Consider the following 72089-nt stretch of genomic DNA (forward strand, 5'->3'; position numbering starts at 1 on the left):
CAGGTAGATTAAGTATGGGAAGGAGCGATGGAATCGATACAAGGGAGACGAGAGGAAAGCGGAACTACAGGTAGGCCTTCTATCTTCTCATATTATCTATTGCTTATAGGAAAAGTCTAAAACACTTCAAATTGTTATTCTAGTTATAGCTACTTATCTAGGGAATTAGTATTTATCCATAGATGCTAAATTCTCCAAAACAAATTGGCGACTCCACTGTGGAAGAATCCTCTTTCCTAGTAGCTTATCCACTTCCTAAGACATCCTTATAAAACTCATTTGTGTTCACAGATTGTAATTCATTTGTTTACATTCAAAAATTGGTCAAAACTGTGTCAAGTTGCCTCTTGAAATGGCTTATTGTCACCAGTGCTGGCTTGTGAGGGACACAATGTGCTGCAGAGCACCCCTGGCTTAGGGACAGTGCTCTGAAGCACACTGTCTCCCACTTTGGGCTGTGCTGATCCTCCTAGGATCAGTTTACCACCTTTGGAAAGAGTTTTTGCCAGAATTTCTCTGTTGGATTGTTTGTGGATTGATCAATGAATGCTATGTTTCAAAAAATGAGTTGTTATCTCCTGGTCTAGCTCGAATTTGATTAGATTGATTAATGTTTCTTCATGTTTTCTTTTTCATTATCAATCAATAGTAAAAGTTAGATATAGTTGATTAATCTTCATTCAAAAGAAAGTGTCGTAAAGTCTAGTCTTCCTTCGAATTAGAATTGTCGTAAAAGTCTTCGTTCTTATTAAAGATTGATTGATTGTATGTGCATAGTTTCCTTTTTTGTTCATCATTACATTAAGGGATTTGAAAAGAAAAACTTGCATCATTCATATTGTAGTATGTGAATGCTTGAAAGGAATAACTAGGGAAATTGCATTAGATGTGCTCTTTGCTCTTTGTCAAAAATCTGAATTCTCTATCCCTACTAGCTAAGGATTTTCATTGTTAAATTGAATGGAAAGAATGCTTATCATATTAGTTGCATTTTAGGAATTGCAAATATACATCACGTGGTGAACCTTGAAAGGCAAATTCTAAAGAAGATCAACTTAAAATTACCTGAATTTACCTAATGGAGCATTGTCACCTAACGAAAAACATTTAGATGTCTAGGGTAGAGATGTGTTATGGCATCGTAAAACAAAGTAGTTGTCGCTAAGTTGTCTGCAATACATCCTGAGTGTGATACCTCATTCCACGTACGTGAGTATATCGTAGCTCTTCCACGTACCTTCGGGTATATAGGGCTGTATTATAGTACGTAAAGTATATGGGCATGCTCTCAGTGTGCGGTTTTGCATTAGACAGGGCTTATATGGATTGGGCCTCCACGTAGTTTCGAGTATATATGGCAGGAAACCACTAGGTTGTTATCCATCCTTAGGTAACTGAGTCGGCCGCCTTGTACACTGTGATACACTGAACACAACATTCGGGGAGATTTCCTGCCCGTACTTCTCGAATCGCTAGGAGGTATTCTGCAATTCACAGTTTCTTGGTAAACCTTTTGCCTAGATTGTCTCTCTTTTGTTTTGTTATGTTACTTTGGTTAAAATTCAATTAATTTACTACGGATAACATCCTCGATGCTCACTCCTTAGTTGATCTTAGGTTGAAACATATGGCAACAAATCCAAAGTCCACTAATCAAGGAATTCCTTTTGATGGGAACCCTAGTCGTTTTCCTTCTTTTGGAAATATTGGTGCTCCATATATGGCTACATTGTCCCTTCTGGGATTCACCATTGGTTTTCTAGTATGGTTGTTTCAACCTCCTTGGTTCAAAATGTCATGATTTCTCCGCAATCGAGTACACCTCCAACTGGACAAAATCAACCTCCATTTGATCCAAAAGTTGACCCTTTGCCTTCTTCCTCGGTTGTTTCTTCCTACCCTTCTTCCTCTTTGCCTAGTGAAAGTATTGGTACTAGTAACCAGGTCGCTAAGAAGAAGAAAGGGAAGAAGAAGAAGAAGAAGCAAATTCACCAAAGGAGAAACCAAGCAACCATTGCTTTGAATGTAACATCTAATGAGAAACCGTCCATCAAGCTTCACAAAGTTCGATATCCATGCAAATTTTGTGCGAGAGACCATCTTTTTTGAAATTATCCTGATATTCCTCGGATCTTATGACGTAGTGCGGAAGCGAGATTACAAAAACCCCAAAATCACCCCGCGGATCCCCTTTTAAGCTAAACCTAACTATTTGTCTTTTAAACTGAAATACATTGAAAAACCCCGCTAAACATTGAATTTTACCTTTTTTGTATCGACGCGCTTACTGTACACGAGAGTCAATGCACCGAGCGCTGATGGTCGTCGATCTAGAACCATGAGATCTGATGGTTGTCAAAGATTTCGGGTGGTTCAATATATCGGGGTTTAACTGCCCGATATATGGTTTCGTTCTATTTTGCCTTGCTACGTGGCACCTCCTCAATGGAATTGAGGCTGGACCACTTAAAACCGCTTACGGTTTTCAATGTGCCTGATAACCATCCACTGTAGAAAAAACTGCCTACAATCCAACAGCTACGATAGATCATGATCCAAGAGTTGCATTTAAATCGTACAATTGCAATCACAAAGTTCAATAGGCCAGAATCCTTATTCTTCAATATGCCGATACGATCACCTTTTGTGGACCCGATAGACTATCAACTCTGTTCTATAGCTTTTTACATCTGGTTGTATCGCAAGTCAGAGTTTAGCAATTCAACATGATGTTCCTCTTCACTTAAGCGATGCGATTGGGTTCTACGGACCCGATAACCTTCAAAACCTCTGTCTATAAATTTTGAAGTCTGGATTCTAAATCCAAAGGCGTTTTGCGACGATTTCTAGTGTATTTTCGGTTTTCCGCTTGTAGAACCAAAATAATAATAAAAGACTCGCTAATTACTCTTTAACTTAGTATTATTTATTGTAGAGTGTAGAAAATAGATCAAGCATCAATATTAACCAAATGCAGAGAAAACTATCATTCGAGGATCTCCACGAGCTGCATATATATAATTATGCGCACAACATCAATTCATTCATAATAAAATTACAGAGTCTCGGCCTTAGGCCTAATTACACAAATGAAGACCTCTGTCTCAAATTACAATCCACACACTATCTTGCTTTCGCTCTACGAAATCCACTCCTCAATCTTCTCTCCGTTTCATTACATTTTTCCTCCTTTTTTAATTCGAATACCACTCTAATTGTATCTAACAAATCAATCCCTATTTTTGATAAATGTAATAGCAAATCCTCTAATTCCTAGCTATATCTCACACCTATGCTAACAACTCATCTTTAAGCCTAAAATAAGACAATTTCTAACTTATTACAATAATTAAATACAGCTCATTTCTTGAGAGATCAAACCCTCTCAGTAAAATTGATTTCTGACCCATCAAGTCAATGAAATTCACTTGTTTAGCCACAACATGTGAACAATCTTTCACATTGCTGGCTAAGTCTGGATGCTCCTGCATCAGACTCCCGGGGAAGAAAAGAATCGTCCTTCAAAATTTCAGGACTTACTCCATACTTCTATAATTATGTTGTTGTCAACCAAGTAGCATCCTCCAATGGTTGTCCCTTCCATTTGACTAGATATTGGAAATAAGTCTGTCCTCTGGTTCTTTTGGATACTCTTTTCTCTAAAACAGCTTCTACTTGCTTCTTAGCTGTCTTTGGCATCTGTTCTTCCCAGTTCACTATTTGAACTTCATCTCGTGTGGTTTCCTCCTGTATCTCTGTCTCTACCTCTTTGTATGGATGCAAATCTGCAACATTAAAGATGGGTGATATTCCAATCCCTTTTGGCAACTCAATTTCATATGCATTGGCTGAAAATTTTCTTACAATTTTACATGGTCCTATCTTTTTCATTTTCAGTTTATTGTAAGTTTTAACTGGAAATCTTTCTTTTCTTAGATATACCATCACTAAATCTCCCACTTGGAATTCTTTCTCTCTTCTTTTCAAATCTACCCTCTGTTTGTATTTGTTGTTGCTTTCCTGTAATTTCCCTTTGACATCTTCTTGTAATTTCCCTTTGACATCTTCTTGTAATTTCCCTTTGACATCTTCTACATCTATTCTTCAAACTCTTTAGCTTTTGCACTTCTAGTCTCCTGTTTACTCAAATCTCTCAGCTCATACACACCTCTTGGATTCATTCCAAAAACAATCTAAAATGGACTCATTCTAGTACTTCGGTTTGGAGTATCATTATAAGAAAACTTAGCTTGAGCTAGTGCTAAATCCCACTGCTTAGGATTTTGATACACTAAACTTCTCAATATATTCCCCAAGCTCTTGTTTATTAATTCGGTCTGTCCATCTATTTGAGGATGGTATGATGAACTGAAACTGAGGTTAGCTCCCAGTTTCTTCCAAAGAGTTCTCCAAAAATGCCCTACAAACTTTGTATCTCTATCAAACACAATACTTACAAGAAATCCATGTAATCTTACAATTTCTGAAAAGAATAAGTTAGCTATATGTGTTGCATCATTAGTCTTCTTACAAGCAATGAAATGTGCCATTTTGGAAAATCTATCTACTGTAACATAAATAGAATCATTCCCTCTCTAGGTTTTTGGCAATCCCAAAACAAAATCCATGCTAACTACATCCCACGGTCGGTCTGGTATTGGCAATGGCTGATACAATCCTGTATTCTGACTCCTTCCTTTAGCATGCTGACATATCCCGCATTTCTCAACAAAATTCTTAACATCAGTCTGCATTTTTGGCGAATAATAAAAAGCATTCACATAAGCAAAGGCTTTATCTTGTCCAAAGTGACCAGATAATCCTCCACTATGTTTCTCCTTTATTATGTTTTCCCTCATGGAACATTTGGGAATACACAACTTGTTGCTTTTAAACAATAGGCCTCCTTGAATGAGATAGTCCAACCACTAACTTCTATTATGACACATTGGATTCTGAACTGTTGTATAGATATCTTTGAAATCTGCATCATCCTTGTACATTTCAATCATTTCATCAAATCCTACAACACCCACTTTGAATTCTTGCACAATAAAACTTACTCTGCTCAATGCATCTGCTACTTTATTTGACTTACCACTCTTGTGATTTATTACAAAAGTAAATATTTGCATAAATTCTACCCACTTCGCATGTTTCTAATTCAACTTCGGCTGGTTATTGATGAACTGTAAGGCATGATTGTCTGAGTAGAATATGAATTCTTTTGGCAGTAAATAATGTCTCCATTTCTTTAAGGCCTGCACAATAGCATAAAACTCTTTATCACAAGAAGAATATTTCTTCTTTGCATCATTCAATTTCTCACTGAAGTATGTTATCAGTCTTTGCTCTTGACTTAGAACTGCTCCAACTACAACTCCACTAGCATCTGTTTCTACTTGAAAGACTTTCTCAAAATTAGGTAAAGCCAAAATTGGTTCCTTTGTGATATTCTTCTTCAGCCAATTAAAATTTATGTCTGTTGCTTCTATCCACTTGAATGGTTGATTGATCTCCTTGATTGTTTCAAGAATAGATGCACAAATTTGACAAAAGCCTTTGATAAACTTTTTGTAAAAACTTGCAAGACCATGGAAGCTTCTTACCTCAAATATATTCCTGGGAGTAGGCCAGTTCCAAATTGCTTGGACTTTCTCTGGATCCATCTTCAATCCTTCTTTAGAAACTACAAATCCCAAGTAAACCAGTTATTCCTTCATGAAACTACATTTCTTGAGATTTATTAGTAGTTTCTCTTTCTGTAGAGTTCTTAGAACCAACTTAAGATGCTCTAAATGTTCTTCTTTACTTTTACTAAAAACTAGAATATCATAAAGATAAACAATAACAAAATTGCCTGCATATTCCTTCAATACTTCATTCATTAATCTCATGAATGTGCTAGGTGCATTAGTGAGTCCAAAAGGCATCACTAACCACTCATACAACCCACTATTTGTTTTAAATGCAGTCTTCCACTCATCACCTTCTTGGATTCTTATTTGATGATATCCACTCTTCAAATCTATTTTAGTAAAGTATTTTGATCCACTCAAACAGTCCATTAAATCATCCATGCGTGGTAAAGGAAATCTATACCTGATAGTAATCTTGTTGATGGCTCTGGAATCTGTGCACATACACCATTCTCCTCCTTTCTTTGGAATGAGTATTGTTGGTACAGTACATGGACTAAGACTTTCTCTGATTAGCCCCTTAACCATCAGCTCCTGCACTTGTCTTCCAACTTCTGCGTTCTCTTGTGGAGTTAATCTGTATGCTGCTCTATTTGGCAAACTTGCTCCTGGTATTAGGTCAATATGATGACTAATACTCCTGATCGTGGCAAGCATTTGGCAACTCATCCACAATAATATCAGCAAAATCATCTAACAACATTTTAAGTTCTTCAGGAAAATCATCCAAGTTTTTGGAAGTAAAATTACCTTTGGTCTTCCCACAATAGCAAAATGCAACTCCTCATTCTTCACTACTTCCTACAGCAGCTCCTTTCCACTTATCAACATAATACGACTTCCAGGTGTTCCTTTGTCAGCATCGCCCTTCAATGGCAGCAATGTGTGTTTAGTTCCATCCTTCTCCAGAGTATGAGTGTTTCTCCTTCCATCATGAATAGCTTTTTGATGAAATTGCCACGGTCTTCCCAGCAATACATGGCATACATCCATAGGCATTACATCACATAATATCACATCTTTATACGTTACAATTTGTATCTCCGCCTTGCATTGTTTAATCACAATAATCTGATGTCCCTTCTGTAACCATGATACCTTGTAAGGAGTAGGGTGTATGTTCTTTGTTAATCAGAGCTTGTCCGCAATCTTTGTAGAAACAAGATTGTTAGTGCTTCCACTATCAATTATTACTTTGCAACACTCATTATTCCTCTGTGTTGGATCTCCAATCACCAGCTCTGCCCTAAGAAAAGTCCTTCTCAATAACAGTGATTCACCTTCTTCAGGGTGTTCTTCCTTTTCCCCAAGTTGAGGTGGTTCTAGCTTGGCCTCAGCCACATTCACCTTCCTCTAACTTGCTGGTTTATTATGAGGACAATCCATGACATATGTCCCCATTCTCCACATGTATAACACCAAACATCTCTTCCTCACCCTCTTCCTTTGGGCACAAATCTTCCTCTGTTAGAGTCTCCCCTCTGCGGTGATCTACTAGTTGAGCTTCCTGCTTCATGTTGATGTTGTTGTCCCCTTGGTTTGGTAGTTCCTCTACCTCTTGCTCAGATTTTCCCTCTATTCCTCTGACTTTGTTTCCTCAATATCTTCTCTTCTACCTTAAAACTTGCTTGATAGGCATCCTCAACAATTTTCAGACTTAACAAGCTAATCTCATCTTGTATGTCATACCTTAAACCATTGATATATCTAGCTATATTTTTCACATCAACCTCTACATGCCCTACTCTAATTTTCAAGCTATAAAATTCTTCTGTGTATTCTTTAACAGACATTCCTTTTTGCCTTAAATTTTACAATTGCTTAAAAAGATTCAAATGATAGTCTTTAGGTAAAAACTTGGCTTTCATTTTACTTACCATTTTGTCCCATTGCTTGATCTTGGACTTTCCTTCCCTCGTTCTTGATGTCTGTAACTCATCCCACCAGATAGCTGCGTGACCCTTCAATCTAGTAACTGAAAACTTCACTCTCTTCCCCTCATTAATCTTTTCATAGTCAAAGTATTGGTCTAAGGATCTGATCCAATCCATTAGTTCTTCTGCGTTCAGACTCCCTTCATACATAAGGATTTCCACCTTAGGTTTTCCTCCTACTTTCGCCAACATCTTAAGGACTTTAGCAGTTTCATCATTTTCCTAATATCTCCTCTACAGGAGATTCTTTTGAAGAACTTTCATCTCCTTCATCTGGCGCTCTTCTCTAGGCATTCTCGATTATCTCCATTCTCATCCGCAAACTCGTACCTCTTCCAGTAGAATTGCATTTGGTTCAGGTCTTCCTCGACCAATGCCTCTCCTTGGCAGCATTTTCATTGTAAACAATCCTTCCTTTTTCTCCGATACCACAAATGATGCAGTGCGGAAGTGGGATTACAAAAACCCCAAAATCACCCCGTGGATCCCCCTTTAAGCTAAACCTGACTGTTTGTCTTTTAAACTGAAATACATTGAAAAACCCCACAAAACATTGAATTTTACCTTTTTTTTATCAGTGCGCTTACCATACATGAAAGTCAATGCACCGAGCGCTGATGGCCATCGATCTAGAACTGCAAGATTTGACAGTTGACAAAGATTTCGAGTGGTTCAATATATCGGGGTTTAACCGCTCGATATATGGTTTTGTTCTATTCCGCCTTGCTATGTGGCACCTCCTCAATGGAATCAGGGACGGACCACTTGAAACCACTTATGGTTTTCAACATGCCCGATAACCATCCACTGTAGTAAAAACCGCTTATGATCCAATGGCTACGATAGATCGTGATCCAACGGTTGTGATTAAATCACACAATCGCAATCAAAAAGTTCAATAGGCCAAACTCCTTATTCTTCAATACGCTGATACGATCACCTTTTGCAGACCCGATAGAATATCAACTCTGTTCTATAACTTTTCAGATCTGGTTGTATCGCAAGTTGGAGTTCGGTGATTCAACAAGTCGTTCCTCTCCACTTAAGCGATGCGATTGGTTTCTATGGACTCGATAACCTTCAAAACCTCCGTCTATAAATTTTGAAGTCTGGATTCTAAATCCAAAGGCGTTTTGTGACGATTTCTAGTGTATTTTGGGTTTTCCACTTGCGGAACCAAAACGATAATAAAAGACTCACCGATTACTCTTTAACTCAGTATTATTTATTGTAGAGCATAGAAAACAGAGCAAACATCAATATTAACCAAATGCAGAGAAAACTATCATTCGAGGATCTCCACGGGTGGCATATATATAATTATGCACACAACATCAATTCATTCATAATAAAATTACAGAGTCTTGTCCTTGGCCCTTATTACACAAATGAAGACCTCTGTCTCAAATTACAATCCACAAACTATCTTGCTTTTTCTCTACTAAATCCACTCCTTAATCCTCTCTCTGTTTCATTACATTTTTCCTCCTTTTTATAAGTCGGATACCACTCTAACTGTATCTAACAAATAAATCCCTATTTTTGATAAATCTAATAGCAAATCTTCTAATTCCTAGCTCTATCTCACACCTATGCTAACAACTCATATTTAAGCCTAAAATAAGACAATTTCTAACTTATTACAATAATGAAATACAACTCATTTCTTGAGAGATCAAACCCTCTCAATAAAACTAATTTTTGACCCATCAGGTCAATGAAATTCACTTGTTTAGCCACAACATGTGAAAAATATTTCACATTGCTGGCTAAGTCTGGATGCTTCTACATTATCTTAGAAGAATGGTCTTCTTGTTCACATCTTCCTATGTCATCAACTTCTAGAGATCATGCTGGTGACACGCCATCAACTAGTGATAGTAAAGTTCATGGAAATAAGGGTAAAGTTAAGTTTCCCTGTAGGTTATGTGAATGGAATCACCCCATTCACCTTTGTCCCTATCTAGATGAAGCCAAAAGAGTGTTGGATAACCATCTTGCTTCACCGCAGCGACTTCCATCTGGTTACAGGAGACTTTCCCTTAATTCTTCACTAGTTGATGAATTGACTCACTCAAATCAACCATCCGTTAAACCCACTCTCTTTGAAAGTGAATCATATGTGTCTATAAGTGACCCAAATCAACAGGTTGAGATAAAAGTTGACCCAATTTCACCTTCAGCTAATCATACCTTTCCCAAAGAGAGTGAATATGATACCACTCAGGTTCTTTTTGTTTCTTCAGATTCTAATGAGCTTGGGGGCAGTCCTCCTGTTCCATCAAGATAGGAGGAAAATCCTCCTGCTCTCGTAACTGAAGGGGTTAATACTCCCATTCTTACTGTACCCCCTTCAAGTAGTCTGGCCACTTCCTTCGATTGGAATCGACTGGCAGGATTTCGTATTTCTTCTTATGTGTCTTTCCAGATCATAGTATAGGTTTGTAATATGATTGTATCGGGAACTATTATAGATGAAGGTGCATCTGTGAGTATCCTTCCCTCAACTACTTGGAAAGCGCTCGGTTCACCGCCGCTTGTACCTGTTACCCAAAATCTGTTGGCTTTTAACATAGGAACTAGTCAACCATTAGGGATCCTTCCTCAGTTGCCTATTACTTTGGGAGGAAAAATTGTTTATCTGAACGTAATGGTAGTCCCGGGTCCTTTAGATTACAATTTACTTCTAGGGCACGACTATGTTTATGGCATGGGAGCTATTGTTTCAACACTCTTTCGAGTGATTTGTTTCCTGCATGAAGGTATAATTGTCACCGTTGACCAGCTTTCATTTCCTAGTTCAATATGGCTTCCAATCAACCATCTTCCCTAAATGGTCCTTTTGTACCAATGGTATCATCCTTGCCACAGTTAATTATGTGGCAACCCGTTCCATACCTACATCAACTGACTATTAATTTAGTGATGTTGTACATCATGTACTGGGGGCATTGGAACTAGATCTCTCTTTCCACAACATTGTTATCCCATCAGAAGAGAACCTCTTAGAAGTCATGACCTCTTATGAGTCGTGAACAAGGATATGAGGATTGTTCTTTTACTGTGTCAACCTCATTAAAAAAATTAAATAGGTAAATGAGGATAGTTCCTTGTCTTGTGTCAACCTCATTAAAAAAGAAACAAAGGAGTATGAGGATAGTTCTTTTACTGTGTCAACCTCGTTAAAAACTGAAACGGGTTAACGAGAAGAGTTCCTTGTCTTGTGTCAACCTCATTAAAAAATGAAACAAGGAGTATGAGCATAGTTCCTTGTCTTGTGTCAAGCTCATTAAAAAATGAAACAAGGAATTTGAGCATAGTTCCTGGTCTTGTGTCAACCTCGTTAAAAAAAATGAAACAAGGGGTATGAGGATAGTTCTTTTACTATGTCAACTTCATTAAAAAATGAAACATGTCCATGAGGATAGTTCTTTGTCTTGTGTCAACCTCATTAAAAAAATGAAACAGCTCCCATGAGGATAGTTCCTTGTCTTGGGTCAACCTTGTTAAAAAAATGAAACAAGGAGTATGAGGATAGTTCTTTTACTGTCTCAACCTCATTAAAAAAATGAAACAACTCCCATGAGGATAGTTCCTTATCTTGTGTCAACCTCGTTAAAAAATGAAACCAAGGATATGAGCATAGTTCCTTGTCTTGTGTCAATCTCCTTAAAAAATGTAACAAGGAATCTGAGTAGAGTTCCTTGTCTTGTGTCAAGCTCATTAAAAAACAAAACATGGTCCCAAGTTCCAAGTTGAGTCTTTGATTAGATCTCGTAAAATCCTAGTTGAGTCTTTGACTTGATCTCATATATGAACCTTCATTCCATCCACCTCATAGCCACGAGTAGTCTACTTAGGTGAATCTAATGAAGCTTGGGGGGCATGCACCTAATGGTAAAGTTAAGTTTCCTTGTAAGTTATGTGAAGTGAATCACCCCATTCATCTTTGTCCCTATTTGGACGAAGCCAAAAAGGTGTTGGATAACCATCCTACTTCACCGCAGTGACTTCCATCTGGTTACAGTAGACTCTCCCTTTCATCATGTTGGGGGCATGTAAACCAATTTCAAGCATAGTTTTTCATTTCAAGCTTGTGTAAACATGAAACTAAACTCAATCATAGTTCCCTATGGTTCAAGCTTGTGTAAAAATGAACCCATTTCCATTTTTAACCCTTGTGATTGCCATTCTATCAGCCTCTTTCATCATATGAGCCTTGGTTGTTTTCATCCCATCGCCACCATCCCTTTGGCCAATCATACGCTTTCACTTGGTTGTTTTACCCTTTTTGAGGAACATTTGAAATGAGTGGCCTTATTAACCAGCCTCTTCACATAAATCAACATGTTTTGATAAGTTCCAACATTACCGGAACCAGTTGCTATCCTAGACACTACTCATTCCTCAAAGTGGAGCCCTCTTTAAGCTTTTTTCAAACTCTCTAAATATGAAAATATTGCTGAGCGCTTGTCCTTTCCATCTCATTAACAGATTGGAAATGATATCTCTCTTGTATTATTTTACACCTTTTCAGGCTTGAGAGATTAATTTATGAAAAAGAACTTGTGGAGTTTTCTTTTTGTCCCTTTTCAAACTCTCTAAACATGAAAAGGGTCGAGATATCTTTATCGTTAAACTCATTAAAACATCAAATATTGACAAACTTGTCCATCTAGACAAGACCAAGTTTCACCTTTGCTAGACTCGTTAAAACATCAAATAGCGATGCATTCACCCGAAGGGTGAAATTATACAAAAAGCATATGTTATCCTCCTCAAGCTTGATAAAAATAAGGAGGTACTAGCTAGCAATGACTGGGGAAAATGGGAAAAAGCGGAAAACCACTTTATGGTAGCAAGTCGCTCTTGAACATGACACTTTTACTTCATCTCTGTGACTATTTGGGTTGGGTTATCTGCTTGATGGTTATCATACTTATGGTCTATCACACCATCCATCACTTTTGTTTTGGTTCAATGATGCCAATTCATTCAAACTATTTGGGTTGGGTTATCTGCTTGATGGTTATCATACCTATGGTCTATCACACCATCCATTACCTTGGTTTTGGGTCAACGCTGCAAATTCATTCAGTGTCGCCAATATGTTCAACAGAAGTTATCCTTTATAGTACCATAAACCTTCATTTTCATGACCACCATTCCTAAACCTTGTGTCGTCAGTCAAATTCCAACTCAAAAATCACTACACTTGTTTCATGTCATTGATGTGGGATACATCAAGGCCCTCCTACAACGATTTGCTTCATGTCGACATCAGCTCATTATCCAAGAATTTGACGTAGAAACACCCATTCAGTACCTTGAAGCTTGCATGCATCAATGGAAGGTTTCTCACTTCCGGTGATAGGCATACATCAATGGCCTTCAACCAAAAGACTTTGTATGGTGCTTGACATCAAATCATCCATTCACACCATGCAGAATGTACTACAGTACCTTGAGGATCATTATCATTATCGGTGATTTCTCTCGCATCTATTAACAACTTACATCATTGGCTAGTAATCAGATGGTGTCTTCCCATGTTCGACTTTAGATCACATATTCACATGGTTAGAATCGTACTTGAGCGAATGGTTGAACGAGATTGAAGACCCTGGATCTAGTTTCATCCATCCAGGTCGCGATTTTTCAGGAGTACTAAATCATATCTACAATGGCTTTACATTGATGGTCATTCCGATCATGGGTCTATATATGTAGACGACTGTTTATGTACATGTAATGAAAGTTTACAAGCTGAGCATGGGTATGCATTCCCTCAGTAATTCATGTAAAATCAAATATATGTATTTTAATTGATGCAAGTCACCTTCCACTTTGATACCTCCTCATCACATCGTAAAGAATTTCATTCGACATTGGCATTTTTCCGACTTCATGCTTTAGGGGGCAGTTGTTACAGATCTATTTGGGCACATCAAATCCCAACATTCAGATCAGTGTTTTAGGGCTCATCAAACCCTAATTTCAGGTGCTTCATGTCCTAAACAAGTCACCCCTTTGAATGCCTCCTTCCCAGGCAGTTTCATGACTTGACGACATCCAGAAATAGCCTCTAGAGGGACCAGCATAGGTAAGCCCTTATGAAGGTGCGCTTTAGAGCAATTAAGTCCACTGCCAGGGTGCTCTGCAAAGCACTTAGGCTTCCTTTCACCTGCACTAGGTGAGAATGAGCGAAATTCACATAGGGTTTGGGGAATATTCTTATCTTTTGGAGTCATCTATAAGTTTCCCTTACTTATCAACTCCTATGAGCTCGAAAATGGATGAGGAATGAGTTAAGGTGCATCCTATCCTCTCATCCCTTCCTCCATGGAACTAATTCTAAGTATGGAAGGCCATTCAATGCCACCATTAATGACAAAACCTCCTTGATCCTCCTATAAATTGACCACTCATCTAAGTGATCAGGGGCTAGACTATGTTGAATTGTAAGGAGATAATGCTGCTATGATATTTGGCTTTGAAGCAAGTATTGTGATGCTACAAGTTTGTCATTCTTTTTATGTGATGTGGATGGGATCCAAGCGGGAGGAATGGCTTTGAATCAGACACCAATGGTTGTAATTCCTTTTTCTATCTAATAAAGTGTTTGAACCTTTTTCCCATATGTTTGTATTGTTTCATAATGCTTATATGTGTGAATTGTATCTGATTCCTTTCACTTATATTCAATAGATCGTATGTTTTGATTGGTTTTTGTCTTATGTTGTGTTTACAGGGTAATTCTCAAGAGGATTAAGTACGGAAGGAGCAACAGAATCGATACAATGGAGACAAGAGGAAAGCGGAACTACAGGTAGGCCTTCTATCTTCTCATTTTATATATTTCTTATAGGAAAAGTCTAAAACACCTTAAACTGTTGTTCTAGATACAGCTACTTATCTAGGGAATTAGTATTTATCCATAGATCTTAAATTATCCAAAACAAGAAGGAGTGTGAGGCCAGTTTTGAGGAGCTTAAGTAGTTGTTGACACAAGTACCAATGTTAAAGATTACAGATCTAGACAAAGAGATTTTGCTACGCATAGATGCTTGCAAGAAAGGACTTGGTGGAGTCCTTATGCAGGATGAACATGTTGTATTTTATGAGTCACAAAAATTGAATGAGCACTGGAAGAACTACCTGATACATGATCTTGAGTTGGTAGCATTTATACATGCGTTGAAGATGTGGATACACTATCTTTTGGGTAGGATGTTTACATTGATGAGTGATCATAATAGTTTGCAGTATCTATTTGACCAACCAAACCTAAATCGTAGGCAAGCTCAGTGGTTGGCCATGATCAGTGAGTTTGATTTTGAGATCAGGTACATCAAAGGCAAAGAGAATAGAGTGGAAAATTCTCTTAGAAAATGGATATAGGTAAATCACTTAACATCTATGAGCTCCTATGGGACAGACTTACAGGATAGGATCTTGTAGGCAAGTCATCAAGACGTTAGATATATGGGGATTATGCATAGGTTGCAGCAAAGTACTGGTACAGGTACATGTGGTAGTATAGGTACAAATACAGGTGATAGTACAAATACATGTACATGTATAGATATAGGTACATGTACAAGTGTTAGTATAGGCACATGTACTCGTACTAGTACTAGTACAAGTACAGGTGCAGGTGCACAGGATGTGGACTATTTCCTTACAGAAGATGGATTAGTTAGATTCAGAGATAGGATATATGTGCCAAATAGTAGTGAGCTCAAGAAGGTGATATTGACGGAGTTTCATGCGAAACATTATTCAGGTCACCCAGGCTATCAGAAGACATTGACCACAGTAAAGAGATTTTCTTATTGGTCGAATCTGAAGAGGGATGTAGCAGAGTATGTGGCTAGGTGTTTTTATTTTCAACATGTGAAGGAAGAGTGTAATGATCTAGGTGGAATGCTATAGCTGATTGCGATTCCATAGTGGAAATGGGAGGTCATTTCCATGGACTTTATCACAGGATTATCGAAGACAGTGAAACAACATGATTCCATCATGGTTATTATTGACAGGTTGACAAATGTTGTGCAGCTCATTCTAGTGAAGTATTCTTATCTAGCGATATAGAATAGGTATTCATCATAGTTGTAGTTAGACTGCATGGTGTTCCAAAGAATATTGTGTCAGACAGGGATGCAAAGTTCACTTCCAAGTTTTGGAGGGAATTAATCATAGCTTTGGGCACAGAGTTGGCCTTCAATACAGCTTATCATCCACTGGCATATGGAGAGACAGAGAGGGTCAAAAGGATATTGGAGGACATGTTGAGGATGTATGTGATGCATCATCAATGGAAGTGGGAAGAGTATCTTCCCTTGGTTGAGTTCACATACAATAATGGTTATCAGGAATATTTTAGGATGAGTATGTTTAAGGTATTATATGGGTAGAGTTGCAGTACTCCTATCTATTGGAGTGATCTATTTAATAGGGTGTTGATTAGACCATACATGTTGGTAGACATGGAACACGAAATGCAGGTAATCAAGAAAAATCTAAATCCAACATAGGATCGGCAAAAGAGGTATGAAGATCAGAACAAGTTCTTCAAGGAGTTCCAGGTTAGGGAATAGGTGTCCTTGTGCATCAAACCAAAGAAGATCTCCTTATGGATTGGATCATGTGCCAAGTTGGCACCACGATTTTTTGGACCCTTCAGTATTGTTGATATGATTGGGTCAAGAGCCTATCGACTTGCATTGCCTCCAACAGTGAAATTCCATGATGTTGTCCATGTGTTGTTGCTTAAGAAGTGTTTTAAAGATGTTGATCATGTGATCGATTGTTCTGTATTGCAGGTGGAACTAGATGGAGAATTCCAGTTGGAGCCTTAGTGTATATTGCAGAAAAAGGTGCTCATGCTCTGGAACTGAGAAATAGAACAAGTTAAAGTGCAGTGGAAGCACTTTGGGCCCGATGAAGCTACATGGGAGATGAAAAATCAGATGTGGGTTTTGTATCCTTGATTGTTTGTCAGTTGAGGAAAAGTAGTTTTGGTACGATGTTTTGGTATATGTTTGTTTATGATGTTTGGTATATGTACATATGTATATGGATTTAAATCCGCCATGAGCTATGTTATAAATCTCCAGTAAGTGGTATGGGTGTCATGTGATTATGTTGTCATGTTGTTATTCTTTCATGTTGTTTTGCTTTTCAGCAAGGCGATCATTGTAAATACTGCATTGAGCTATGCTATAAAGCTCCATGGGTAGTATGTTTGTTTTTCCAGCAATTTTGTTGAGGTATAGGTGTGGTTGAACACTGAGGACGATGTCCCCCAAGGGGAGGGTTTTGTAACATCCCTAGTGAAAATTCCATGTAATAAAAGTTAATAAAGGAAAAAATAATAACCACGGTTGATGGGACACTTATTCCAAGTTTAATCTTGGGCAAGACATTCTAGTGTGGGTGTTCATCGGTTCATTAAAGGCTAAGGAAATTGGCAAAGGAAATGGCTAAGTCTTTGGAAAGGAAAAATGGCATTTTTAATGGAAATTAGGAGAAAAGGGAGGTGAAAGGTCGCTGGTTGCATGTGAGGAGGAAAATGAAGGAAAATAATGGAAAATGGAGAAAATAGAGGCCTCATTCATAAAAAGGATTTGAGGATCAGTTGGTAACCTTTTGTCAGTTCAATTTTGAAGCTCTCTCATTATTCTGTCTCTCTCTCTCTCTCACTCTTGGACACTTATATTTTTTCTTAGATCATTTTGATGTTGGATCAAGAAAGGCGAAGAAGGCAAGAGGAAGCAAAGATCAAACAGGCAAAGGCAAGATCAAGCAGCTACAACAGGATTATTTGTAGGTATTGATTTTCATTTGTATTTTTATTTTCTATATTTGGCATGCATGGTGTTGCATGTGGTTCTTTTGCAGTTATTGTGTGGGTTTTGCTAGGTGTGATAGTGTTTTCAGCCTAGCCTTTCCATTTCTAGATAGCCATGGTGTGATGGGATTCTCATGTTTTGGTTGAGTTGGATTGCCGGATGGATTCAAAACTAAGTGAGTTGGATCTCCGAATTATATAGCACATGGCATAGTGGTCCCTAAACTGGAATGTGGATCGTAGTAAAGCCACTAGCCTAGTGACCCCTGAGCCAGACTGTGGGTTGTGGTAAAGCCAGGATTGTTTTGCCTTGTTGGGCCTGGGAATCCTTGTCGTTGAATGGCAGGATATACGATAAATTCAAGAGGTGGTTTTATCTCTGTTGGGCCTAGTATCCTAGTTTTTAGATATGCAGTAAAGGCTGGAGAGTGGGTCTTACTTTATGGCCTAGTGATACGGGTTTGGATTGCGGTAAAGATTGAGACACTAGGAGATAAGAAAATTCCTCGCAGTGTAGGTGGAGAAATCTAGTGGCATCCATGCTTCTTTTGGCCTAATGATATGGTGGAGATCATGGTAAAGCCTATTATGAAATGTTTATTGTGTCAGCCTAGTGATCCAGGATGGATTATGGTAAATCCTAGTTTCTATTGATGAGGGTGAGGTGGTTTAGCCTCAGTATGCCCTGTTTGGTTCTTTTGGTTTGAGTCCCACATTCATGCTTGAAATATGGCACAGGGTGAATGGCTGAAGAGAGATTTGGCTCAGCCATTCTATGGTCGGGTGGAACGTGCTAGTTCCATACCGTGTTTGGATTTTTCATCATTAATGAAAGGCTATTTCTCTTTGTATTTCTATGAGTATTATATTGATTTATATGTGGATCATATGGTTGTGATTTCATTGGTATTTATGTTGCTTTTATGTTGGTTATATATGTGTTTATGCCAGTGGCTATAAATGGATCTCATCATGTTTTTAGTTGTAAATGAATAGACAATGTATCTATGGCTTAATATATGATATTGCAGCAATGGTATGAGGGAACAATGGTTCTTAGTGATTCCCAAGTAAGTATGAGATCCCTATGCTTAATTATGTTGTTTACACCTATAGATTACATATTTGTGATATGTTTGACGAAATGGATGTCATGGCTAGTAGGGGTCTAGTTAAGGGCTTGTTAAAGTACTTTCTTTAGCATCATTGTTTCCCTGTTATTTTACTATTTTGAAGATGTCATGTAATTTTGGGCAGTGAACTAATCTCTAAAAAAATGGCTTAAATCTGAGGGACACTGGCATAGAACTTGACAAAATAGTCCCTGGACATTGGCATGCTTATAGCATGAGAGCATATAGAGCCTCCTTGACGTTGGCAGGCCTATGTCATGAGAGTGGCTAGAGGTCAAGTGATCAAAAACTTAAGTGGGACCCAAGGGAAAGCTGCCTGAAGTGTTGGGATGGTTCTCAAGGGTCCTGTAGATGATGTGGAAGGTATGTATGTTGTGTTTCCATCGATTCCATTTCCTTAAGGTCACATAGGAGGTTGAATCTAATCATAGTAGCCTCTTACCGCATGTTTACCCTGGTTGGTCAGTTACTTGGTTAGATGTGGGAGGAGGGTGTTACAACAAGGGTCACTAAGTCAAGATGTTTTTCCTATCACGGATTTTTTCCATGAGACATGTTCCTCAAGATGGCTTGGCAAAGGAGCTGAGGCTCAAAATGAGTCCCTGGGGACCTACTGGACTAGAATACTTGATTACTGAGAGGGTAAGCTTAATTTTGGAAGAGATGGGACTGAATGACAAGCAAGAAAAGAGTTTGGGAGGATGAATGGCTTGGCCAGGGGTTTCAATTGAAATGAGACATGACCCATGGATAAAAAACTAAATTAGGAAGATGCAGATTCAAGGGTAGAAGAAGGGGCAAAATGGCAGCAAGTAATCATAACCAGGGAGAGGAAGGGTCACTTACTTGGAAGGGTTCCAAATCGCCCAACATCTCTGTCCCACGAGAAACCATCTAAAATGACCAAATGACCAATCAAACAACCAATTTATAAGAAAGCACACACGTGAAGGGTTGCGGAGGTTGTCAGGTCACATAGGATGTTTCTTTCCCCGTTACGACTTAGCAACATAGCGACCTCTCTTATGAGGTTGCAAAGGTCACTGGGTGGTCGTTGAGAAGGGTTTGCAACCTTGTGACCTAGCAACCCCATCAGGTTGAGGTCGCAAAGTCACAAGATGAGTGCAAGGTCACAACTCCTTGTTTGCGACTTATCGACTTCACTTATCCAAAATTAGGTAGTTCACAGGGTCTCAAGTTTTAGGTTTATAAGAGCTTTCCTCATGCAACCTGCCACTTAAATAGAGAATGAGATTTTAGTCCTCAGAATATAGACTTTTGAAGGGACGCATTAGGATTTGCTTGCAATCGAAATGCCAAGGCAAAACTTTGGAAGTGAGGTAACTTAGCACAGGGGCTCCAAAATTAACTTTGGAAGTGAGGGAACACATCGCAGGGGCCCCAAAATTTTGAAGAGTCGAGAATTTGTGGGGGTTTTTGTAGTGGCTACAACAACTGAGTAGAAGGGAATTGGTCCTTGGTGAACTGCAAGGAAATAAACATAAGTTATCTCACTGAAGAGGGTGTCATACAATAAATTCAACGGGTGAGGAGAATCCATAAAATTGTGACGAATTACAACTTCCCAACAAGGTAAATGTATTAGGAAAGGCTTCCAAATCTATGTTGTTCAACATTTTCTAGATGTTTAAGATTTTGTTGGCATGTTTCCGAAAGAAATATCGGGGCTACCTCCCAAGTGGAACATATATTTCACCATAGAATCAATTCCTGGAGTTGATCCTATGTAAAAAAACCCTTATCAAATGAGCCTACCTGAACTAATCGAGCTAAAGATGTAGGTATAAGAATTACTCGATAAGGGATACATCTACCCAAGTGTATCACCTTGGGGAGCCCTTATGTTGTTTGTTAGGAAGAAGGATAGTAGTATGAGACTTTGCATTGACTACAGACAATAAAACAAGTTGACGATTAAGAATAAATATCCACTGCCAACAATCAAAGATTTATTTGATCATTTCAAGGGTGATATGGTATTTTATAAGATTGATTTGCAATCAGGATATCATCAAATAATTATAAAGTAAGAAGTCATTCCTAAAACATATTTTAGAACTCTTTATGGTCATTACGAGTATGTGGTTTTACCATTTGGGCTTATCAATGCCCCGACAACATTCATGAGCCTTATGAATGGAATTTTACATCTTTATCTTGATAAATTTGTCCTAATTTTTATTGATCATATTCTTATATATTCAAGGAATCTGGAAGTACATAATAAACATCTACATATAGTCTTACAAACCCTGCGAGAACATTAATTTTATGCCAAATATAGTAAGTGTGACTTCTATAAGGATAAAATACAATACTTAGGACATATAATTTATGCAGAAGGAATAATTGTTGACCCTGAGAAAATAAAAACTATTATGGAGTGGCTTATTCCTAATAATATTTTTGATATTAGATCTTTTTATAGGCTTAGTGAGATATTATAGTTGTTTTGTTGAGGGATTTTCTAGAATTGCTTATCTTATAACTTCTTTGTAGAAGAAAGGAAAATATTTCAAATGGATAGAATATTGTCAGCATAGTTCTGAACAATTAAAAAATTTATTTACCACAACCTCTGTATTAAATATTGTAGACCCAAAGAAGGAGTTCGTCATCTTCATTGATGCATGTCAAGAAGGAGTGGGAGGAGTGTTGATGTAAGAAGGAAAGGTAATCACCTATGAATCTCAAAAATTAAAAGAGCATGAACAAAGATACTCGACCTACGACCTAGAGTTAACTACGGTGGTACACACCTTGAAGGTATGGAAACATTATTTATTGGTTAAAAATTTTGTGTTGATCACTGACCATAGCAGCCTAACTAGTTTCTTTAAGCAACCTAACCTCAATGCACGACAAGCCAGATGGACAACTTTTCTAAATGAATTCAACTTCAAGATTAGACACTTAAAAGGAAAAGAAATTGAGTGATTGATGTGTTAAGTAGGAAATTACATTATATATATGAAATAACCTATAATCAAGTGGAATTTAATTTTTCAAATTAAATTAAGGAAGTTGGGGTTAAAGGTCCAGAATATCAATTTTTATGGCAATAAGCTAAACAAGAAAACAACTCTAAAAAACAATCTAAATATCGCATAAACAAAGATAATTTATTAACTTCTAGGGGAAGGATGTATGTTCCTAATCAAATGGCTATTAGGAAATTAATATTGGATGAATTTCATAGAAGTCCTTATGCTACCCATCCTCAATATCGAAAGTTATTTTATGCCACAAAAAAGAATTATTTTTGGCCCTAAATGAGGAAAGACATCACATAATATTTAGTTAATTGCTTGGAGTGTCAGCAAGTCAAATATGAACACCAACATCCAGCTAGTTTACTTCACCCACTACTCATTCTAAAGTGGAAATGGGAAGTTATTACAATAGAATTTATAATATATTTTCCTAAAACCAAGAAATAAAATGACTTAATCATGGTGGTGGTTGATAAACTGAGTAAGTTAGCCTATTCAATCCTTATTCAGTCTACATATAAAACTATGCAAATTACAAACATATTTATGCAACAAATTTTCAAGTTACATGGGTAGAAAAAAGTGATGATTTATGATAGAGATGTGAAGTTCAGATCAACATTCTGGAAAACTATTTTTACTCAATTGGGTACTTAGGTCCAATTTAGCACCACGTATCACCCACATACATATGGGAAGACTGAGAGAGTAAACCAGGTATTGGAGGATATGTTAAGAATGTATGTAATGTAATAACCGACTAAGTGGGAAGAGTACATTCACCTAGTTTAATTCACATATAACAACAATTATCATGAATCATTAAAGATGAGTCATTCCGAAGTGTTGTATGGAAGGAGGTGCAGAAAACCGGTTAACTAGAACAACCCAGAAGATAAGTTACTATTAGGACCTGACATTCTAGCGAAAATGGAACAAACCATGAAAAAGGTTCAGTAGAAATTGAAAGATACTCAATATAGATAGAAAGCGTATGCATATAATAAAATTACTTATAGAGAATTTCAGATAAGAGTCCATGTATATGTATGAGTGAAACCTAAGAAAAGAACTCTACGATGGGGTTATTGTGCAAAATAATCTCCTCAATATTGTGGTCCTTTCCAAATCCTAGAAAGAATTGGACATGTTGCATATCATCTTGCATTACCTAGTCCATATGCGAGTCCATATTTCTTTGTTAAAGAAATATGTATACGACTCTACACATATTATTAACTAGAAAGATGTACAAATAAAGATCTAATGGTTAATTCTCTTTATTATTTAATAATTTTTGTTGAATATTAGTGTAAATTAATGATATACTTATGATGTGGAACAGGCTGAATCAAAAAAATATTTCTTAGTGGAGCCTTTTTGTATTCTTGATCAAAGAAAAACATAGTTACAGAGGTGAGCTATCACCTAGGTTAAAGTGTAGTGGAGGCACTTTACCCTAGAATAGGCCACTTGGGAGGATGAAAGATTATTGTGGGAAGCATGCCCTGACCTATTCAAAAGGAAAGAATGAAAAATGAGGATGGTGTTTCAAACAGAGGAGGAGATATGTAACAGCCACCAGACAACAACAAGGTCAATCTCAGGAACAAGACAACGTTTCTTTTTATTGTAGAAAACTATAATAAACATGGAAAGAGTTCACATGAGTCTCCTTCTTCCGGCTCCAAGCAGAACCATCCTCTAGCTCCATCCAGTCCCAATCTTCAACAGCCTCCTTCCATAACCAATACCATGATATCTCAAGCAAGTGGGAGAATATCAACACTCAAGGAAATAAGGGTTTTTTGAACTTGGGGAAGTGCTTGAAGCACAGGGATACTTCAAACTTGATCAGGGGATAATCTTAGTATAGTAATTCTATCTCTTCTCTCCTCCTTAAGGCCTTCCCATGGAAGTCTTTTTATACTTCTCCCAAATTAGTTTTTTAGTTGGGAAACAGTTTGGAACAGTTGGGCCATGGACACTAGGAGGTAATCAACAGGTAAAACCCATGAACTTCGCCCATAATTAAGGAAATTTAATTTTTTTAAGTGTTTTAATACATATACGCGGGTTGGGTATAGACTACCTGCGTGTACACTCTTTTATCATAGGGAAAAGTAGCGTATAGGGAGTAAAACACTATTTTTAAAATATTTGGACCAAGTCTGGAAGGAGGGGTTGCCTTAGGCCATAAACCAAGAATCACAAATACCAAGGGTGATATTTGGAGCTATAACAGATGCCCCCTAATATATGAGGTCAGAAGGGGTACATGATGGCCGAAATGTATTAAGTATATGGGAAGGAAACCTGTTAAAAACTGAGAAGGACTTCACCAGATTTCATCCTGCCAAGCCATCAAAAAGAAGATCATAAAGAAATAGTTGTCTGAGGCGGGCATACCCATGCTCAGAGAAAGTAAAGCATGTCTGCATATCAAGTACAAGCGGATCCACTATGTATACAAGTATAAAGAACTGAAAGTACATAATGGATCATTTGAGCGTGATCGAACAAGTACATGTCTGAATATAACATATAAGAAGATGATCAATGAAGCTGGAAGATGAAGTTGATCACTGATGTAAAAAACTGATCCCAATAGTACCAAATGAACATGATGGAATAAGATGATACTACATCGCAAATCGGATGCCAGCATATAAGATGTTGCATGACGGACTGCAACATATAATGTGGAATGGTCTCGACTAGCAGCAACAGCAACAACTGACAAGTGAACCAAAGAATGTTGATGCAACCTGAGGTCTTCACCAACCACCGTGGTACATTTCGACACAATGGGAATAAATGATTTGAAGTCAACCATGTGAGAAATCATTTGATTACCTGTCATTGATGTATACCGTTAACAAACATGAGACTACTCACCAATAATGATAATGAGAGTCAAGGTACCAAATGCAATCTAACAAGTGCGAATGAATGAGTTGAGGTCGAACACCTGGAAGAATCTACCAATCAGGGGACAATGATGGTTTCCCACTGTCAATAGCAAAGGATCTGCCATTGATGACTGCAAACCCCAAGTTACTGCCAAATAGACTCTAGATCTTTGCCCCAGAGCAATGAGTTGTAGTCAATAGGAAAAGATCTGCTAGAAGGAAGGCATTAAGGCATCCTTCATCAATCTAGCCCGAGTGTAACCCATAGGCCAATAATGTGGAAGGAATCAGACGAAAAAAGATGTAGTAACCCGATCGAAGCACGTTTCCAACGTACACAAGATGTAGCTAGTGCACGATAGAAACCCTCTGAACCAACCAATAATGAAAGTTGTCACAGAGGCGAGGAATCCACCAATAGGGTCAAATAGTAACCAAGGCACTGCACAAATCCCAATGTGTGAAAATGAAAGTTGATGTCAAACACAAGGGAAACCACTTAGTCAAAGAACCATGATACTCATTGATGCTGAGCATAAGGTGACCTATCAATAATGAAAATAGGGCCAGGGTACGACTCTAGGCCTGCCCTCAAAGCAATATGTCGTTGTCAATAAGGACAAGACCCACCAGTAAGAAGTCAATGGAGACCTTCTCAAACTGGCACAAGCAAAGGAACAATATAACTGATGTGATGACAAACAAGACATTGACAAACAGGGATGGCCGACTGAAAAATAGGTCAAGAGACACCGTAGAGAGGCCGACTCAGGCTTACTTCCCTTGAACAAAAGTACGACTCAATGATGACTATGTGGCAGCATATGATAACTCTGTATAAATTCTTCATGCAGGAGGCACGAACAAACTTTCCATATGATTGGAAGAGATAACCAATCGGAGGAGAATTGACTCAATAACAAGGTTAAGGCATACCTAAGTCAAACTAAATCCCACCTAAAATGGAGGAGAGACTTTCTTTTGAGTGCTTTGTTCAAGGGTGACATAAATGACTCTAGCTGCCAACAATATATAGAAATGTTGTCCCGTTCCCGCTCTTTTTTGGAATATATAATTTCTTTTTCTTTTTCTTTAAGTTGGAAAAAGAATAAAAGAATGCTATAGTACAGTGGAAAGAACGAGTGTCAGTGAAACAAATGATCTAGTTCCTGGGATGGGAACAATCCTATTCTCAATGCAGGGAGGCGAAACTAGTCAAGGACACTCAAAGGGATGTTCCTTCCACGGGTCAAAGGGTGTGTCAAGTTGCAGAAACTAAGGGATTGCAAGTTTGAGTTTGTAGAAGACATGGTCAAAAATTGGCTTAAATACGAGTCCAAGTGAAGATGGCTCAAGGCTAAAAGGTGCAAATAGTCAAAATGTAATGCAGTAGTACAACTCAACACAAAGGAGCCTCTAGGGTATAAAGCCAGAATGAAGTGAAGAAGCAAAGAGGAATGAGTCTTCAATGCACAAGTCATGGTGGGACTAAAGAAGAATCCCGAGCCTACTCAATAAAACAGCATGGGCAACAAATGTTAGCGAGGTGCTAACTACAATACCCATGTAAAGGATGGCTCTATCATCATGTCATGATTTAAAAATTGGCAAGTGAACATGGTTTACTAACCATTTGTGTCATTTGTGTTGAAAGCAAAAGCTGTGGAGAAAAAAGAGAAAACTTGTCCCCCAAAGAATTGGACCGTTCAAATTGGATCAAAATTATCAGGTAACCCCTAATTCAAGCTTGCATTACTTTGTGATTGTTTTTAGAAATTTTTATTAAGCTTTGACCATAGGAATTTATGTTAAAAATTTCAACGCGACATATATGCGGGTTGGATGCTATCGACCCGCGTATACGAAGGCCCTACACACGACTGTGTGAAAGGGACCTGCATATACGCGGTTTGAAATTTAAACACAAAAATCTAACAGTTGAAACTCAATTTTCTTTTCAGGATGAAAATCACATGGAGAGAGAGGGAGCATACTACCATTGATAATGAAGTTATGAATGATCAGCAGGCATTAAATGCATTGAGGGGATGTAGCTTGTTGAAATTTTTCAAAATGCCCAACATGAAGGCCAACACCCATTTGCTTGAAATGCTAATCCACTATTGGAGTGTCGAAGATGATGCATTTATGATTGATCAAATGCCTTTGAGGATAGAGGTGGAGGATATTTACTTTATCACTGGTCTCTCCCGAAGAGGAGAAGTTGTACATTTGATTGGCCGGACACGAGGTAGTCTTTCAGTGGAAGACTACGTACAAATTTAATGTCCTCGGCATCCAAAAAAAATTGGAAATCAGATTCCAATAAAACATGTGGAGAGCTTATCCCTGAGGATTCTACTATTCACCATAGCCAGGATAAATGAATCAGCATCATTGCACCAAGATTCACGAATATCCATGAGCTTGGTCGTGGAGTGCCTCACCACTGTTTTTGACTGGTGTACACCTCTTCTTACTAATATGAAGAGCCAGTTGTCCTCCATTCAGAAAGGGCAAACCAAAAATTTTGGATATGGGACCATTTTATGCTCCTTCTTCTTCAATAAGGTGCCTAGGTTGCATCCCAGAGTATCAATCTCTATCAGTAGCCCCCGAGATCCTCGGATGATTAGGTGGACCGACCTGATGAAACTCCTTGGAGGCGGGGATGTGCCGAGGACTGCTTTTGATGATGAGTTCTTCTCCTAGTGGGAACAACAAATCATCGTTGTGGATGACTATCCCTATGCCAGCATGGATTTCAAAGGAGATCTGAACTTGGTGCTACCACCAAACGTAGCATGGGGAGAGATAGGTAACCATTTTTTTTAAGTTTTTATCAATTTTTAAGATTTTTTTTTTTTTTTTAAATATGAACTTAGAAATATTTTTTATGGGATTAAAATACTGATATAATGATCATGTTCTAGATGTGGGTCTGGTAATACCAGACGTATTTCCGTGACACATGCATCACGAAAGAGGTGCTGAAGAGGTGGCTACTAAGACAGAGAGGATCTTATATGCAGTCCAAAGAAACTTGGTGAGATTGACTCACCAGGTACCGATGGTGGCCATAGAATACTACCTGAGGAGATGCAGTGTCATGTGGTAGGACTACCATGAGACTGAGTTCACATCCTTCAACATGTGGCCAATGTAGTGGTCACTTTCTTAGCCTCTCATCCTGAGTCGGGTCGATAGATAGACTGGACATGATTATGGGCATTTAGTCCCGATTTTGTATATTATTTTTGAAACACTTTATGTACACATGGGCAGTTTTATGATATATATATATATATATATATATATATATATATATATATATATACAATTCCAAATTTTTTATGTTTGTTTTTATCTTGATGAATGATTGATATGCCAATTTGATGCTTGATTAATAATAGAATCCGCTAATGAATTTTTAGATCGTGGAATGTGAAAATAAGTAATAAAAACAAATGATCATTGCAACACCCTCACTCTCAAAATTTGCAAATATAAATAAGGATCCCGAACCTGATAAATGTTATTTAATTGTGACACTACCAGCTGTGAGTCAAGATACACTACCAACGAATCAATTCCGAAAGAAATAGCTTTGAATAGTAAATTAATAATGACAGTATATTCGGTAATATTATTTTACGCAGAACCAATACATACTCCCCTTGACACCATCAACTGACCAGATGGATAATAAATCACCCAAGTTGCGGAAGCAAGATTCCGAGTGTGCCGATTAGCACCATCAGCGAATCCGAAATAGACCAAGTCATCCATCAACACCTGCCAAAGAAGATCAAAAAAGTGTCGATATCAAAAAAATTCCCGATAAAATATGTACAAAAATACAAAATATACAAAGAAGCCATTGCTCGGTCGTAACCTAAGAAAAGTACTTCTTGAGGTAGAGACCATTTCGAGGCTCCGCCAACTTGTTCCCTTCAAAATCAACTAATTCATAAGCCCCTTTTCCTAAAACTCGTTTCACTATAAAGGGACCATACCACACAGACTTGAATTTGCTTGCTCCCAAGGAGTCTTTATCTTGGTCATAGACCAAGACAAGGTCGCCTTCAAAAAAGACTCCAGGATGGATAGCTTTATCATACTGAGTTTTAACCCTTTTGTTATGAGCCTCGTTTATTATGGTGGCATCTCGATGTTGTTCATCGAGATGTTCCAAATGAACGAGGCACTCTTCGAGACTAGAGGACTCTGGAAGAAGCTCACAACTAGCTTAAGGGATGGAATTTCGCACTCAATAGGAAAAATAGATTCCAACCCGTAAACTAACTAAAAAGGTATAAAACCAGTGGCAGTCTTTACCGAGGTTCATATGCCCAGAGAGCTGGATACAACATGATATGCCAATTGGAGCGATTTTTGTCAATTGTCCTTTGTAGGATCGTCTTGAGGGACTTATTCACGGCTTCAACTTGCCCATTGGCCTGAGGATAATATGGAAACGAATTCTCGTGCCAGAAGCCCAACTTAAGAGCCAATTCGATCATTAGTTGGTTCTAGAAATGACTGCCATGATCAGTGACAATCTCTATTGGGATACCAAAACGTGAAATAATCTAATTGAAGAGGAACAATGTTGTTGTCTCACTATCATTTTTATAAGTAGGCATGGCCTCAGCCCACTTCGTAAAGTAGTCTACGACCACTATAATGTACTTGTGATTCATCGCTGAAGGCGGATTACAAGTAGTAAAGTCAATACCCCACTTTGTAAAAGGACCGAAAGTGATAACAGGGAAAAGAGGAGCTAGATGCGTGCGCATCTTCCGAGTATAGACTTGACAAGGGTGGCAATGTTTGACTGCTTCAATACAATCTTTGAAAATCGAAGGCTAAAAGTAGCTAGCACGCAAGATTTTCTGGGCTGTTGCAAGCCCAGATAGATGACCACCATAAGCTCCATTGTGGCAATCATTGAGTACAGACCCCGCTTCCTCTAAAGTTAAACAATGCCTAAGGATTGAGTCAACCCCTTGGCGATATAATGTTTCACCAATGATGACATAGTTTTTAGCTAGGTGACATAATTTTCGACGTTCATCCTTGGAGGAAGTAAGGGAGAACTTCGAAGTTTGGAGATAGATTATGATATATCCATACCAAGGATCTTGTGAACATATGAGGAATAGATATTCGTCTAGGAAACTTTCCTCATAAACAGTGTCTTCTTCACAAGGCAGCTCAAAAATTAATTCTACAAAAACCAATGACTTCTTAGACTTGGCTAACAAGAACTCGAGATTGAATTCTTGTAGAATAACAATCCATTGATTGTATTTTCCCCCAATCACTCACCTATTGAGGAGAAATTGGAAAGGATTGATCGTCGCTAAGACGAACATTTTGTGTAGCAGAATATAATGACGAAGCCACTGGACAGCATGGACGGCTACAAAAGCCAATTTCTCAACCGGAGAATGGCATAGTTCAAAACCTACCAAGCCTCGACTCAAGTAGTAAATCACATGCTTTGTGAGATCATCATCTTCCTGAACCAGAACCATACCTATGGTTGATTTTGCGGCTGCAAGATATAAAAGGAAATCTCTACCATAATCTGGTGGACTCAAAAGCGGAGCAAAGATTAACAGCTATTTCAAGGCATCAAAATATCGTTGCGCAAAGTCGTCCCATAAAAATGGAACTCCTTTCCTTAGCAAATGCATAAATCCTTTAGTTATCTCAGCATAGTTTTCTATAAACCGTCTCAAGAAATTTTCCTTTCCCTGAAGATTTTGAAGTTATCGGATGGAAGACGGGGGAGGCAATTGAATTATTGCCTCAAACTTGAAGGGATCAACTCAAATCCCTTCAGTTGATACAATGAACCCTAACAACCGACCAGATGTAACCGCAAAAATGCACTTATTTGGATTCAACTGGATCTTGTAAAATCGACATCTCTCAAAAACTAACTGAAGGTGATTGGGATGATCGATTCTCTTTCGAGAATGAGGAGCTAAATCATCCAAGTATGCTTCGATGACATGCTTGATGTCGTGGAAAGCATAATATATGGCTCGCTGAAATGTAGCTCCATCATTTTTAAGACCAAAAGGCATCTTTTTGTATGCAAAGGTACCCCAAGGACAAATGAAATTTGTCTTATGCTGGTCTTCTAGATGAATAGATATTTGATTATAACCAGAGAATCCATCCATGAACGAGAAAATCTCATTACCCGCACATTCATCAACTCTCTGATCAATAAACGGTGTGGGGTAATTATCTTTCGGACAAGCTTTGTTCAAATCCCTAAAGTTAATGCACACTAGGATCGTTCCTTGTTTTTTATCAACTGGGACTGGTTTAGAAACCCACTCCGTGAGAGGAACGGAGTATATGAAACTTGCCTTGAGCAACTTTTCTACTTCAACTTTAATATTTGCTGCTTTCCTAGGATTGACTAACTGAAGCTTCTGACGAATCGGCTTAGCGTTTTCATACGTCTTGATCTCATGTTGAACAATGGATGGATCAATACTAGGCATTTCTTCATAAGACCAAGTGAATACATCCTAAAACTCTTTAAAGAGGTTGGTATAAATTTGAATCTCTTCAGGGGAACACTCGGCTCTCATGAAGACATTTTTTGTCACATTAGGGTTCTTAGAGATGTTTATTAGTACGGTTTTTGAAATGATCGACATATTACCCTCGGCACGTATGTGTGTTGGAGCCAAAGGGTTTGAAACCGTACAAACATTGCTAGTAAGCAGATTGGAGAACCTAGATTCGACTTCCTGCAATGGAGGAAGAAAATATGAACGATGATGTAAATCTTCCCATGGTCGATCTACACCCGTCATTGCTTCTCAGATTGCTTCCTCAGATAGTAAAACCATATCTAAGCAATCAATAGCAAAATTAGAGTCAAGGGTCTAAGCTGGAGCCACATTACCATCTAACTCTTCCTCTGAAAATGGAGTAGGATGATCGTCTGCAGAGTTAACGACATATTGATATCTAAGCTTTGCTACAGACATAGGGAATGCCATTCCACCAATTTTAACTTCATCTAATGTGGTTGTAGGTGAAGGTAAGGTCCAAGTATCTGAAAAATAACGATTCTGCAAGAACTCTTCCCATGAAGACTCTTTGGAGGACGAAATGGAATTGATTCTAGCTATAGGAATGGGAATATAAAATGTACCCATCAATGAAGAATACATCCCAACTCCTAGATTATCAATAGGTTGACAGGGATTATCCACCAACGGAATAGTAGAATCCGAAGTTGCACGAGGGTCAACTGGAGAATAATCCAATTGATAAATTTTAACAATTCTCCCCTCATGAGGAAAACAAAGGACGCGAAACAGAGTTGAAACTACGACGTCCATTTCATAAATCCAATTCCATCCTAAGAGGATATTATAATCTAGGTTGGCAACAAAGATTTCTACTTTGATATTAACGACCTTTCCTCCAACACATATAAGAAAGGCCAGGATAATCCCATGTGACCTGTGAGAATGTCCGTCAAATGTTGTCAAGAGAGTGGGTGAAGGAACAGTTGAAGGCGATCCAATGGCCTTCCAACATGACATAGACATTACGCATGTGGAAGCTCCCTCATCTAAAAATGTTTGAAAAATATTAGTTTTCTGGTAAGTAGACTTTATTTGAAAAGCCATATGATGAGTGTTAGTTCCAGTCTTCGCAGCTTGTTACCCGGGATCAAAATGAGCTCTTACTATGTCTGGTTTTCAGAGATTTTTCGCACATGAGTTCTAGTGAAAATCATATCCTAAGTATGTCCATCAAAAGGATCTCAGAAAAATATTTCCAACAGTATATCACACTCCCTTAACCGGTTTCTAGATCATAGGATATGATCAAAATGAATGATTGATTCTTGGTTATGCATGTTTTGAGGTCAGTTGCTACACACAAGGACAAGTTTACAACAAAATCAGATTGGATAGGAATTTTACAAAAGTGAAAAAGGTTTTTGTCCATCACATACCAAATAACAAAAACCTCCTTCAGATTATGCCCAAGTGTTCCTATGTGGGACATATGTAGTGATATTTGAAGCCTACATTAAAAAAAAAAAAACAAATTTTGCATTTATTTTATTGTTTTAGTCATTTTAGTGCGGCGCCATTTTACAACAGATGGAAAGTAATTTTGAGAAACCCAAAGAGGTTTTTGTTAAACACGATCCATATAACCAAAAAATATTTCAGTTTATTCACAGGTGTCGTGAATTGGAATATTTAACTAGATCTTGACAGCTTATTTTTACAGATTTAAATTTTTAATGATTTTCTATTTTAGAGATGATTTTGTGGCACTGATTCCGAGCAACTAGAAACAAATTCCCAAAATTTGAGAGAGTTTTATCTCAAACATGAAATTAAATACAAAAACCTATTTTATTTATGTAACAGGTGCTATGGTTCTGGAAATATGACTTTATCATTGACACCTAATTTCATAAATTCGGTCCAAATTTAATGTAACTGATTTTATTTTGAAGAAGATGGTTGAGCTCAATTCCCTTAGTACAGGGATGATAAAATTGTATATATTTTATGAATTTAAGAGTGTAAGGGTTGGATATTGGTAGTAGGGAGGGGATGCTTAGGATTGTGTAAAGTTTTTCTTGAATATTATTTTAATGAAGCAGTTTCTGCCCTTTAGATCTGGGATCCATTATGGTGTTTAATGTGCAGCATGTTTTTCTTGTAAATTCATTTCCATGCTTTGCTTTTTCTGCTAATTTTGTTACAGCATTCTCTAAGGGAAGTGTTAGGAATTCATCCATGCATGATGCTCCTTTAACAATGATTAGGTTGTTTATTGTAGTGGTTATCTTTTCAGAATCCATCCTATGTTAGATGCTCTGTTTAGTAATCCTGTGTTTATCTTTCTCCTAAAGTTGCCACTATAGATCCATCCTCTAATTGATGCCTGCAGGGCAGTGGGATTTCTCCTCTTTTCTTCTCTCATTTGCAATCTTTTATCTAGCTGAACATTGCACTTACTTTGCCCCAAGTTTGCTGGCGGAAACTAGCCTCGAATCCATATCCCAATGGTCCTTTCTCTTGCTATTTTCAACCCACAACTTTCAAACAAATCCCCGCACTTCATAGCTAGCCTAAGATTTAGTTATTGCAGCCACATTTTGTTGGCAAAGAGAGAACCCTCTCTGGTCTAGCAGGGCTAGATGCCAAATCGAAAGCTTGGTCTGTGGTTACCTCGAAATTGTCTTTTCTCAGCGTTAAGGTTCATTCTGAGTGCTAACATATTGACGCTGTTACCGGGGACGAGGTGACAAATCTTCTCTGGGAAAGATCATTCAAGTTGCAGACCTGATTGCTGATGGTGGACAATAGTCAAACACATATGAAGGCTTAAATCATCTACCTGACGACTCCATTGTTTGAAATCCCGAGTTTCAAAGTATTGATGGTGGCTCCACTGGCTAAATGAAGGACTTAGATGTTGTTTCTATTTGTTCAAGGTATTCATGTATCGATTTTTCTAATCTTCCTGGTTTTCCTAATCAATTACCGAAAGATGCATATTTTTTTAGCAATGGCCCTAAATTCAATGGGGAAGATCTGACTTTGAATCTTGAACATGTAACAAATTTCAAAACATTTATAGAATCTCTTAAAGTCAAAAAAGAGGATATTTTTATCAGATTGTTCTATGATTCGTTTCAAGGGAAATATAGATAATGGATCAAAAGTTTTCCTATCAGATATATTAAGTCATTTGCATATTTTTGGCATATCTTTCTTAAAACATGGATGGAGAAAGAGGAAGAATTTGAAATAGAGGCAGCCTCTATTCAAGGCTTTAGAGAATGGGAAGATATGTGCATGGATGATGAGGTAGATTAGAACTTTACTTCATCTCTTTCTTCTTATTTGAAGTCTTGTCGATGTAGCCATGAAGTTAAGTTCAATTTTTTGCAAGATTTTGCCATCAAAATTGAAGAAGATCTAACTGAATTGGAGACCCAAATACAGTCCCAGGATCTGAACTGTCAACTCCCATTCTTTGGGACCTTTTCCAGCAGAAGGAAGGAAAGGTAAGGTTTCCCTTGGATGTTTGCATCAATAATTTGCAGTTGGAAGCATGTATTTAGGAGTTGGGGCAGCACACAGAGTCTAGTTTCTTTGATCCTATTGCGGCATATATGGAAAAAAAATTCAGTTTGAATAACAAGCCAGATTTCCTTTTACAAAGCCACACTCATTTTGTGCATGTATGGTTGTCAGCATTTACATTTATGTTCTGTTTCAAGCATTGTCAAGCATCATCATTGCTACAATTGCTTGATTGGTTAATTTGGCATTACAGCATCGCTTGATCTAGTAATTTGCAGCAAACTAGGGTAGGGTTTGTACATAAATAAGTTGCCGAAAGCAACATTTCAGTTTTCGGCATTTGTTTTAGTTTCCTAATGTATAGGTTGCAATATGTGTGTTTTTTTGGTTGGAATAAGTTGTTCAGGTTTGCAGTTGTTTGTGACTGTATTTCCCAATGGATGAGGCACTTGGTCTATCGTGTTCTTGACACCTCCAAGGAGCTGCCATCCCCAATAAGGCCAATGTTAGTTCCAGTCTTCGCAACTTGTTACCAGGGATCAAAATGATCTCTTACTATGTCTAGTTTTTAGATATGTTTTGCACATGGGTTTCAATGCAAATCGTATCCTAAGTATGTCCATCAAAAGGAGCGCAGAAAAATCTTTCCAATGGTATATCACACTCCCGTAACTAGTTTCTAGATCAGAAGATATGATCAAAATGAATGATTGATTCTTGGTTATGCATGTTTTGAGGTCAGTTGCTGCACACAAGGATAATTTTACAACAAAATCAGTTTGGATAGGAATTTTACAAAACTGAAAGAATTTTGTGTCCATCACATAACAAATAACAAAAACCTCTTTCATTTTATGCCCAAGTGTTACTATGTGGGAGATATGCAGTGATATTTAAAGCCTACATTAAAACAAAACAAATTTTGCATTTATTTTACTGTTTTAGCCATTTTAGTGCGACTCCATTTTACAACAGATGGAAAGTAATTTTGAGAAACACAAAGAATTTTTTGTTAACCACGAGCCATATAACAAAAATCTCTTTCAGTTTATTCACAGGTGTCGTGAATTGGAATATTTGACTAGATCTTTACAGCTTATTTTTACATATTTAAATTTTTAATGATTTTCTATTTTAGAGATGATATTGTGGCACAGATTCCGAGCAACTGGAAATGAATTCCCAAAATTTGAGAGAGTTTTGTCTCAAACATGACCTTATCTACAAAAACCTCTTTCAATTTTGTAACAGGTGTTATGGTTCAGGAGATACGAGTTCATCTTTGACACCTAATTTCATAAATTTGGTCCAAATTTAATGTAACTGATTCTATTTTGAAGAAGATGGTTGAGCTCAATTCCCTTAGTACAGGGATGAGCAAATTATATATATTTTATGAATTTAAGAGTGTAAGTGTTGGATTTTGGTAGCAGAGAGGGGCTGCTTGGGATTGCGTAAAGTTTTTCTTGATTATTATTTTAATGAAGCAGTTTCTGCCCTTTAGATCTAGGATCCATTGTCATGTTTAATGTGCAGCATGTTTTTCTTATAAATTCATTTCCATGCTTTTTTTTTCTGCTAATTTTGTTACAGGATTCTCTAAGGGAAGTTTTAGGAATTCATCCATGCATGATGCTCCTCTCACAATGATTATGTTGTTAAATTTAGTGGTTATCTTTTCATAATCCATCCTCTGTTAGATGCTCCGTTGAGTAATCCTGTGTTTCTCTTTCTCCTAAAGTTTCCACTGTAGATCCATCCCCAGATTGATGCCTACAGGGGAGCGGGCTTTCTCCTATTTTCTTCTCTCATTTGCAATCTTTTATCTAACTGAACATTGCACTTACTTTGCCCCAAGTTTGCCGACGGAAACTAGCCTCGAATCCATAGCCCAATGGTCCTTTCTCTTGCTAATTTCAACCCACAACTTTCAAACAAATCCCTGCACTTCATAGCTAGCCTAAGATTCAGTTGTCGCAGCCATGTTTTGTTGGAAAAGAGAGAGCCCTCTCTGGTCTGGCAGGGCTAGATGCCAGATCAAAAGCTTGATTTGTGGTTACCTCGGAGTTGCCTTGTCTTAGCCTTCAGGTTCATTCTGAGTGCTAACAATGAGGAAGTCGCTTTTTGACATTGAGCATATCAAAAGTGAGCACTAAAAAATTGTTTGGATTAACTGCTTCGATCGCTGAAAGCAAAGCACTTCAATGAGCAAGACACAACAGGAGTACCTCTAAAGCAGACATAGCATAATGACTTTGAGCTAGATCTTCTACAATGGAGTAGTTCGGGGCTGCCCTAGCATTAGGGTTAATAGTCGCGCGCTTGGCGAAACCCTTCAGTATCCGAGGTATAGACTCGATAGAGGGTTGCTCAATATGAAGTGGATCCATAGTTCCGAGAACATATTTATTCTTAGATGTTTCTACTTCACCATAATCACGTGACCGTGTAGCCACTTTGACATTAGAACTCATCATGAAAACATTTGAAGAATTGTCCCCTTCTTGGTTGCCCCCTGCGGAGGTACCAAGGTTTGAGTTTGCGCCAGCAAGTAACTGTTGCCCTTGGAGGAAAGGGTTAGTTAAGATAGCTTGGGAGCTAGAAGACCTTGCTGCACTAACAAGTACTGAGCATCTTGAATTTTTGGGTAGAGCTGAGTCAAATGATCTCCACTGCATAACTTGCATGGAAATTTAACCTTTTTCTTAGACTCTTTTCTACCCTCACCAGCATCGTTGTCGAGCTTGTTCGCATTACCCTTCCCATCCTGATTCTTCTTTTTACCTTGTCCCTTCTTCTTCCCATCAGAATTTTGATTTCCTTTGGGGTTAGAGGCCTAAACGATGTTTATGGAAGAAGGCTAGGAAGGTGAAGGAGTAGATGGTGCAGCCTGATTAGAAGAAGCAGTTTGTAGAGACAAATACTGCAATTGGTTCAAAAGGTTCACTACATTTGCATCAACCGATCCAACTATACCATCAGTGTGAGGGCTTGGCTTCAGTTTGGCTACATCAACCGTGCATCTAGGAGCATCAGGAAAGATTTTCTGAAGAGTCCCAGATTGAGAATATATCAGTTCTAACTGTTGGGCGCGAAAGATAGCCTTCTCTTCCAAATAAACGTCAAACACAGAAATATCCTTGGAGATCTCAGGTTGTAATGATTTTAGAAACCATTCGAGACGAAATTTAGGTGGACTTTTGGCTTTGATGAGCCTTTTTCTCCGTCTCCAATCCTGGATATGATCTGAAATGTGAGTAGTCGTGTCCTGATGAAAATTGCCCAGAAGCTTTATTCTGGCTTCGTAACAGACAGGCAACTGAAAATGGTTTAAGAAAATGTTAGCCAAATCGGCGAAAGAAGTAAAGGTGCCCCCTAGCAACTCTATATACCACTTAACCACATTCCTAGTTAAGATGCGTTAAAATAATCTCAACCTGATCGAATCATCGATCAAGGAGTTAGATGAGCACCATAAATGGAACGTGGTTACATGGTCACCTGGGTCTTCACCACTCTTCCCTTCAAATTTTGGAATATCCAATGGAAGTTTGGTTGGGACCGAAGGCCAAGCCGGATTATATATAATTGGATCGTTTGTCAACTTAGTCATGTCTGGCAAATTAAGAGTGGCCAGAAAAGGAAGTCGTGGAGGACCTTGGGGATTCCACCCAGATTGGGCGGGGTTCCCAAAAGTATGAAAAGAATGACCTAGATTTTGAAAGGCACCAGGTTGCCCAAAGTAATTGGTAGAACCTACTAAACCAAAAGGTGACCCTTGTGGTCCAACAAAATTCAGAGTTTGACCAACTCCAGCCGGAAATCCTCTGTAATCGATAAAGTTTCCCCCTAACGAAGTATTGTAAGGAGATGACAACCCTTGATAAGGGTTCCAAGCATTAGCTAAGGGTGGAAAACTTTGAAATGAATTGACCGAGGAATACGGCACATTCCCTTGTTGACCGAAAAACTGATTTCTAGTTTCTATCCCACTAACCGCAGGGTTTGCCCAACTCCGAAAGGGATTACTACCTTGACATGTGAAAGGAAAAGGCATATACCCTACTATTAGATTGGAATATGGTATATGACAAATTCCTAATAGGAAATCCTGAAAATAAGCTGATCCACTCATCATGGACGTGGAGGCGGTTGCTGGTACATTCAATGGAACTGAAGGAGTACCTTGAGAGGTCATTCCAAAAGGGAAGAATCCAAAACTGGATGAATTTTCTTGAGAACTTCCACTCATTGATGGAATGGAAGTAGACCCAAATAAGGATGTGCTGGGAGTGTTAGAAGGGATGGAAATAGTTCCTCCCCCTTGCACAGATATGGGAGTTTGCATACTCACAACACTCGTGGTGGATGCCATGCTTCCAGCAATGGTCATTAAAGGGATAGATGTCTGTGGACTTGGGCTTGAAGGCCTGTGAGTCAGAGTTCTAACGTATAACAATACATATGGATGATCGAGAGGGAGAGGAGAATTCGGAGCCGCAACTGACTCTGAAAGCTCTTCTACTTCAATACTATTGTTGTTGGGAAAAGTATCCAATTCAGAATTCCCCTATCCCACTCTAAGGTGTGATAGTGCCTCAGCAACAAACAAGTTAAACTAATTGAGTATTCTTCTTTATGAAATGTAAATGAGGAAGAAGGTTCTAACTAACCTGTGTCTTCCGCTAGTTTGTCGATCCAAATCACTCCTCTCTTAAGTAGCTCCCAGCTTCTTGCTTCTTCACCGGCCCAGCTTCACCGAATTCTTGCAAGATCACAAGAGAGAGAAACTACACAAAGATACAGATATACATTCATAAAAGGATCAAGATCAGATTAAGCTAAACATGTAAGCATAACAAAACATCATTGGTACACAGCATGTAGGAGAAACTCAAGTAGTTTATTGATAAAATAAGAAAGTCCAAGAGGAGATACAACCAAGTGAGTTCCGATCCAGCATCTACCTCCCAGCAAAGGAATCCCTTCCTCTCCTCCAACAAAGCATAAATCACCCAATGTACTAATCTCAATCTCAAACCAACAGCAATTCTCTGCAAAGTACAAAATTCCAGCCTCCTGAACCTCTGGGTGAGAGATCCATATATAGATGTAAGCAGAGAGGATGAGTCAGCTTATGTTTTGACTTGTGGCTTCTCTCTGTCAGTTCTTGTTTCCACTTGGAGATTGAGAGCCTCTTACTCATCACTAGTCGAATTCATTGAGGCAAGTGTCATTGGAGAAGATTCTGGAAGCTTCTAGGGTCTTTCCACCTCGTTGAATGAGCTTGCCATTTGTCATTTCCCGCTCAGCGCACCCTGGTAGTGCTTCCACCTGCGTTGCAGTGCACCTAGCCAGTGTAGTCTCTGCATTTCAACACAGGCAGCTAGTGGAGCCTCTGAATTGATCCTGAATTGACTATTTCTGAGTGGTTTTTGGTGGAGAACTTCTGGGAGAAGCTATCATTGGTTGACCTCGTTCCTTTAGGAGCTGTAACAACATCTTTAGGGACTTTGGATCCCTTGAATTATGGACATTTCATGCTTATAGCTGTAAGGCACAAAAATGTCTATAACAGTTGCCCCCTAAAGTATGAGGCCGTTTATCGGGTGAAATGCTTTATTAGGAGGATCCGAAGTTCATTCAATGCTAGGAGGAGACCTGTAATAAGATACAATACAATACATTATTTTTCATATTGTTTTCATGATCTAGCTGAGGCGGGCATTCCCATGCTCAGCTTTATAAATTCATTTTTATGTACATAGGACAGACAATTGTCTGATGATAGACTGATGATCTTGCTGAAATCATCATCCTTTGGTAGGATGATTTTCTGTGCTGCAATGCTGTACATGTCAATGTCTTTATTTTTCCTGAATATATATTGCAGCCCGGATGGATGAAACTAGATCCGGGGTCTTCAAACTCGTTCGATCTTCACTCTAAGTACAAGTCAATCCATGTGAGAAATGTTCTGAAGTCGAACAAGGAAAGACATCGCTTGATTACCGGTCAATGATGTAAACCGTTAACAAGCGCGAGAGGAATCACCGATAATGATAGTGACCCTCAAGGTACTGCAGTACAATTCACGTGGTGTGAATAAAGGACTTGGCGTCGAACACCACGCAAAATCTTGCGGTCGAAGGTCATTGATGTATACCTGTCGTCGGAAGTGAGAAACTTGCCATTGAGGCATGCAAGCTTCAAAGTACTGAAGGGGCTGTCCCTAGACCAACTTCTTGGATAATGAGCTGATGTCGACAAGAAGCGATCCGTCAAAGGAGGGCCTTAATGTATCCCACATCAGTGACACGGAACGGAGCAAATGATTTTGATGGAGGTGAAAACAATCTGATGATATATGGTTCAGGGTGGCGGTCATGAAAGAATGAAGGATAATGTATGGTAGTGGATGGGACACGGCTGACTTCTCTGGATGACTTCTCTTGAACATATCGGCGACACTTATGTGATGGATTGGTAGCATTTACCCCAAAGGTGGATGGTATGGCGAGACCATGGTGATGTGACCGGTGAATGAAACAACCCAACCCGACTCTGGCACAGAGTGGAAGTGTCATGTTCAAGAGCGACTTGCTACCAATAAAGTTATTTGAGTTTCTTCCCAATTTTTCCCTAGTCATTGCTGACCAGTACCTCTTTATTTTTGTCAAGCTTGAGGAGGATAACATATGCTTGTTCTATAATTTGCCCTTCGGGCAAACCCATCGCTATGTTTTAACGAGCCTATCGATAGTGAAACTCGTTCTCGTCTAAAGACAAGTTTGTCGCTATTAATGTTTTTTAACGAGTTTAACGACAAAGATAACTCGGTCCCTTTTCATTTTTAGAGAGTCTAAAAAGGTACGTAAATATAACTCCAAAGGTCCTTTTTCGTCATATAATCCCTTAAGTCTGAAAAAGTATAAAACAATACAGAAGGGATGAATTTTCGATAGTTTTAACGAGCTGAACAAAACAAGCGCTTGATCTTTTTGTGCAATAATCCCTCAGGTCCAAAAAGATTAAAATCTAGAGGAGGGATAGCACTTCCGGTCGCTTTAACGAGCTGGAAGGCCAAAACTCGGCAATCTTTTCATATTTTACGAGTCAGATGAAAAGAGCTTAAAGAAGACTCGTCTTTTGAGGAACGAGTGATAAAATGGGTTAGCAGCTGATTCCAGGTAAGGGTTTGGAATTTTCCCATCACGGCAGTGTCACAAGGATGGCTAGTGAAATCACTCTTCGCAGCTGTTCCTCAAAATGGGTAAACAATCATTATGGAGGTGAATGATCGGCCAAATGAAAAGTGGAGGTGATGGTGCAAACACGACCAAGGCTTTAGTGGCTGATAATGTTACATTCACGGTGGTTATTTACCGGAAGATAGTTCATTTTTTAACGAGCTTAAACGCGGAAAAACACTGCTCAGTCTTATGTTTATTTTTTAACGAGCATGAACTATGTGCTAAAACTGCTCGATCTCATGGTCTAGTTTTGATTTTTTTTTTTTTACCATAAATAGCTTTGCCTTTTCAAAGATAGTACTGTACCCTCAATTGCTGCATCAAACTAGTTAGAAATGAATAACATTTGCTTGAAAATGAGATAAAAACACTAATATTTCACTTTGAACTACGTAAAAAGCTATTAAAAAGTGTTTTTACCTCTCATTTTACCATTTCATATGAACTTGGTTTGTTGGAGCTTTGGAGGTGCCTTTTCCCCTTGATTTTCATCAGCTTATTTCGGGAGATTCTGTGGACGATTCTTGGCGCCGTCTGGACCAGGTAGGAGCTAAACCTGAGCTCTTTCATTTCATGGTTTCCTTTCTGCATTCTGTGCTTGATTTCCTGTTTTTCTGAGCTCCTGGGGTTTGATGGGGTCGCTCTGCCATCAGCGCACCTTGTGCACTCGAAACCTGCGTTGAATGTCAAGCAGCATGAAGGCAGTCTGACCTTCAACGCAGGTGGAACACTGGGCAGGTGCGCTGGGCGCAGAAAAGGGTTTTGTTGCACAGTTTTTGATGAAAATTTTTGCCAGTTTCTCATCAAATCCAGGATCTAACTCCTCTCATGTTTGTTTTTCAGAGATATTGGAGAAAAATTACCCTTACATGGCGAGAACGAGAACATGAAGAAGAGGACATGATTTCCCTACATGATCCGGTTACGGTGAATGCGCTACGGAACTGTGGCCTGCTGAAGTTCTTCCGCATCTCTAGCATGAGACAGCAGATCAGCCTACTGCAATATTTGCTCGATGCTTGGGATCCTATCAACCAAGTATTCCAGATTAGGGGCAAATCGATCCCCTTGACTGCATTAGACATTTACTTCTTGACCAGCTTGTCGAGGCGGGGTGCCCCCATCTCTTTGTCAGGTTCGACCCGAGGGAGTGACTCTGTGAGAGATTATGTCCGCCAGTATTGCAGGGAAGGATCTCAGCCGAGTAAAGACGGCAAGATCATTATCCGTGAGGTTGGTAACAGGTCCCTTAGGTCTATCCTGTACACTATTGGTAGGATGGCCTGTAGTTCGTCTCTTCATGTGGCCAACAGATCCTATGTGCAGCATGCCTTGGAGTGCCTCCAACCGAAAGTATTCAACTGGTGTGATGCAGTACTTCTTCAGATGAAAAGTCAGTTGACCAAGGTAAAGGACGGGAAGTTGAAGAACTTTGGGTTTGGTTCTATTTTGACCGCCTTCGCTTTGGAGAAGATACCACTGATGCAGCCACAGTACATTGCACTCGACTTGCCTTCTCCTACTGAACCACGCATGCAGAGATGGGTTGATCACATGTCTAGGCATGCTGGTCAATCTCAGATTTCTTTCTCTGATACCTTCTTCAGGTGGTTTGAGCATTAGGAGATGGTCTATTCCGAGTATCCATATGTTGGCATGGACTTCCGGGGTGATCCGGATTTGGTACTGCCGGATGGCGAGCAGTGGGGCGCTACTGGTAAAATTTTCGACCATATCACTGTTTACTGTTTTTATTCATAATGTCCTTGTGCTTTATTCTATCAAGACTTTAATCAAACTCATGTGTGCATGCAGATGTTGGTCCTGTTCGTCCAGCAGTTCGCTTGAGAGCGCCAGCCGCTACCCCAGCAGGAGAGGCTGCCGAGAGGGTTATTCTTCGTGACCTTGATGTGGCCGAGACCCTCACAGCTGTGCAGGAGCAGGTTGAGAGCCTTACTCTCGGCATTCCAGACGTGAGGATCGACGAGTTACCTCTACAGTTGCAGCGGCATACTACTGGTGTGCCTAGACGATGGACTCGTCTCTTACACATGATCGCACAGGCCGTGACGTGCTTTCATGAGCATCACTAGACTAGGGTGCCCCCTAGCATTTTTGAGTTTTTGGGTCATGTGACCGATTTTGTCTTGGTTACAGAACATTATATGTAAACCATAAACAGCTTATATATATATATTTTGATTTTCGGTGTTTTATTCTGGTTGAGTTACGTGATCCACATGTACAACAATGATGATGTGTTTCTTTTTATAAATGTCAAAAATGTCTATCTAACACATAGTTTGCTAATGAGTCGGTTAATGTGTTTAAGTTTCTGGAAATATGTTGGTATTGAATTAAATCCAATTGTCTTTCCAAAATCTTAACCCTTAGGAACATGCGATAAATGGCTGGATTTCAGATGGAATATATACCATTAAGTTGTAGTATTACGAGTTGTGAGTCTAGCCTGACGATTAGTCGGCGTATACCATGGGTGATGGCATCAGAGAGTAGTTCTATCAACGCGCTATACTCAGTGATGTTATTCGTTGATCGACCGATACATACACCTCTGAAACTTACCAACTCGCCGCTTGGATCAAAGATGGCCCAGGCTGCGGAGGACAGGTTCCGCGAACTACGACTCGCTCCGTCGGCATATCCAACACATGTCTCCAAAAGGTTTGACATCTGCAATAAATGTAAAAAGGTGGATTATTCGACCAAAACAAACACTTCAGCGAAAACAAAATACAACAAAAGCATACTGGTTACTATTTAAGCATAGTAACGCTTGAGGTACAACCCATTACGGGGTTGCGCCAGTGGAATTCCGTCATAATCCATTAACTCGTAGGCTCCTTTCGCTAACACTCATTTAACAATATAGGGGTCCATCCATAAAGAATTAAATTTACCTGCTCCCAATTTATCGGATTCTTGGTCGTAAAGCAAGACCGAGTCACCTTCTGAGAAGACACGGGGTTTGAAATTTTTGTCGAACTGCGCCTTGACTCGTTTCTTATGGGCTTCGTTAGCCAAAGCGGCATCACGACGAGTTTCATCCAATTGGATTAATTCCAAGAAACGGGCCTCTTCTTCTGAAGTTCCGGGGAGGAGATCAATTGCGAGTTTAAGAGACGAGATTTCACACTGGACTGGTAAGACTGCTTCCAGGCCATACACCAGTTGGAAAGGTGTGAACCCGGTCGCATTCCTTACCGACGTTCAGTAAGCCCACAAGGCTGAGTACAGGATTAGGTGCCACCTTCTTTTGTGAACCCCGATCATCCTTTGCAACATACGCTTCAGGACCTTGTTGATTGCTTCAACCTGTCCATTGGCTTGCGGATAATACGGGGTAGAGCTGTCGTGAGATAGCCCTAGCTTGGCAGCTAATTCAACCATCATGTGATTGCGAAAATGTGATCCATGATCCGTAACTATAGCCTGTGGTACGCCGAATCTGGCGACTACATGATTGAAAAAGAAAATGGCAGCTGTTTCACCAGTGTTATCCAATGTAGGCATCGCCTCGGCCCATTTGGTAAAATAGTCAACGGCGACTATAATATACCCATGCCCCCCGGTCGAGGTGGGGTTACATGTCATGAAATCGATGCCCCATTTGGCGAAAGGCCCAACAGCAACTATTGGCTGTAAAGGTGCGGGTGGTCTTCTGGTTTTGCTATCAAAAATTTGACAAGCATGGCAACTTCTAACTGAGGTTATGCAATCTTTGAACATGGTTGGCCAGAAGTATCCTGCTCGTAAGATTTTTTGTGTTGTAGCATATCCAAATTGATGCCCCCCACACGCGCCTGAATGACACTCATTCAGGGTTTTTTGGCCTCCTCATGGGTGAGGCACCTTCTCAGAACTGTATCGATACCACGACGGTAAAGCACATCACCGACGATCATGTAGTCTTTTGCTTGGTATCGTATACGTTTTTGTTCAGAGTGAGAGGTATTTGGCCTGAATTTTTTGGTCTGGAGATAAACTATTATATCTCCATACCACTCATTGCTTGTAGATATCAGAAACAAATTCTCATCCACGATTGATTCTTTGGATGTTTCATCGTTGGACGACGATGGGAGATCACACAATAATTCTGCGAAAACTAGAGCTTTCTTTGATTTGGATTTTACAAATTCCAGATCAAACTCTTGAAGGATTGCTATCCATTTTGAATATTTTCCCCCCAGCAACTGTCGCGAAAATATATAAGTCATGGGGTTGCAATCAGACAAAATAGTAGTTTTCCGAAAGAGGACATAGTGTCGAAACCTTTGTATCGCTTGAACAGCTGCAAGCGCTAGTTTTTCAACATAAGAATATTTACTTTCTGTATCATTTAAGTTTTTACTTAAATAATATATAGGGTGTTCAATTCCATCGACTTCTTGAACTAAAACCATTGCGATGGTTGTATCTGCTGCAGCCAGATACAGGTTAAAGTCTCTTTGATAATCGGGTGCGTACATTAATGATGCTTTTATTAAGGAATCCTTTAAAGCATCAAAGGAAGCTTGCGCAACCTGATCCCAGACGAAGGGTACCTCCTTTTTCAAAAGACGTGTATAACCTTTAGCAAGTTCGGCGTAATTTGGAATGAACCTCCTCAGAAAGTTTGCTTTCCCTTGGAGTTTCTGAATCTGAAGCAAATTCGAAGGTGGAGCCAAATTGATGATTGCCTGGACCTTGCAAGGGTCGAGACGAATCCCATCCTTTGAGACTACAAAGCCAAGTAAACGACCAGAATTGACGCAAAATACACATTTGTGCGGATTGAGTCGTATCTTGTAGTGTCGACAACGTAGAAATATCGCTCTTAAATGCTGCGGATGATCAGTCCGATTTCGCGAATGAGCCGGAAGGTCGTCGAGGTATGGTTGAACGATGTTTTTGATGTCATAGAAGGCATAATTCATTGCCCTCTGAAACGTCGCCCCTGCGTTCTTTAAACCAAAGGGCAATTTTCGATATGCGAATGTGCCCCACAGACAAATGAATGTAGTCTTTGACTGATCCTGTGGGCGGATATTTATTTGATTATACCCGGAAAATCCATCCATGAAAGAAAAGATTTCACATCCGGCGCATTCATCAATTATCTGGTCGATGAAGGGTGTAGGGTAGTTGTCTTTCGGACAAGCTTGATTTACATCCCTATAATCGACACACACTCTAATTGTCCCTTGTTTCTCCATAACAGGGACAATATTCGATACCCAATCGGTTAGAGGAACCGGGTAGATGAAACCAGCATGGAGAAGTTTTTCAACTTCTACCTTAATGGCAGCGGCTTTCTTGGGGTGCACCTGCCTGAGCCGTTGTCGTACCGGTTTGACATCTGGATACACCTTAATTTCGTGTTCAACGATACTCGAGTCAATGCCTGGCATTTCATCATATGACCAAGCAAAGACATCTCTGAACTCGCGAAAAAGAGCGTTATATATTTCCAGTTCTGAAGGAGAACAACCTTTGCCGACATAAATATTCTCTACAACATTTGTTTCAGTCGAAATATTTATGGCTATAGTCTCTTCAATATTGGATAAGTTTCGCTCAAAATCCACCGTATTTACAGTATTTGATAGGAATTTAAAAACCGAAGGATGATAAAGGTCATCTTGAGTATCTTCTTCATATTCTGGAAGAAGGGAATGATGGTGGCAATCATTCCATGGTGTCCCTTCAATCAACATTGATTGTAGAATTCCTTCGTTGGTTCCATGCACTCTCGACCAAGGATCTAAAGGGGTACCATATTCTCTAGACCTATCTACCCAAACGCTTGATGAGCGTTGATTTGGGTTCGCCTCCCATGCCAGAAACATTGATTGCTACAATATTTCTATTGGGCTTGGGGGAAAAACCATTGCATGATCCATGTCGATATCGTCTTCTGAGATCTTCGTGGAAGATATCATATTGCAGGTACCTATCGACGCTACTTCCGCCAAGTCTATTGGAGGTGGAAGAGCGAAAGTTCCCATTAGTATAGGATCTTTTAGTAGGCCTACTCTGATATTCTGAAGCGAATGGGGGCTTCCATGGATCATAGGAATGCTTCCTGTAACTTGTGAACCGTTGGGGAGGAAGTTTTGTTGGTCGAAGATCGTAATCCCCCTTGAAAGGGGAATGCGATCTTTCTAAAATAGGTCGACACAACAGCTGCCATGGCATAGATCCACGGTCTTCCTAGCAGGATGTTGTAATCAATATTCCCATCGATGACTTCAACATCTATTTCTACTGTTTTTCCCCCTAGTTCAACCTTCAAGTTACTTAGGATACCATATGGGGTATATGTCTTTCCGTCGAATGCTTTTAATGTTTTCGAGGATCGCGACAAGGTTGGAGATCCTAAAGTTTTCCAGCAACTCATCGACATAATACATGTAGATGCCCCCTCATCAATAATTGTTCGATGAACAGTTCTGTTGAGGGATTTCACTTGGATAAGGAAAGCTAGTTGAGCTGGTAACTGAGGATCGTATCCTTTGTGGTCAAAGGATACAAGATTGGAATCCTTAGGATCAACCCCACCAATGGCTGATAACAAAGCCTGACATTTGGGATGGGCAATTTTGTAGTACTTCAAGAGTCGACATAGCAGATGGCGATTGGGCCAAATCTTCCACTATGTTATAATGCTGCGCTGCTCTGGCGCGAGGATTAAATGTCGACTTGTGTACTACTCCCTTTGGCGGTTTTATTGTTAATTCGGGAATGATGGGTGGTACAACTTCTGTCGAAGTTGTTGTCGAACTGCTTGGTTGATCTTTTTCCTTGCCGTTCGACAGCTGCGGATTCCCGTAATCTTTGTTCCTTGTTGAAATCAAAGCATCATTTTGTTGCTTCGAAATCGACAACATTAGCACTTGCGACGGGGAAGCATTTCCATTTTCAACCAGATTTTGTCCTGGATTTGGGAACGGATCAGTTAACCCGGCTGAGGTTTTCGAACTCTTAAAGAATCTTTTAAGATCAACTCTGTACGGACATTCTGCAATCCAATGATCCTCATCGCATATATAACATGGATTTTTTGGTTTCCTATTTCCAGGAGGGTTTGAAGACGTTTTTTCAGGAGATGACTCATCCTATTTCTTCTTCTTCCCTTTGCTTTGCTTCTTCTTGCTTCCTGGTTGTTTGGTTTCTTTGCCCTTATCTGCTGATACGGCATTTACTTCCGAAGCAAGAATTTCGTCTTTTGCATTTTGATCTGAAATCTTACGGGCCTTCTTGGAGTTGGCCTTTGTCGATTTCGCGTTTGTCGTGCCAATCACGCCATCACTGGCATGAGAGTCATTGTTTGATTTAGGAGGAGGAGGAATTGAGAATTCCGGTCTAGGGGCATCAGGTATTTTGTCGTAGAGCATGCCAGACTGAGTATAGACCAAGTCTAGATATTGTGCACGAGCGATAACTTGCTCTTCCGTTACGACTCCCCCCTTCGCCACATCTTCCGTTATGGCAGGAAGTAACGACTTGATAAACCATTCAGCTAATAGCTGATCGGGAACGTACGTTTTTACCATTCTACGACGACGTCGCCACTCATGTATATGATCAGATATGTGAGTGGCCGTTGTCTATTTGAAGTTGGTTAAGATTTCTGTTCCCGTTTCATACCTTATTGGTAATTGAAAATGGGTTAAGAAAGTCGTGGCTAAGGTGCTGAAATTGTCGAACGAAGCTCTAGGCAATTCAATATACCATTTTGTCGCTGGACCCGTTAACGTCCTTTGAAAAAGGCGAAGCCTTATCGAATCATTGTTTAGGGTGTTTGATGAACACCATAGATGAAATGTCATCATGTGATTCGATGGGTCCTCACCTAGATTTCCATTAAATTTAGGAATATCTGAAGGAAGTTTGTGAGGAATCGCTGGCCACCAAGGGGCGTAAGCAATTGGATCGTTTGTTAACCAGTGTAAATCGGGTAACTCTAAAGTTGCCACGAATGGTAACTGTTGATTCAGGTTAGGTGAAGCATACCCAGGATATGATGGAATTTCCTGAGCAGTTGGCCTTTGCATACCAGCATAATGTAATTGATGCTGGTATGACTGATACGGTTGGTGGACATGACCACCGTAAAGTGGTTGATTTTGACCGTTTTGAATGTACGGTTTTCCACTGTTCGCAAAGATCTGCTACTCAGAACCTTGGTATACTTGTTGGAATTGTGGTTGTTGATATTGCACCAGCCACGGTTGCGAAGCCATGTTCTGTTGCGCTATACTAACCGTTGGACCAAGGTGTGGGGTAATTGTACCCGTTTGGACCTGTGTCGCCCCACCAGTCGGCGATTGTGGATGAGTCACAGGGTCAAGGGGTTGTTGCATTACAACCTGAGAAATCTGAGGTTGACATACAACAGGCAACGTTTGAACTTGCGACACTGTCACAATAGCCGGTGTAGTCGGGATGTTCAACATAGGTACACATTGTTGCATAGAATACACAACCCTTGGTTGTTGGGGTAGTATAGGTACCCAACCACTTGATGTAACTCCAGTATAACCTGAATACTTTTGTGAACTCCCGTATGGATATCCTCCCAGAGGGGGTAATGAAAGGGCATACTGCCCCCCATACGGTGGCAATTCGGAACTCAAGGCGATTGTTTGCCCTTGGGGACTGGATTGCCCAAATTGACCTCTGAATGGATCAATTTGTCGAGTCTCAACATAAGAGTTGTTGGATATTATTCCGGAGGAACAAACAGGAACGGACCACACTGTCGAAGTAGTCCCTGGGTGGACTCCTTCTAGCGGTTGTGAGCTAGTTGGGACATATGGTATTCTGGCAAACATTGTCGGAGTGATGGCAGGGAGTTCTGCTGTCGCTGTGTCATTCGACACAGTCCTAGATGTTGACGGTTGTTCAGACATTTTGAGTCTATCCAAAAGATTACTTAGCGATTCTATAGGAACTTCCACTGGTGGTAGACTAACTTCTGATGTCGAAGGAAATAGAGTGACCCCGACTCCAAAATGTGTTGGAGTACTTGCTTGCGGATCTTCTACAATTTCCTCTATTGCAATCAAACCAGGTGGAAGGGGAAGACCGTCAGGTCCGTAAAATATTTCTGGTGCCGAAGAAGGGGTTGAATCAACAGCGACAGATGTTTGAGGAACAAGACTCTCTGAACCGGTTACAGATGGAACTGTTTCAGTAACACAAGTGTTTGCTCTCAGACTAGGATCAGTATCACTGTCCCTCTGTGGCTGTTGAACTTCTTCTGTAGAGGCAGGGTTTCCAGAAATGTTTGGAGTTACCGGAATCTCAGATGTTGTTGGAACACTTGTTCTAAATTTGGTAGGAGATTTCGAACCGGTTAAATGAGTCCGCTTTGTCCGTACTGTTTTCGATTCCGGAGACAAAGACAGTTGAGTCGTAAGCCTCCGCGAACGACGGGGTTTCAATTGACTTTCTTCCACGATTGCGGATTACTTGATCAACCAAAATACAAAAAGGGGAAAAATGTTTCCGAATTAAATGAATTTTAGACGCTTTAGACACAACTTGCTTTTTCAATTTTAAAGAGTCGAGAAAAAGCTAAAGATGACTCTAGTCTCCTTCGATGTTTTAACGAGCCCGAAGTGACAAATGCTCGGATGGAATTTTTCCGTTATAGAGTCTGAAAAAGGCCAAAAGGAACTACTCTGGAGTTCTAGGTAGAGGGTGTGCCAAACTTTTCGCAAAACCGCAGAATACTTTTTAAGGTACGGGCGGTCAATCTTCCCGAATGCTGTGTTCAATGCATTGCGATCAGTAGGGCGGTCGACACGGCTTCCTAAGGATAAAGGTTTTGTTCCTATAGGGGTCTCCCAATATATACTCGAAGGTACGTGGGAGCACAATCCGTACTGGCGCTATCGTCTCTCAGGAGGAATCACCCAACCATCAGCGAGATCGACAGTCACCAGGTTTTACGACGCCGGAACACGTCTCTAGCCTAGACCTCTATGTTGTGCGTTAAGTTACATAGCGTTGTTAAGTTCATTCAATTTATTTTAGGTTGATCTTTCTTAGAAGTTTGCCTTTTTGGATCACCACGAGATGTATGATACAATTCCTAAATGCAGTCTAAAGATGATAAGCAAGCTTTTATATCTTTTCAACAATGAAAATCCTAGCTACAAGGGGAAAAGAAAGACACAATCTTTTCTCAAAGAGCATAGAGCACACTGTAATGCACTTTTCCTAAATCAAAGCATGCAAACTATCAAAATGAAAATGCACATATGCATGTATTTGTTTTCGCTTTCTTAATATTGATGCCTAAAAAGAAAGCTGTTGTACAAATTTGAATTTGATTTCAAGTGAAAACATAAACAAGTTCCTTTTTCGAAATCAAAAAGACGATTACGACACTTTATGATTTACTTGTTTCGACACTAGAAATGCATAAATTCAAACCAAACGACAAAATTAAAAGCTCAATCAACTGCGAACAGCAAACAAACTCACTCCTAAGATCAAAACGACACTTACGACAGGTCTAGATTTAAGGGCGACAGTATGACTAGTTTACTTTTGTAATGGGAAACTGCAAATGATGTAACAAATACAGTTTCTTTATACAACTGAGGCGGAATTGAGGCAAAGAAAAGGGGTTTCAGATAGGTACACTGACTGATAACAGGCTGCAAAAATCAGAGATGAAACTGAGCAAAAGGAAGCAGGGAATCACAGCTGCACAAGGCAAGGGCTGATCAGCGCACCCTCAGCACAGAGAAACTGAACTTCAGCGCAAGTAGCCTACACGGGACCTGCGTTGAAATGCAGAACCTCTTCACAGAGTCTGCGCTGAAGCCGAAACGAGAGTTGTCTCTGGGTTCTGGGTCACGGTTTGCAGTTTAATCTACAGTTTTTGGCTGGATCAAAGCTATCAATTAGGTACAATTAGGAGGATGATTTAAAGGAGGACTAAGATCTATCACAAAGGGCTGTTAGAGCACTTGTGGATCAGTTTGTTCAGATCATAAAAACAGGCCCAGTGAGTGGACTAGAGTGGCAGAACTCTACTTTGCATTTGAAAATGGAAAATGCATTTCGATTCGGAACTCCTGAGTTTATGAGAAGAACAACAATAGAAACACAAATAAACTAACAAGATACTCTCCCCAGTGGAGTCGCCAATTTTTTGTTGGGAAAAGTATCCAATTCGGAATGCCCCTATCCCACTCTAAGGTGTGATAGTGCCTCAACAACAAACAAGGTAAACTAATTGAGTATTCTTCTTTATGAAATGTAAATGAGGAAGAAGGATCTAACTAACCTGTGTCTTCCGCTAGTTTGTCGATCCAAATCACTCCTCTCTTCAGTAGCTCCCAGCTTCTTGCTTCTTCACCGGCCCAGCTTCACCGAATTCCTGCAAGATCACAAGAGAGAGAAACTACACAAAGATACAGATATACATTCATAAAAAGCTCAAGATCAGATTAAGCTAAACATGTAAGCATAACAAAACATCATTGGTACAAAGCATGTAGGAGAAACTCAAGTAGTTTATTGATAAAATAAGAAAGTCCGAGAGGAGATACAACCAAGTGAGTTCTGATCCAGCATCTACCTCCCAGCAAAGGAATCCCTTCCTCTCCTCCAACAAAGCATAAATCACCCAATGTACTAATCTCAATCTCAAACCAACAGCAATTCTCTGCAAAGTACAAAATTCCAGCCTCCTGAACCTCTGGGTGAGAGATCCATATATAGATGTAAGCAGAGAGGATGAGTCAGCTTATGTTTTGACTTGTGGCTTCTCTCTGTCAGTTCTTGTTTCCACTTGGAGATTGAGAGCCTCTTACTCATCACTAGTCGAATTCATTGAGGCAAGTGTCATTGGAGAAGATTCTGGAAGCTTCCAGGGTCTTTCCACCTCATTGAATGAGCTTGCCATTTGTCATTTCCCACTCAACGCACCCTGGTAGTGCTTCCACCTGCGTTGCAGTGCACCTAGCCAGTGTAGTCTCTGCATTTCAACGCAGGCAGCTAGTGGAGCCTCTGAATTGATCCTGAATTGACTATTTCTGAGTGGTTTTTGGTGGAGAACTTCTGGGAGAAGTTGTCATTGGTTGACCTCGTTCCTTTAGGAGTTGTAACAACATCTTTAGGGACTTTTGATCCCTTGAATTATGGACATTTCATGCTTATAGCTGTAAGGCACAAAAATGTCTATAACAACTATCTTCCAACTAGAAGAGCAGCAGAGAAAGAACTGGTGTGTTCCTCTCTAACTCTGTAGTAGTACTAGGTTTATCTTGTGAACTAATGCCACCAAGCGGAGGATCAATCTCTGATGCACCTATTGCCACTAGTTTAAAACCACTAGCAGAATCACTCCTACGCCTTCTAGGAGAAGGCTCTGGACTCGCAAGTGAAAGCCCACGAAGTCTACGGGACCGTCGAGGTGGTCGGCCAACCACTTTGAATTATTTTTATAAGATCTACTTAAAGAATCAAGAAAATTGAAAGCTAGGCTGACTAGGAGCACAAAACACTCACTAAAAATGTCCCTAAAGAAATCAACAATCAAACAACTTCCAAGTATTTCCGCTCCGGGTGATTAGGACCAGACACCAAAATACAAGAAAGTTAAATAATAAGGGCCTTCCGAAAATAGACTAGGGTAATTACGGCCCAGGTCCATTAGCGAAGGTATCAGAAGTAGTTACGCTGACCTCCAAAACAACAGCCTTTGCCGGTGCAAGCCCCCAAGCTTCGCAAGAGTGCCCTCTAGAAGTACTATTGAACGTGATGCAATGTCAACCTCAGGTGCCACGGGATTTCCCTCCATAGCCACCTATGTAGAACCCTAGGATAGGCAACTAAAAATACCAACTCGTATCAGAAGCCAGGCGGAACAGTCGTGAGGTAAGATCCGACAAGTAAGAGAGGGGGTATCTCTCATCCTTATCTTCACAAACCCTTGTGCTTAACTCCCACTCACAGAGCTTTCTCGGTCTCCCTAATGCTATTGGATTTCACTCTTTAATCAGACTTCTATGTTTTACGATTTAGAGTGGCCTCGGAGAGTTTACTCTCCTCTCGCCTAAACCAATGCCCTAAATAAACCTAAAACTTGTTGGTGTATACTGATTGACAATACAAAAAGTTCTAATTTATTTTATTAAGCACTTGATTTTAAGTGGTTGTTCTTTTAAGTCAAAGGGACAATATGGAAATGAAGCCAATGGTGTTTGTATGACGCAAAAGAAATTAATGAAAAACTAACTTATATGCAATGCACTTGTTTGTTCTTCGATGAAAAGCAATTTCTACTTGGGTTCTAAGAAACTTCTATAAAGAAAAAACTTTTTCCTTTTCTTTTCTTATAGCAGACTTCACACTCACAAAAACTAAAAAGACTATTGATGCTTTAATAATGCAAAACTACCCTAATGCAAGGTGTACATGATAATACAAAATCCTAGATTACTCTAAAAAGAAATGAAAGCAATTGTTTATAAGCCAACTTAAGTGTTTGAAAAGGATATGAATTTTGAATACAAAATCTTCCCCAAACAAGAAGGACTAATCAAATTGATCACAAATCACTCTCAAAAAACCAAAAGCAAACTTGGCAAAAGAAAGCAAAAACAATGTTTTTTAAGAACTTTTCTTTTTCAAGAAGCAATGAAAACAACTTTCCAAAAGCACTCAAAATGCCACCAAAGACTCAAAGACCAAAAGCAAAGCACAAGGAAACTTTGTAAGTTACCAATTCAACACGAATGAAAACTTGAACAAAAAATGGGTTTCAACTTGCACTAAATGATCCAAAAGCAGCAAAAGAGCGTTGAGAAACTGACCAAGAAGTCAGGAAAGAAACACTTTCAAATTCATCAAAAAGAGACTTTCAAAAAGCAAGAAAAGGTGTATGGCCACAAAATGACGGAAAGCAAAGCAAGTAGACCAATAATCAAGTTTGACACAAAGATTGAAAACAATCTACTGTTTTGAAGACCAGAACAATCAAGAACCTCTATAAGAAGCCTTGTGTGTTAAAACACAAATCATAAAACTCACTCAAAATCAAATCTAGGCGAAAAAAATTTCAAATCAGGAGAGAATTCAAAACAGTAAGCTCACTGAATAATTAAATTCTGAAGACAGAAACTAACCACTCTAAAACCAAACAGACCAAGAAACAAGTCTCTCTGGGCAGAAAGATTCAAAAAAAGCATGCAAAAAATGGCATACGCGACTGTGTTCCAGCACAGGTGCGTGTACATGCGCTTCTGACAAAAGAAACTCGCGTATACGCAGTTTCAGTTCACATAAACAAGCATGTGTACACTTTTGTAAACAAACAAAGGTGCATATACTAAGTTTTGCAAGAAAAATAAAAAACAAGGCTTGATCAAAAAGATCAGACTTGAGGTCTGAGTTCCTATAGGAGCAGGCAATACTGACACAACAAACAAACCAAGAACTGAGCCCTGATTGACATTGAACAACCCAAACTAGGAATAACAAGATTGTTATCCCCAACAGAGTTGCCAATTCTGTTACGGGAATAAGTACCCTAGGGCTTTGGGTCAGAACCCCAACAGAGCAAGAGTAATCTACAATAAGAAACATGCATACAACTCAGGCAACATGCTTAAATAAAAAAACTATGTAAGGATGAACATACCCGGATGTCCTTCGTTTAGGTAGTCCAAGCAGGGTTCAAACCCTTTGCAACTCCTGATGATCTTCGAATCTGCAAATCACCCAATCCGAACACACATAGCAACATATAGATAAAGCATTTTAATGAAATCGACTTTATATCATGTAAGCAAATGGTGAGTTATACATCAAAATAATCATTCATACATGAATTACAACAACATCTGATGCATAAACAAGGTCAATCTCAAGAACAAGACAGTGTTTCTTTTTATTGTAGAAAACTATAATAAACACGGAAAGAATTCACTTGAGTCTCCTTCTTCCAACTCCAAGCGGAACCGTCCTCCAGCTCCGTCCAGCCCCAGTTTTCAACAACCTCCTTCCATAACCAATACCATGATATCCCAAGCAAGTGGGAGAATATCAACACTCAAGGAAACAAGGGTTTCCTGAACTTGGGGAAGTGCTTGAAGCACAGGGATACTTCAGACTTGATCAGGGGATAATCTCAGTATAGTAATTCTATCTCTTCTCTCGTCCTTAAGGCCTTCCCATGGAAGTATTTTTATACTTCTCCCAAATTAGTTTTTTAGTTGGGAAACAGTTGGGAACAGTTGGGCCATGGGCACTAGGAGGTAATCAACAGGTAAAACCCGTGAACTCCACTCATAATTAAGGAAATTTAATTTTTTTAAGTGTTTTAACACATATACGCGAGTTGGGTATAGACTAACCCGCGTGTACTCGCTTTTATCACAGGAAAAAGTAGCTTACAGGGAGTAAAACACTATTTTTAAAATATTTGGACCAAGTCTGGAAGGAGGGGTTGCCCTAGGCCATACACCAAGCATCACAAATACCAAGGGTGATATTTGGAGCTATAACAGAGAGGCATGATGAAACTGAAAGGAGAGAATAAATATTGAGCAAGACGTTGCCAAGGTGAAGCAAGATGTTGCTAAAAGGGTGTTATTGAGCTGGACTAGAGCAAGTGGAAGAAGCCCTGAAGTTAAAGGTTCTTGGATGGACAAGGAGCCTTGAGACCTAAGAACAAACTATTGTCTATTAACTACTCTGGAAATCAAAGAGGCTCGAGGGGAGATTGAACTTAATTGCCAGTCTCACTAATTGGGTGGAGGAGTCTCCTTCCCAGTTTAATTCCCTAGCTGGCTATATTCATACAGATAAGTAATCTTGAATCTTAAAAAGAAATTTAATGGTGGATTGTTTTATATTTATACTATGTAATTTATAGAATGATGTTTATGAATAGAAATAGAGGAACATGGAAGCAATATTATTTTGTTTGAATGTATGTTTTCTTTCAAAAAAAATAAAGAGTGTCAGAAAGAATCTTAAAGAATGCTCTACTAGAAATGTACTAAAAACAAGAATTGTTGAGTAATAATTATACAAGATATTGATCAGGATAAAAGCCTCTTTTAAAAAAAATAGTAGTGGAAATTCTCAAGGATCTCATAAATATTAATTTGTACCCACGTAGTGACTATGAGGGATTCATTGGGAAAGTATTCCAAAACCCTGTAGTTAATCATTCTAAGTGTTGAGTCCAAAAATTCTAAAAGAGAATTTAATTTACCCAGTGTGGGAATGAACTTGGTAACATTCACATCTAATGGTAACTTAACAGAAAATGCTCCAATACCAACAAAGTAATATTAATCCAAATGTAACCATATGAACGGATTCTTTTATAAAAATCCTATAATAACATGTATGCATGCATGCAGATAAATATAGAGTATACTTGGAAATATAAATCCTAACAGGTACATGGGTTAGAAAGAGGGCTCATCCAATTACCCAATAGCCCATTGAACAGTCCCAGTCCTGAGTGTGTCCTTTGTCTCATAAAACCCATTAAGGTTGATGGGTGATTTCCAAACATCCATTCTAAATGAATAATGAAAACATTATAAACTAACTAGATACCAACCATCAAAAACTATGAGAAGAAGAATGGATTTTTTCAAAAAACATTTCTAAGGTTCAGTAGAGAAGGCCCAATAGATTAAAAAAGTTGAATAATTGTAATATATACATATAAAAAGACGGACTTGCATTAAACTCATCAATTGTTTCTTAAAATTACAATCGACCCCCAAAATGGGTTTCTTTCCCTGACAAAGGAACACCATACAACGCTAAATATATTACACCACTAGGGAGATTTATTTTGTAACTGAAGGAAATTATAGTTCTGGGTATTTCTTTTTGTAATAAATATACAACCTATAAAACAATAGATTCTCTCTCCAAACCCTAAGAGTAATCCAAAATTTTCTAACAGTAAACTGGGACCTTTTTCCTTCCTTAACCAAAGAATGCAAGTTAAGAGATGAACACCTACAAAACCCACAGCTTGAGCTATGAGCCGATGGACCCATATTGTGAAATGAAAAATAACAATGCAGATGCAGCGAGCATCAACCCTTGTTAGCAGACGAGAACCCTCACCTGTAATAACAACATCAAAGAAGGAAGAATTAGTTTTATTGTCCGGGGAGGGAATTATCTAAAAGAATTCACATGTAAAATTGGGAACCTTACCTGTAAATATTTTTTCAACCAAGTTAAAAAAGAAAAAAAAACTTGCACATACACCATAACATTTACTGAGTTCTAGATTGTAAGAGAAACCCTCCATTCGGGAATAAGAAATGTTCAAAACTTACCAATGGAAACCATAATAGAAGTGGATCCACTTAAGCATAGTTCCCTCGCTGGGATTTTGCCTTGTTGACTAAAACAAACCCTCCTCAAACAAACCCACTTGTCAGTTAGCAACCTGGAGCAATCTATGGGATCTATCATAGTGAAAATACCCAACGTTTTCAGGGAATGGAGTACCTATAGACATAGGGGCATGGTTATCCCTACTACAATCGAGCTAGGGTTGCTATACGTCGCTAAGATGCTCCTTGGGATCAAGAGCTCAAATGAGACTGAGGTTCGTCAATGGGTACGAGGTAGTTACCCCAAAACTAACCTAAGGTGTATCATTTGTAGATCAAATAAGGAACCAATGATGGATCTACAACGATCTACCATCAAGATTGACAGCCACATTCCCATGCAAAGTTTCTAGAACTTTTCTTTTTTCATCTAGGTGGGGGCATGTTATACCAAGGGACTTAACCTCATAAGAACTATAAATATGGAACATATCTACCTAGGACTTAAACTTATCAATGTCACCATACTCCTAGCTAATGTTAAGTATATACGTGAATATGTATTTCAACCAAGGATAAATATATATATAAATATAAGTATCATCACTGTTCTAAGATTATTTGTAATATTTACCCAAAAGGAAATACCAGCATGTAATTATTTAGATTTATAGCAAATGTATAAGTGATAATAATATTTTTTTCTTTACTTTGGGAATTATTGATGGGTGTTACAAATGGTAACGGAGCCGTGTTGCAATATTATGGCCTATTTGGGAAATTGAATAAAAAGTATATATTGTGTTCACAGAGGAAGCATAATGAGGAGAGGAGTTGGAAGTACACCACCATTAAGGCCATGTGCAGAATTTGGTCCTATACCAATTTCGGGAGCTAATCCAGAAATGTGGGTTTAATTGGGAGGAGAGCACCAAAATTCCACCGATATGTTGTTAGAAACAATTCAATAGCTAAAGGTTGAGATGGTTCATTTGCAGGTTGATAATGAGAGGTTGATGCGAGACCAAGAACGAATCCTTAAAAGCCTCTCTGATCGACAGAACCATAGGAACTCCATACCAAGCCTTGGTAATGAAGACATGCATGATGAGAAAAGACAAAGAGGTGAAAATATGCTACTAGGAAGCCACACTCAGAGGCTAGAAGAGGATAAATGTGAAAATGAGGAATAATCTAGTAATTTATACTTGAAAATATGAAGCTGAATAGGTACTTGGGTTAGACAGAGGTCCCAGCCAGCTACCTAACATCCCACTGAACATATTATTAACTATAAAGATGTGCAGGCAAAGATATAATGATTAATTCTCTTTGTTATTTAATAATGCTTGTTGAAGATTAGTGTAAACTAATGAAATTTATATGATGTGGAATGGGTAAAACTGGATGAAGAGTTCCTGGTAGAGCCTTCGTGTATTCTCGATCAGAGAGAAACAATGTTACAAAAACGAGCTATCACCCAGGTTAAAGTGCAACGGAGGCACTTTAGCCCAAAAGAGACCACCTAGGGGGATGAAATTTTAATGCGGAAAGCATACCCTGACCTATTCCAAGGGTAAGAATGAACATCAACGACGATGGTTTGCAAAAGGAGGGGGGGAGATGTAACACCCCCTGATCGTGTAAATATTTTTCATTTATTTTTACAGTGTCTGACTTGGTAAATTCTATACTAGGTGAAATTCTAGTAAAGAAACTTTAGAAACTTTAGATGTAATTACCAATCTCACTAGTTGGGTGGAGGAGTCTTCTTCCCAGTTTAATTCAATGACTGGATGAATTCATACATATAAGATATCTTGAATCTTAAAAATGAATTTAATGGTGGATTGTTTTATATTTATACTTAGAAATATCAAGCCTAATAGGTACCTGAGTTAGAGAGAGGGCCCAACTAGTTACCCATCATCCCACTGAACAGTCCTAGTCCAAAGTGTAGTCTTTGATTCATGAAACCCATTAAGGTTGGTGGGTGATTTCTAGACACCGATTCTAAATAAATAATGAATTTACATTATAAACTAACTAGATACCAACCATGAAAAACTGTGAGAAGATGAATATTTTTTTTCAAAAAAAATATTTCTAAGATTCAGTAAAGAAGGCCCAATAGATTAAATAATATGAATAACCATAATACAGACACATATATATATGCACTTGCATTAAACTCAACAATCGTTTATTAAAATTAAAATCGACTGCCAAAATGGGTTCTTTGCCCTAAGAAAGGAACATCATACATCACTAAATAAATTACACTGTCAAGGAGAATTGTTTTGTAACTAAAGGAAATTACAGTTCTAAGTATTTCTTTTTTTAACAAAAATACAACCTACCTAAAGAGAGAGTATCTCTCCAAACCCTAAGAGTAATCCAAAATTTTCTAAGAGTAAACTGGGGCATTTTCCCTTCCTTTCCCAAAGAATGCTGGTTAAGAGATGAACACCTGCAAAACCCAAAGCTTGAGTTGTAAGCAGATGAACCCATATCATGATATGAAAAGGAACAACGCACACATAGTGACCATTAACTCATGTTAGTAGAAGAGAACCCTCACCTGTAATAAAAAAATTGAAGAAGGAATAATTAGTTTTGTTGTCTAGAGAGGGAATTATCGAAAAGAATTCGCATGTAATGTTGGGAACCTTACCTGTAAATATTTTCGAGACCAAGTCAAAAAAAAAAATTGCACATACACCATAACATTTACTAAGTTCTAGGTTATAAGAGAAACCCTCCTTTTGGGAATAGGAAATGTTTAAAACTTATCAGTGGAGATCGTCGTGGTCGGGGATCCACTTAAGTGTATTGCCCTCGCTGGGATTATACTATATCAACCTAAAACAAACCCTCCTTAAATAAACCCTTTTGTCAATTAAAAACTTGCAGCAATCTATAGGATCTAGTATAGTGAAAATACCAAATAATTTCAAGAAATGGAGTACCTATAGACTGGGGCATGGTTATGCCTGCTATAATCGAGCTAGGGTTGTTGGATCTCACTGAGACGCTCCTTGGGAGAAAGAGATTGAATGAGACTGAAGTCTGCTAAAGGGTACGGGGTAGTTACCCCAAAACTACCCTAACGCGTTACATCAATCATAGATCAAAGGAACCAACAGTGGAGTGAGGCCTTTTGTCATCAATATTGGCCACCACATACCCATGCAAAGTTTCCAAAACTTATGGAACATATCTACTTAGGAGTTAAACGTGTGAATGCCATCATAAGCCTGGCTAATGTTAAGTACATATGTGAATACGTATTTCAACTAAGGATCATATATATATATATATATATATATATATATATATATATATATATCAATCATCATCATCATTGTTCTAAGATTATTTTTATTATGTACCAAAAAAAACATGTGACTATTTAGATTTACAACAAAGATAGAAGTGATAATAATAATTTTTTCTTTACTTTTGGAATTATTGATGGGTATTACAAGTGGTATCAGAACCACGTTGCAATATTGTGGCCTAGTTGGGAAATTGAATAACAAGTATATATTATGTTCACATCGGAAATATAATGGAGGATCTAGAAGTACACCACCATTAAGGCCATGTGTAGAATCTAGTCTTATACTAATTTCAGGAGCTAATCCAGAAATGTGGATTAAATTATGAGGAGAACACCAAAATCCCAACACTATGCTGTTATAAACAATTCAATAGCTAAAGGTTGAGATGGCTCATTTGTGGGTTGATAATGAGAGACTAATGTGAGACCAAAAATGAATCTTGAAAAACCTCTCTGATCGGAAGAACCATAGGAACTCCATACCAAACTTTAGATGATAAAGTTTATTTTATTTTATTTCTTTAAAAAAATGTTATGATAAGTCATGGAATTACGGGAAAAGACCCTAAAAAAATATATTTAATTTCCAAGTAGTTGAGACAGTAACATCATTCTCCCTTAGAGATTAAACATCTTTTTTTGGGAAAATAATCCAAGAGAGACAAGAGAGGAAAGAAGGGTCGTAGGCAACTGAAAATGAGAGAAAAAATCTTGAGCAGGACGTTGCCTAGGTGAAACAAGACGCTGCCAAAAGGGTGTTCTTGAATTAGGCTAGAGCTAGCGGAAGTCCTAAAGTTAGAGATTTTTTATTGGAGCAGGAGTCTTGAGGTCTAAGAAAAAACTATTGTCTTCTAACTACTCTGGAAATCAAAGGAGGCTCGGAGGAGATTTTGACATAATTTCCAATCTCACTGGTCAATGGGTGGAGGAGTCTTCTTCGCAGTTTAATTCCCTGATTGGTTGAATTCATAAAGATAAGTAATCTTGAATCTTAAAAAGAAATTTAATGGTGGATTGTTTTATATTTATACTATGTAATTTCCATAATGATGTTATGAATGGAAATAAAGGAACATGGAAGCAATATTAGTTTGTTTGAATGTTTGTTTTCTTTTAACAAAATTAAATGGCGTTAGAAAGAAGCTTAAAGAATAATCTAATGGAAAAGTATGGGAAACAAGAATTGTTGAGCAATCATTTAAATGTGATATTATCAGGATAAGAGTTTCTTTTAAAAACAATAAGAGTGGACATTCTCAGAGTTCTAAGAAATATTAATTTGCACCCTCATAGTGACTCTGAGAGATTCACTGGAAAAGCATTCCAAAACCCTATATTTAATCATTCTAAGTGTTGAGTCCCAAAAAATTAAAAGAGAATTTGATTTACCCACTGCAGAAATGAACTTCGTAACAATCACATCTCATGGTAACTTAGAAGAAAATGCTATAATACCAACACAATAACAATAATCCAAATGTAACCAGATGAATAGATTCTTTTACCAGACGGGGGTGTGTTATACCAAGGGACTTAACCTCATAAGAACTATAAATATGGAACGTATCTACCTAGGACCTAAACTTTTGAATGTCGCCATAAGACTGGCTAATATTAAGCAAATATGTGAATACGTATTTCAACGAGGGATATATATAATTAATGTTGTAAGATTATTTGTATTATGTAACCAAAAAAAAATACCAACTTTTGACTATTTAGATTTACAGCAAAGGTAGAAGTGATAATAATAAATTTTTCTTTACTTTGGGAATTATTGATGAGTGTTACAAATAGAATCTATACGTTACACAAAACTTTATATATTTCTATGCACGCAATCAATTGATGTAAGGAATAATTAAGACATTGTTGTTGTTACATAATTGGTTGTTTTATTCTTTATATTTTATTTTATTATATATAATAATTAAAAAGGCTTATAGATTTGGTGGTTATTTATATTTAGTGGTTATTTATATTTAAGTAATATTTTAATTATATATCTATATATATATATTTTTGTAACCAATATAGATCTATTTTATCCCAGATCTATCAAGCGTTGAGAGGCATCAAATTTCTCAAGGTGTAAACTTCTTTTTTAAGTCAAAACTAGGAAAATATTTGCACCTCAAAAGATTTGATTCCTTTCAGCTCTTGTTAGATCTAGAATGAAGATAGAACTTTCATGTTTTTTTAACAACACCTAATAAAATGTTTTAATTATGAGAAATTTTTTATTTTCACTTGCTTTTTATGATAATAGGAATAAATTACACATTTTACAATGCACAGTAAAAATATAAGAAATATTTTATTTTATTTTATTTTTCTCTATATAAAATTATGTTTTTATAATAGATAAAAAATAAAATAAAATTGTTTTAAATGCTACATATCAGTTGAATATAGAATACATTACAAATCATGTAGTATCAATAATATTATGTTTATGTGCCATTTTTGTTTTAAATTTACATATCAACTGAATACGAAATAAATTACAGATCATATGGTATCAATAATATTATTTGTACATGCCATTTGTCAATTCCATAATAAGTAGTGAAGGAAATACATATCTCCTCATATTAAAAAGTAATTTTTTTTCTTTTTTTCTTTTTTCTCTTTCAATTACTTTAGCTCTATATAAAATTTGATGTAAATTAAAGTGGAAATTAAGTATTTTATTTATGGCTTACACTGATTTTATGTGTTATGAATATTTTTTAATTTGTTAATGTAAGTATTATTTTATTATTTTTAGATGTAAGATTATGTGACAACATCTACCACATGAGGCTATAAAGTGCCTGTGAGCACAATAACAACAATTCTAACACCACACACTATGCAAAATTACTCCAACAATTCTAACACTGCACACTATGCAAAATTACTCTTTTTATTAGTATTGAGATGAAAATGATTAATTTTTAAATGTTATTTTTCTTCATTAAATTTAATCATAAAATATATATATTTTTAAAACATATTAAATTTAGAGAGTATTTATTATCTATGTACATATTTTTATTTATATTTTTAGATTTATCTTAACGGAGGCTTCTGCGAGTAGAGTTATTCGTAGATATGTATTGGAGATCCATCACATCAATCTTTTAGATTGTGGATGTTTTGAATTATCTAATGTGGTACATATTCAAGACGATTAGATAAAGAGAATCTAATCCAATAAAGAAAAAATGGGGAATGATTCCTACCAGCTCAAAGAAAATAGGCATTAGGAAAAAAAATGATTAGATCAAAAGTTTGAGAAAATAGCAAATAAATGATTATAATAAATAACTAGGTAATTAGCCCACGGGGCTTTGGATTGACGATGAATGGGTGCATTGTTAAGGCACTCCTTGTGATAGGTCACTGGTCCAAATCCCCCATGGATGCTTACCTACCAAAAAAAAAACTAGATAATTAAATTATTACAAAATGTTAATAAGAAATCAATATAACCTAGTCAAATAATTAATAAGTTTAATAATATTAAAGGTTAAATATGCAATAATTTAATTAATAATAATATTCAATAAATGCATAAGAATCCTAAGAAAAGGAATAGAAAGTTAAGGTATTAATATTAAGGGGTAAATATTAAAAACCAATAATATGGGGTAAAAATGTGGGTCAATAATATTAATTAAATTACTATAATAAAATACTAACACAAATAAATAAATGTTTAAGGATAAGTGAAAAGAATAAAAATTGTTAAGGTTATTATTAAATATCTATATTATCAATTTATTTTAAATAAATTATTATTAATAAATTAATATTCAAGGTAAAAAATTCTAAGAAAAGGAATATAAAAATTGGGTAAATTAATTCCCCAATGGGGGTGACGGAATCGAAATAACGTGTGGTGAATTGGTGGTGTAAGAAGTCTGCCTGGCTTCCATGCGCTCATTGAATGCTCCTTAATGACTATGGGCATCATTAATACCCAGCAAGCGGGCGTCGTTCCTGCTAGTTGTGGCATTAATTATCCATCTTGGCCTGGGAAGGATTTCAGTTTATTGCATTGGGCGATGAGGTGGGGGTTTGTAGAGAAATTTGGTTTCGAACTATAGTTTGCCCGAAAATGGTCATGGCCCTAGGAAGGTGAGGGATGTGAGGTATGGATTAGCTGGGAGCAAGACAAAGTCTTGGGGAGCCTTGTGGGATCCTAGCACGCAGGGGGTTGTTGTGACATTATGGCTCCGTTGGGGTCTTCTAAGTTTGCTATTTGTGCGTCCAGTTCTTCCCACGAAGGACGAATTGTGCTATGGGTCGTGTCACTGGCTCCTCAGTCTATGTTTCGGCTCTAGTTTGGTTTCAAGGTGGGAGCTACTTTAGGTTAGTTCCATCAGTATTAAAACAAGATGAAGGACCTTTTTGACAAAAATACAAGAGAAAGAAATTTCAGAAAGGGTGATCTTGTGCTCAGATGGGATTCAAGGAGAGAAGACAAAGGAAAGCATCAGAAATTTGACAATCTCTGGTCTGGTCCATTCAACATTGTAGAAATCAAAGGAAACAACACATTTGTATTACAGAATCAGGAAGGAGAGCATTCCTCATTGCCAGTCAATGGGAAATACTTGAAACACTACATTCAGTATTAGTTTTTCATTTCATTCACCATATGTAAATATTCGAAGAGTTTATTTTCAAATATACACGTGAGTATCTTTTGCAGCAAAGACTCCATAGCCCGAGGTGAAGGCACTTGGATCTACTTGTTCTCGGCATCCCACAGGGGGAAGTAGTCCCTAGATGGAGTTGATGTCGTAAAATATCTAGTTTTGATAAGTTAGTATATTAGATATATAAATTTTGAAAATGTTAAGGTAGGATATGGATGCAAAAGAAATAAAAATTTGTTTAAAAAATGTTAGGAAAAATTGATTATGATAGGCATCCATATCAATAAAATGTTAGGTGTTAGTTTCTTTAAATAAAGAAGGCAGAATAAAATGTTAGGGAAGCTAAAATATTTAAAAGTTTTGGAATGCATAAGGTTGCTAGATCAAATGCACCATCATCATGTTGATCCTATGTTGCATGTGCAGAAGAATTTATCGAAGGAGGTCATGTTCCCATTCTTACACTAAAAATCCCCTCCTTACATTATAATCCCCTACATATTCATTTCCCTAATTCACTCCTTCATTACACACTCCCCTCATACTTTTTATCCTAAGTCTTAATTCCCAATACTTCATTCCTGACACATTATATTTCATTCCCTACCTCCCTACCATATAACTTTCCTAAGTTATATTCCCGACACATTATCATTTTACCCCATATATCCTGATTCATGTAAACATTGGATTAAAAGTTTTAACGTGATTTCGGGCCCCACCATTAAACATTGGCTATCTTCCTGCTTATCCCCGACCATTAATTTTAATCCAACGCTTCTTATATGATTTCAGATCCCCTCCGTCGTCCTTGCTTTATCAGTAGGGGGGTTCGAAATGAGTTGTATTACCATACCACCCGCCCGCTACGTGTCACCATCGTAGGATTTCGGACCCCCCTCCATCAAAACCGTAAACAACCTCAACCCCCCTCCGAAAGTTGTTTCCTCAAAACAACTTACCATTGACTGTTGATTACTCCGCCATCCCGTCGTTGCCACGTAGCCTGTCATTGATGAATTAAATCACCTCCCTCCATATTCCCGTTATCCATTTATTTCAATCGCCCGTTAACCCTGCACCATCAACGGTTAAAATATTTTGTTATAAACTCATTTCAAACCCTCCACGAACTTCCTGTTTTCATTCCACAGTCTGCAGAGCTCGAATTACTGTCAATCTTCGGTCGCAGGTATTCCATTGATTCTTAAAGCACCACCACCTGTCCAAGTAGCATCCGAGTTTACATATACACTTCCCATCTTCATATATTGGTCAGAGAACCTTCTTTCCATTATAAACCCTTATTCTTCTGTTTATAATTTAAAATCCACTGTCAAATTACTGTCAGTATGCCTCCTAAACAAAAGAAAACATAGGAAGATGTTAACCCTCTCATTTTTCCCTCTGTTGACATTCACCATATGCCTTTAGCCAATAGAGACTATATGATTCACGAAACCAATTGTGATATTGATCTTTTTGAATTATATTGTTGGCTAGAAGATAAATATGTCGACCAAACCAATGAACTTCAACTATGGAAATCAAACCTTCCCTATTACATCTTTCGTCTCACCTTCAATGCTCCATATTTTATCAAAGGATGTCAAGCTTCTTACCTCCCGAATCAGAGAGCCATTTTCAATCCTCAGGGCCAAATTATGTTCACTATAACCCCTGAATCCATTGACCAGATGATGAAATCTCCAACTGTCAAAGATACCACCCCATTTTATCATGAAGCCTTAGTTGAATTATATCAAAAAATGGATTTTGCCAAGAGAACTGAAACCCTAGATTTATTCCTTTCAAAAGATGCCCCCATGCCTAAAAAGAATCCTCCCTATCCTTCATCCATTTTTCCAGAAAGAGCCAAGCAAATTATCACTCTGATTTCTTACTTACTTGGCTATTACTCTGATGAATGGGTCAATGATGCCATTATTAGATTCTTGTCAATCTTTTCTAATGATGTCCAGCCCACCATTGTGTTTAATTTTAGTCAATTTTTAGCAGAGTCCATCCACCAACAGTTTCTGAACTTTGATACTCAAGAGGTTTTTAAATATAATTTTGTTCTAATCTACATATTCATATACTTCCAACGAGATCATCTAAATCAGTCATTGTATAAGTTAGATGATAAAGGAGAAAAACAATCAGTAATATTTTGGACTACCATAGTCAGGAAAGAACAAAATGAATATTCATTTAAACAATTCATAGACATGTTTGTTCATCCTGCCATGAATATTTTAAGTGGCAGCACTGAGATTACAGTTTTTGGTTGTGAACTACCACCTTTTAAGCTGCCTAAATACCTCCCAATGAGCATTTTTTCACTTTAATATATCATACAGATGATAAACATGGACCAAATTCACTTTACTTCTGCTAAAAATAAATCATAATTCAAAATAAAGACACAGGTTGGTCATTTTATTTGTAATAGCAGGGCAATAGGAGAAGAAGCAGAGAAGATATTGAAAACCATGAAATTTTAATGAGTTTTACTTGGTCTTGTGATGCATTAGGAATCATTTCTAAGTTAAGGGTAGACACCAAATCTACACCTTACTTTCATATAGCAAGGCCAGAGATTGAACAATACAAAAATCAAACAGATTGGATACAAAATAATCTATAGGAATCAAAAGAGTAACAAGTGTCTACTTCTATAGTGCATACATCTTCCCTGCAAGAAAAGAAGACAACAAAGAGAAACAAAGAGGAAGTGTCTCCCATGGAAACTGACATTGTCAGCGCAAGTTTTAAACTTATGTATAGGAAAAAGGAAAAACTCAATTCAAGGTTGAACCTCAACAAAGATTCAGAACAACAACAACCTAACAATTCGAAGGAAATTCCTGAAACTACATTAGGAGAAGAGCAATCAATAGATCCTCCTGGTACTTTAGCACCTTCTCAAAATCAACATTTTCAAATCACACAGAAAGAAGCATCTTCATCAAGCGATCCTGAGAAAAGCACAATGGACATCTACAAATAAATAAAGCTAAATAATGAAGCCTTAAAAATCAATATCTATAATCAATTCTGGAAGCAAACATCTAGCACACAAAGCATATTATTAACTTGCTTTGATTCAGAGAAAGGAAGAATGCACATGACATTTCTCCAAGTTCAAGTACCTTAGCCTAAAGGAGAGGCAGAATACAAGAAAGCCACTCTTGAATTTGATATTAAGGATGTGCCTTTAATTGATCAAATGGAAATGCACAAACAGTCACGAGAGATGATATTTTCCTCTGCTACTAATACTACCATGTCATTATCTATATTGCAGGCCACATTTTCCACCATTCGATCACAGCTCGACATGGAGAATATTTATTCTCATGCCAAATACTCTAGGATTAAAACACTAGAAGACCTGGTAATCAGATTGGGTTATGACCCTGCAAATGTTAGAGTTGCAGAGGAATTAATCAAATAGAAGAATGCAGACATTGCTACATTAAGGAAACAACTCAAACTCCCAACAACTGAAGATGCTTTGGCTAAGGAAGTGAATGAGATAGAGAACTAAAAGGAATTTATGATGAAGCTCATTATTGAGAAAAAGATCACAAGTAAGATAGATGGAAATCCAAGTAGAAAGACTCATTGAAGAAGCCAAGAAAACAGTTGATCCTCTACAAGCACTTCCAATGTTGTTATTCCTTGAGGATTTTTGCACTTTAATATATCAGACATATGATAAACATGGACCAAATTCACTTTACATCTGCCAAAAAGAAATCACAATTCAGAATAAAGACACAGGTTGGTCAGTTTATTTGTAATAGCAGGGCAACAGGAGAAGAAGCAGAGAAGATATTGAAAACCATGAAATTTGATTTGAGTTTTACTTGGTCTTATGACCCATTAGGAATCATTTCTAAGTTAAGGGTAGACACCAAATCTACACCTTACTTTCATACAGCAAGGCCAGAGATTGAACAATACAAAAATCAAATAGAGTGGCTACAAAATACTCTACAGGAATCAGAAGAGCAGCAAGTGTCTACTTTTGTAGTGCATACACCTTCCCTGCAAGAAAAGAAGATAACAAAGAGAAATAGAGAGGAAGTGTCACCCATGGAAATTGACATCATCAGCTCAGGATTTAAACTTATGTATAGGAAAAAGGCAAAACTCAGTTTAAGGTTGAACCTCAGCAAAGATTCAGAATAGTAGTAGCCTAACACTTCAAAGGAAATTCTTGAAACTACATTAGGAGAAGAGCAATCAATAGATCCTCGTGATACTTCAACACCTTCTCAAAATCAGCAGTTGCAAATCACACAAAAAGAAGCATCTTCATTAAGCGAGCCTAAGAAAAGCACAATGGAAATCTACAAAGAAATCAAGCTAAAGAATGAAGCTTTAGAAATCAGAATCTATAATCAATTATGGAAGCATACATCTAGCACACAGAGAAAATTGTTAACTACCTATGATTCAGAGAAAGGAAGAATTCACATGGTATTTCTCCAAGCTCAAGTACCTCAGCCTAAAGGAGAGGCATATTACAAGAAATCCACTCTTGAGTTTGATATTAAGGATGTGCATTTAATTGATCAAATGGAAATGCACAAACAGTCAAGAGAGATGGTATTTTCCTCTACTACTAATACTACCATGTCATTGTCTAGATTGTAGGCCACATTTTCCACCATTCGATCGCAGCTTGACATGGAGAATATTTCTTCTCATGCCAAAGACTCTAGGATTAAAACACTAGAATACCTAGTAATAATATTGGGTTATGACCCTACAAATGTTAAAGTTGCAGAGGAATTAATCAAAAAGAATAATGAAGACATTGTTGCATTAATT

Source organism: Pinus tabuliformis, chromosome 4_2 (assembly GCF_031772625.1).
Source record: "Pinus tabuliformis cultivar Carrire ecotype Pingquan chromosome 4_2, CPIR1, whole genome shotgun sequence".
Taxonomy (NCBI): domain Eukaryota; kingdom Viridiplantae; phylum Streptophyta; class Pinopsida; order Pinales; family Pinaceae; genus Pinus; species Pinus tabuliformis.